Here is a 62,820-nt window from a genome sequence, read left to right as displayed (position 1 = left end):
ATGTGTCAATAGTTGGATGAGAGTAATTTAAGTGTCAAATTAGGAAGGTAATTTACAGGAAGGGAGTAATTTAAAAATTATATAAAATAAAAAATTTGATAAAAAATAATAAATAATTTGATTAAAAAAATAAAAATAAATAAATATTAAAAAAATTAATTAACAATAAAACTAAATAAAAATTAAATAAAATTTAAAAAATATAAGTATTAATGAAAAAATAATAAACAAAATTAATTAAAAAATAAAATTAAATAAAATTAAAAATATATATAAGTGATCCGGCGGTTAGAACAGGGGACCCCCATTCTGAGGGGTCAATGCCACGCTGGAGTCAAAAGGCCAAGTGGCCGACCGGAGAGGGAGGGGCCAGCCTCCCGACCAGCCCCTGCAGACCGACCGGTGAATAGCCAAGGCAATAGGTGCCCCCACTGAAGTCGTAGTTCCGACGTTCAATGGAACAGTAGCAGGGAGCCGAGCGGAAGCCCTAAGAGAAGGTGACATACTGCTAACAGGCCCTGCATAGTACCCTACCGAAAATATCCCCAGCAGATCGATGCATACGGCAGGCCGGCGAGAGGGGAATCGTCCGGTTGGCTCATAAAATGAGGGCCGTCCGGACATCACTCCCCGTCCGGATGGACGTACCGGCCTGTGGGGTAGGGAAGGGCAAGGACATCTTCTGACAGCTGTCAAGTCCTATGGCTAGGCCATACTCTAGGTCTGACAGCTAGGTGTTCTATTGTCCCATCGAAGACGTGCTTGGACTGTAGCAGTATGGCGTCAGGTAAGTTTTCTGACAAACACATACCGAGATATGGGCTGCAGACACGTAGGCGCCTCGGTGGATGTGCAGGAGCTCTTTCACCTCTCTATATAAAGAGCCTCATACTTCGCCGGAGGTACGCGTTCAAGACCTTTGGAGCCACTTTTTCCACCACCTGCTTACCTGACTTGAGCGTCGGAGGGTCGCCGCCGGGAACCCCTTCCCGGCCCGACTTCTGTGCAGGTCCGCGGCGACCCTCCGACGCTCAAGTCAGGTAAGCAGGTGGTGGAAAAAGTGGCTCCAAAGGTCTTGAACGCGTACCTCCGGCGAAGTATGAGGCTCTTATAAGCGTAAGAGCTCCGACATCCACCGAGGCGCCTACATGTCCGCAGCCCATACCCCTATGTGTTTGTCGAAAATTTACCGACGCCGCTACCCAAGCACGCCTCGATGGGACATAGAACACCCAGTCGGAACCTAGAGTATGGCCCATAGGACTTGACATTGTCGAAGATGTCCTGCCTTCCCTACCCCACAGTCAGACGTCCGTCCGGACGGGAGTGATGTCCGACGACCTCATTTTACGCCACCGGATGGAATTCCTCCGCCGTGCATCGATCCGGGATATTTTCGAGGGTACTACGAGGTCGCAGCGTGATGTCACCTTCTGGGCTTCCGCCTCGCCATCGTCCATTGAGCGCAACTACGATTTGGGGCACCTATTGCCTGGCTATTCACCGTCGGTTCATAGGGCCGGCCGGGAGGCTAGCCCTCCTTCTCGGCCACTTGGCCTTTTGACTCCAGCGTGGCATTGACCCCTCAGAATGGGGGTCCCCTGTTCTAACCGCTGGATCACTTGCCTACCCTTCAAGTCTAGTCGAAGGAGGCAAAGTCCGACTGACTGGACTGCCGATCTGACTGAGTACCGACCGCCACATCAGTCCGCTCGGCCAGGCTTAGGAATGCTCCTCCGTTCGGCGGTATCTTGTCCGTGCCTTGTATTCTTTTGGAATCCATGCCCAATTCTCTCCCCTACTGCCCCTCACGTGTGCTGCGTACGGTAAGGGGCGCTCATTAAATGCAACCAGTATCCTGCTGACACGTGGCGATCGTGCGTTTGTCAGCGTATGGCGGTGGCGTCACTTCCGATGGGACAGCTGCCGTTTGCAATGGACAGCTGGATGATGGCCTTGTTTTTTACGACCTGGATCGGACGGTGGAGGTTGCTCCCGGGCGACAATATAAAGCCCCTGACTCATTTTCCGCCGCACTGTTGCTTCATCCTCCTTCGTCTTCACGCTTCTCTTTCTGCTCCGGCGATCCTTATTCACCGCCTGTTTGGTGCGCTCGCCATCTTCTTCCTTTCCTCGATCTTCCTTGTACCCGTAAGCCTTCCTTTCCAGCTACCCGCCCCCTGTATTGCTTCCTTTTGCATTCTGTCGGCGTTTTCTTTTAGTTTTTCTGTCGATTATCGTTTCTGTTTCGACCATGGCGAGTACCTCTACGCCTACCGTCGGCGCTCCTGGTCTCTGGTACACGACTATGGAGAGCCGATTCGATGAAGAAGACGCACTGCATCTTATTCGAACATACGAAATTCCAACCGACCACGAAATAGTTGTAGCCACTCCTTCCGATCGGCCCAATGATCCGCCGCCCGACACCATTTGCTTCTTCCATGATCAATTTTTGGCCGGGCTGCGCTTTCCTCCACATCCATTCATCATCAAAATATGCAACCACTTTCGCATCCCGCTCGGCCAATTAGTCCCGAACTCAATTAGGTTGCTGAGCGGGGTGATAGTCCTTTTCAAGTTGAATGATATCCCCTTGGACCCCCAAATATTCCACTATTTCTTCTACCCAAAACAATCCGAGTGGGGGACCTTCATATTTCAATCTAGGTCGGGTTTCGTCCTATTTACGAACATGCCGAGCTCCAATAAGCATTGGAAGGAGCATTTCTTTTTTATGCGTCTACCCGAGCGGCCGGCCTTCCGAACGAAGTGGCAGACTCAACCGGGACTCGGCAAATTCAAGAGCCATCCGGCGTATCTTCATGCGGCGAACCAGCTGGTCGGCCAACGTTACGATATCGACAAGTTACTCCTTCCTGGAGTAATGTACATATTTGGCTTGTCTCCCATCCAAGCCGACCTGCCTTGTAGCATGAGTAAGCGATTCTTATCCCCCCTTTTTCTTTTGTGCTAACTGATTTGTTCTCTGTTTCTGCAGCTGAAGTTATGTGGCGTGCTAAGGCAACCGAAAAGCTCAAGTTGAAAGCCGTCAATATTGAGGCGGTAAAGGACAAAGAGGTTGCCGAACGGGGTTTGGTTCCGACCGGCTCTGCAACTGAAGGGAGCGAGGGAACTCAAGTTGTTCCCGAAGCATCGGCTGCCCGTGCCTTCACTGACGAGGCCGCGATCAATATCACAACATCCGCCCAGGGCGAGGAGGAAGGTCGTTCGGCCGACGAGACACCTTTGGTGACTCGAAAGCGCCGTCGACTAGAGCAAGCTGCTCCACAGCCTTCACAAAGGGAGCAGCTTTCCGAACGGAGCGCTGATGCTCCTGCGATTTTTGAGGCGGTCTCCTCAGAGCATACTCCAACTCAACTTGACTTGCAGTCGACCATCGTTGAGGCTCAACATTCCACCTCTCGAACTTTACGTCGCCTTAGGCGACTGGGCAACCACCCGGGTCCGATCGGCGAGTCTTCTGGCCCGGCTGCTACATCTCAAGATGATTCGAGCACCCCGAGGGTGATTAAAACAGTACTAAGATTTCCATCGGAGGAATACCTACTAGCCGCCGATCGGCCATCGGCTCCCGAACAGCAGATCACCCTCACCGGTCCGCTCGCCAAAGTTTGGGAGGACGCGCGCGTGCGCGTCGCGCTTATGTCCCCCAGTCAGCTAGGGGATAGTAACCTGCAGCAGGCGACCGGGGTATGCCTTTCTGCTTTACTGATATTTTTTGTTTTAGCTTTTAACCTTTAGCTTAACTGCCTTCGTTTGCAGAGTTGGGTAGAGCAGATTGCGGTCAGCAATCGACTGGCCGAGCTGGAGGAAGAAATGAAAAAACTCAAGCTCTCGGAGGCGAACCAAGGGCAATCAACGGCTGCTCTAGAGAAGAGCAAAAAGCTCTTAGAAGCCGAATGGAAACGCGCTTCCGATCTGGCGGCCGAGGTTGCTCGGCTTGAAGTAGTGGTCAAAAAACGGGATAAAGAAATCCAGACGGCGACTACTCGGAAGCGCAAGGCCATTGACGACATGGACCGAATGAAGGTGGAGATCACAGGGCTAGAGCAACGCATCAAGGATCTGGATGCCCTTCTGACCACCGAGAAGGAGGGCCGCTCGGCCGATCTGCTGAAATTTGATGAAGACTTAAAGGCTCTCCATGCTGCCAACGATGCTTCCCAGGCCGCGCTCAAAGAGTATCAGGAGGGGGAGTCGGCTCGTTCTGAGGAAGTGAGGAAGGCATTCGTCCGCTCGGATGCCTTTGGGGAGAAATTTACTGACAAGATCTCCCTCACTTTTGAAGAGGCGATCAAGGCGGCTGTGGATCACTTGAAGACCAAAGGCCACCTTCCCGCCGAGCTGACCATCCTCCCAGAGGATCTGGCTACCGTGATGGGCGCTATCCCTGATGCCCTTTTTGATTTTGACGCGTGAGGAGTGTTTTTCATCAACTTTTTTGTACCCTTGCCGTTCGGCCAAACTTATTTTTTGCTGTAACTTTTTTGGTTTGCCCTGTGCTCGGCATAAATAGATTATCTTTTCCGTTCATTCAACTTTTGTTTTGGCAAAAAATTTTCCTCTCGTCATGTCTAAAGTGTTTTTTAAAACTCCTCCGCTCGGCTTCATACTTTAACGTGGACTCAAGCCGATTGTCTTCAAAAAGTCTTTCGCCATGCAACTGCGCAGCCGCTCGGCGCGCGAACATTACCCGTTCATGTGCTCACATCTTTAATTCCTATTAACCATCTATTGCTTTGCACCTTACCTCATAGGGTTTTTCATATATTTTCGTTAAGTGAGCCGCTCGGCCGTATGTTGGCCTTCAAGAACAGGCTCTGTCGTTGGTCGGCTATTACCGCCAGAATGTATCACGTGGATGGTTATCCGCTCGGACGTTTATAGACGCCGGCTCGTCTCTCGATATTTAACGTCGGAGCTCGACGGTCTTCCGCTCGGACGTTTATAGACGCCGGCTCGTCTCTCGATATTTAACGTCGGCGCTCGACGGTCTTCCGTTCGGACGTTATGCCGGCTCGCCTCTCGATATTTAACGCCTGAGCTCGGCGGTATTCCGCCGACGCTTATAGACGCCGCTCGCCTCGATATTTAACGCCGCCGGCGGTCTTCCGCTCGACGCTTATAGACGCCGCTCGTCTCGATATTTAACGCCGACGCCGGCGGTCTTCCGCTTGACGCGTTTATAGACGCCGGCTCATCTCGATATTTAACGCCGGCGCTCGGCGGTCTTCCGCTCGGGCGTTTATGCCGCTCGTCTCGATATTTAACGCCGGAGCTCGACGGTCTTCCGCCGGAGGGTTTATAGACGCCGGTTCGCTGCTCACGCTATAGACGCCGGCTCGCCTCTCGATATTTAACGTCGGTGCTCGACGGTCTTCCGCTTCGGGACGATGGCCGGCTTGTCTCGATATTTAACGTCGGCCTTCCGGCTTTTATTATAGACGCCTTGCTCTCGATATTTAACGTCGGAGCTCGACGGTCTTCCGCTCGGACGTTTATAGACGCCGGCTCTTCTCTCGATATTTAACGTCGGCGCTCGATGGTCTTTCGCTCGGACGTTTATAGATGCCGGCTCGTCTCTCAATATTTAACGTCGACGCTCGACGGTCTTCCGCTCGGACGTTTATAGACGTCGGCTCGTCTCTCGATATTTAACGTCGGCGCTCGACGGCCTTTTTTAAGGCTAACTTCAATACAGCCGCTCGGCAAACCCATTGGCCATCCTTTGAATTAATTTTGCTTCCTGTATTACAAGGGTATGGGCGACCAACATATATGCAAAAATAAGTTACATTAGTGCACCTTTCACCCAGCCCGATAAGGCTGGAGATTATTCGCGCTCCACGGCCGGTCCAGTTGACGCCCGCCTTCATCCTCCAAATAATAAGCACCCGAGCGGAGCTTTTCAATAACCTTGAAGGGGCCCGCCCACGGTGCCTCTAGCTTGCCAACGTCGCCGACCGGCTTGACTTTCTTCCAGACAAGATCGCCGACCTGGAATGATCTGGGGATTACGCGGCGGTTGTAGTTTTGCTTCATCCGCTGCCGGTACGCCATCAGCCGAACAGACGCCTTGGCTCTTTCTTCTTCGACCAAATCCAGCTCCATGTTCCTCCGCTCGGCGTTGTCCTCATCGTAATTTTGGATCCGAGCGGACTCGACGCCGACTTCAACAGGAATGACCGCTTCGCCGCCATACACCAAGTGGAAAGGCGTAACGCTCGTCCCTTCCTTTGGAGTCGTTCGGATGGCCCATAAGACGTCCGACACTTCATCTACCCAACTTCCTCCCAAGTGATCGAGCCGAGCTCGCAGAATGCGAAGAATTTCCCGATTGGCTACCTCGGCTTGACCGTTACTTTGAGGATAGGCCACGGACGTGAAGTGTTGCTCGATGCCATAGCTTTGGCACCAATCTTCGAGCAACTTTCCTGTGAATTGCCGCCCATTATCGGAGATAAGTCGACGGGGGATGCCGAACTGACAGATGATGTTCTGCCAAATAAATTTCTTGACCATCTGCTCGGTGATCTTGGCTAGCGGCTCGGCCTCCACCCACTTGGAAAAATAATCAACCGCCACTAATAAAAATTTCCGCTGTCCGGTCGCCATAGGAAACGAACCCATAATATCCATTCCCCATTGGTCGAACGGGCAAGACACAGTGGCGGCCTTCATTTCCTCTGCCGGTCGGTGGTAGAAGTTATGGTACTTCTGGCACGAAAGGCACGTCGACACGGTCCGAGCGGCGTCCGCTTGTAAAGTCGGCCAAAAGTATCCAGCTAGCAGGATCTTCTTAGCTAGTGATCGTCCGCCCGGATGCCCTCCGCACGATCCTTGATGTACTTCTTGGAGGATGTAAGCCGAGTCCTCCGAGCTCACGCATTTCAACAGCGGGCGTGAGAAAGCCTTTTTGTAAAGATGATCTCCGATGAGTGTGAACCGATCGGCTCTCCTCCTTAGCAGCTGGGCTTCATTCTCATTGGATGGTGTGGCGCCCGAGCGGAGGAACTCTATGATGGGTGTCCGCCAGTCGCTTGGAAACGTGAGGCCTTCCATCCGGTCGACGTGCGCCACCAACAGTACTTTTTCAATTGGCTGCTGAATGACGACTGGTGTTATTGAGCTCGCGAGTTTAGCTAACTCATCGGCTGCTTGATTTTCTGCTCTGGGTATCTTCTGGACAATAACTTCTCTAAAATTGGCTTTAAGTTTCTCAAATGCTTCAACATAGAGCTTGAGCCGGGCGCTGTTAATTTCAAAAGTGCCAGAGAGCTGCTGCGCGGCCAACTGCGAATCCGAATGAAGTATTACCCGACTGGTGCCAACATGCCAAGCTGCCTGCAAGCCGGCTATGAGGGCCTCATACTCTGCTTCATTGTTGGTAGCTTTATAATCCAGTCGGACGGATAAGTGCATCTTTTCTTCTTGAGGGGAGAGCAACAATATTCCAATCCCGCTTCCGAGCCGAGTGGACGACCCATCCACATATACTCTCCACATAGCTTCCGGCCCCGGCCTTTGCACCTCAGTCACAAAATCGGCCAAGGATTGCGCTTTGATTGCCGAGCGGGGCTGGTATTGGATGTCAAATTCACTTAACTCCGTCGTCCATTTGATGAGCCGCTCGGACGCCTTTGGATTCAATAATACACGCCCGAGCAGGCTATTGGTTTTGACAATGATGGTATGCGCCAGGAAGTATGGGCGAAGGCGCCGAGCGGCGAGGACCAGAGCAAAAGCCAGCTTTTCGAGTCCAGTGTAGCGAGATTCAACATCTTTTAAAATGTGACTAAGGAAATACATAGGCTCCTCTCCGCTCGCCCTTACTAACGCCGAGCCGATTGCTTGCTCGGTTGAAGACAAGTAAATACAAAGTGGCTCACCCGCAGCCGCCTTGGCCAATACCGGGAGAGAATTCAGATATGCCTTCAAGTCTTCGAACGCCCGATCGCATTCTTCATCCCAGTGAAACCTTGTGGCCTTGCGCAAGATTTTGAAAAAAGGGAGGCTCCGGTCGGCAGTTTTGGGGATGAATCGGGACAGGGCGGTTATCCGACCGGTCAAACGTTGCACTTCCCTTGTATTTCTTGGAGGCGGCATGTCTTGTTGAGCTTTCACCTTGCTGGGATTTGCTTCGATTCCCCGCTCAGTCACTATGTATCCCAGAAAACGCCCTCCTTTTGCTCTGAACAGGCATTTCTGGGGATTTAGCTTGACTCCATATTTGCGCAGCGTTCGGAAGGTTTCCTCCTTGTCTTTGAAGAGATCGGCCGCTCGGACGGTCTTGATGAGAATGTCGTCCACATACACTTCTAGATTTCGCCCGATCTGTTCTCTGAATACTTTATTCATCAAGCGCTGATAGGTGGCTCTCGCATTCTTCAATCCGAACGGCATCACATTATAGCAATATGTGCCGTCGGCCGTCACGAAGATGACTTTTTCTTGATCTTCACGGGCGAGCGGCACTTGATGACAGCCTTGGTAAGGGTCGAGCATGCATATTAATTCGCAGCCGGCCGTAGAGTCCACTAGCTGATCTATCCGGGGCAGAGGATAAAAGTCTTTCGGGCAAGCTTTGTTGAGATCCCGAAAATCTATGCATACTCTCCACTTGTTGCCCGGCTTGGAAACTAACACCACATTCGCCAGCCAGCTCGGGAATTGAACCTCGCGTATATGGTCGGCTTCCAAGAGTTTCTCCACCTCTGCTCGGATGATGGCATTCTGCTCGGTGCTGAAATCTCTTTTTTTCTGCTTGACTAGTCGAGCGTCCGGTCGGACGTGGAGCTCATGCTGCGCAATACTTGGTGAAATTCCGGGCAGCTCATGTGTCGACCAGACGAAGACATCATAGTTTCTTCTGAGGCATTGGATCAGCTCCTCTTTCTGCTTCACCTCCAGATCGGACGCGATGAATGTTGTAGCCTCCGATCGGGTGGGGTGTATCTGTACTTCCTCCTTTTCTTCGTAAACTAAAGAGGGAGACTTTTCAGTTATAGCATTCACCTCGATCCGTGGCGATTTCCGAGCGGAACTTGCTTCTGCTCGGACCATTTCAATGTAGCATCGCCGAGCTGCCAGTTGGTCTCCCCGTACCTCTCCTACTTTGTCTTCGACGGGGAACTTGATCTTCTGGTGGAAGGTTGAGACGGCTGCCCGGAACTCGCTGAGCGCCGGTCGTCCCAAAATGATGTTGTAGGATGAGGGAGAGTCCACCACCACGAAGTTCGATGTCCTCGTCCTCCTGAGCGGCTCTTCTCCCAGTGAGATGGCTAGCCGGATTTGCCCGACCGGCAAGACTTCGTTGCCCGTGAACCCGTAGAGTGGGGTTGTCATGGGCAGCAGCTCGGCTCGGTCAATTTGTAGTTGATCGAACGCCTTCTTAAATATGATGTTGACCGAGCTTCCTGTGTCAATAAATACGCGGTGAATAGTATAGTTGGCTATTACCGCTTTGATGAGTAGAGCGTCGTCGTGGGGTACTTCAACTCCTTCCAAGTCCCCGGGCCCGAAACTGATTTCGGGTCCCTCCGCTCGTTCTCGGCTACAGCCGACTGCATGGATCTGGAGCTGCCGGACGCTCGCCTTTCTGGCTCGGTTGGAGTCTCCTCCGGTCGGCCCACCAACTATGATGTTGATCTCGCCTCGGGAAGTATTGCTTCTATTTTCTTCTTCCCGAGCGGACGGTCGGGACCGTTCTCTTGACGTTCGGCGATTGTCTTGCCTTGGAGAACGATGCCGATTGGGAGTTTGTTGCTGTCGCCTATCAGCTCTCGCCCAATCGGCTTCATTAGTTCTCTGTCGCCTGTCGACTAAGGGAGACCGTCGGCCGCCATTCCGGGGCACGGGATGAGCCACGAAGGGAAGACTTCGACAATCCCTTGTGTTGTGCGTATCCGTCAGGTGGAAGGAGCAGAACATCGCGGTCCATTTCTTCTTTGGCTTGGGCCGGGCGGCCGCTACCTCTTGCACGTGGGACCTCACATGAGGGGAGCGGATTGCTTCGGCCCTCGGTCCTCTTGGCGGTTGATGAGCGGTGGGAGGCTTCCGCTCGGCAGGTGGAGCCCGATCAGTCGGAGCTTCCTTTCTTCAAGCCGCTTGGGCCTCCTCCACGTTGATGTACTCGTTGGCTCGGTGTAGCATATGGTCATAGTCTCGAGGCGTCTTCCGAACGAGCGAGCGGAAGAAGTCCCCGTCCACGAGGCCTTGTGTAAATGCGTTCATCATTGTCTCTGAGGTGGCCGTTGGAATATCCATGTCTACCTGATTGAACCGCTGGATATAAGCTCTGAGCGGCTCTCTCGGCTCCTGCTTGATGGCAAACAGACTAACACTGGTTTTCTGATAGCGCCGACTGCTTACGAAGTGGTGGAGGAAGGCCGTCCGGAAATCCTTGAAGCTTGTATGGATCCGTCCGGCAGCCTCCGAAACCACCGTTGAGCCGATCCCGCGAGAGTGGTAAGAAAAACTCGGCATTTTACTCCATCTGTATATTGATGGAGCGTAGCTGTGTTATCAAACTTACCCAGATGATCGTCTGGGTCGGTTGTCCCATTATACTCGCCGATCGTCGGAGGCACGTAGTGCTTCGGCAGAGGATCTCGTAGAATAGCCTCTGAAAATTGGCGATTAATCCTCTCGGGCGATGCGTCCGCTCGGGGGGCTTTCCCTTTTCTGTCATCTCGTCTAGGCATTTCGTCCGAAGAAGATCCACGATCTCTATGAGCTGCTGCGGCTTCAGGGGTGCGGAATAGGGCTCGATGAAATGCAACGGTGGGCGGCGGTGCTTCTGCTCGACCACCAGACGCTGACGTTGCTTGTTGCTCCGGCCGCTCGGGTGTGGCTTTCTGTTTTTGATCCACAAGCTTGGCGGCCCTTATCTCGATCAGGGCGTCGAGTTCCTCCGTCGAAAGCGTCACCGTGTGTTGTCGTCCAGCCTCGTCCATTGTTTCCGGTCGGATGCAGGAGCGTTCCCACAGACAGCGCCAAATTGATCCTGTCCGAATGCTGAATCAACGGACGCTGGGCACGGGGCGCTCTCCGACTGCTGACGTGGATCTTCGACTGGTGGCACGATGCTCCGGCGGACCTGCACAGAAGTCGGGCCGGGAAGGGGTTCCCGGCGGCGACCCTCCGACGCTCAAGTCAGGTAAGCAGGTGGTGGAAAAAGTGGCTCCAAAGGTCTTGAACGCGTACCTCCGGCGAAGTATGAGGCTCTTTATATAGAGCGGTGAAAGAGCTCCTACACATCCACCGAGGCGCCTACGTGTCTGCAACCCATACCTCGATATGTGTTTGTCAGAAAACTTACTTGACGCCATACTGCTACAGTCCAAGCACGTCTTCGATGGGACAATAGAACACCTAGCTGTCAGACTAGAGTATGGCTTAGCCATAGGACTTGACAGCTGTCAGAAGATGTCCTTGCCCTTCCCTACCCCACAGGCCGGTACGTCCGTCCGGACGGGGAGTGATGTCCGGACGGCCCTCATTTTATGCGCCAGCCGGATGGAATTCCCCTCTCGCCGGCCTGCCGTATGCATCGATCTGCTGGGGATATTTTCGGTAGGGTACTATGCAGGGCCTGTTAGCAGTATGTCACCTTCTCTTAGGGCTTCCGCTCGGCTCCCTGCTACTGTTCCATTGAGCGTCGGAACTACGACTTCAGTGGGGGCACCTATTGCCTTGGCTATTCACCGGTCGGTCTGCAGGGGCCGGTCGGGAGGTTGGCCTCTCCCTCTCCGGTCGGCCACTTGGCCTTTTGACTCCAGCGTGGCATTGACCCCTCAGAATGGGGGTCCCCTGTTCTAACCGCCGGAGCAATAAGTATTAATGAAAAATAATAAATAAAATTGATTAAAAAATTAAAAGGTAATTTACCGAAAGGGAGTAATTTAAAAATTATATAAAATTAAAAAATTAAAAAAATTTGATAAAAAAATAATAAACAAAATTGATTAAAGAAATAAAACTAAATAAATATTAAAAAATAATAAATAAAATTAATTAAAAATAAAATTAAATAAAATTTTAAAAATATAATTATTAATGAAAAATTAATAAACAAAATTAATTAAAAAAATAAAATTAAATAAAATTAAAAATATATATATAAGTATTAATGAAAAATAATAAATAAAATTGATTAAAAAAATTTTAAAAAAAAATTAAAAATATATAAGTATGAATGAAAAAAATTGCATGTCGGCATTCCGTTGGCCCCAAAAGGAGTAAAATTTAGGGCAGTTCGCTCAATGTGTTTACTGCGATTGCCGTGTTCGAACTATGGTTGACGGGTAGGAAGAACGCGGAGTATGTGATGCTTCAGATCTGAGAGACGCAGGCAGGAAAAGAAGAGGCGATGGGTTCGGGAGCTTTGCTTAGTTTCATCGCTAGGAATTTTGATGTTCTAGCAGGGTATGCATCCGCTCTTCACAATATCTCCACTGTCATCATTCTTTTGGGAAGGCTGTAGTTTTTTTGCCGGATTGTTCGATTTAACCTAAAGATTTTCTTGGAATGATCAAGAAAGATTTTTTTTTTTTCAATGAAAAAAAAATCAGCACGGGAAAAAAAAGTTAGTTTAATTATATTTAGAAGGATCAATTTTGTCCTCTTCTTTTCGTTGGCTTCACACTCTAAGTCTGATGTTTGAGTTATGTTTTCTTTATGGTCATGGCTTAAATCAGTCTAACTTTTTTTTTTTTGTGAAAAAAAAGTGTTGAAAATGGTCATCCCTGTAAAGAAGATAAGAGAACATCCAAAACTTCGATCCATGATTGTGCTTCTTATCAGAGTTAAACATTCAATCAAGTTTCATTTAAAACATAAAAAGTAAAAAAAATGAAAAGAAAAATTATGCAAGCCGACAGTTGAAATTTTGATTTTTCGCGAGAGATAACAAAGCAGAATAGATGACGCTAGGAATACACTTTGTTTGGTCACATTCTTTGCTCCTTCTTTGTAGTGAATTATAAAAATGCAGTCACAATTTTGTTTCCTTATCTTTTCTGTGTATATGTTTCTTAATCTTCTTGCAATCTTGTTTAGTAGTAATAATGCAGGACTAGATTTTAAGTAAAAATTGGGGAAATAAATGAAAACAAAGGAAGAACATTATGGAGGAAATTTATGAGAAGGGAAGGGACAAAACAACTTTTGAGGTTTAGAGACAAAAATAATGAGCCATGAAATCAGAGACAAATACAACCTTCAAGTTTATGCTGCCAAAATGCAATTGATCTAGTTGTGTATAAATTAGAGGCTTGACATGGATCATTATTTTATTTTATTTTATTTTTTTGGTTTTTTCTATATTATCCATCTGACATGTATTTTACATTTATGCAGACCTTTAGTCACACTTGTCTACCCCTTGTAAGTACCATTCTGAACTACTAATTGCAAGATGATAGAACTTTTGAAAGAAGTTCTCAATTTTACAGATTTATTCCGAGTAGTTATACTTTTCTTGGTCTTGACAGGTATGCTTCTGTGAAAGCAATAGAATCTAAATCTCCAGAAGATGATCAGCAGTGGCTTACCTACTGGGTGCTGTATTCTTTAGTTACTTTGTTTGAGTTGACATTTTCTACACTTATTGAATGGTAATTACTCTTCTTATCATGGTTATTTATTGGTTAGATTTAATTCATGTTCTTGTCCTTTGATAATCATGCTATGATATCTTCTTTATACAAACACTAACATGTGATTTCATTTGAGAAGTTAACTAACATAAACTTTGCTTTGCTCTCAACATAGGTAGTTTGAAGTTTGGTTGAGCCCACTTAATTTAGTCATAAGTCCTCTGTATCAAATATGGCTAACTGGATGTTATTAGTAACACTTAGTTCATAGTTATTCAGAACCCTGAAGATAGGATGTTCACAATGTCTTCAATTATATTAAGAATGTTGTTTTTCCCATTCAATTAGCATGAAATGAGATCCGCCCACTTCATTATGGTAGCAGAGCCACACTTATACCTTTGAATCAAGACTAGCACGAGGGAGTGTTTGAAGCTTGGTTACCCCATGCCAACATTCTGAAGGGAACAAGTGCATTGGTTGATGATGTAGATATATTAAGATGCCCCTCTCTAATCATTTTGGATGGAAAGTGCTCCACCTTGCTTTAACACAAAGTAACAAGACCCTGATGTGGGTAAAAATCATCCCCTCATCATGGGTGTTCTAAATGGATGATGCTGATAAGTTTCTTAAACAAGTAGCCAGAATGTCTTCCATCTGGGTGGAAATGAAGATGGTAAGTTTTCCCACCTGAGCAACTGGAGGGATTTGCATTTTAGCTGAGCTGAAGTATTACACTTGTAAAAAGAGGCAACATAAAATAAAACATCATAATTCCTCATATCTGAGTAAAGAGCTAAAGGGTCAAAAGAGGTGACCTAGAAAAAAAGATAAAGATCTGGGAAAAGAGCTGAAGAGTTGAAAGGGGCAACCTGAAAGAAAAGGTCATAAATTCTTAGATCTGAGAAAATACCCAAAGGACAAAAAAGTCAAGCCGTCTTCTCAGCTGGCCACTTTGATAGAAGAGATCTTTACCTCTCTCTCATTACACATAGAAATTGGACAAGAACCATGGAATACTTGTGTCCATTATCTTCTTTTGAGGGTCCCCTTGAACCTTTTGTTCAATCTTTTTCAATCTGATCCAGAAGCATCCTAAGCACAAAATCAATGTCTCTACAGACTGTATCATAAGCAAAACTATGCCCATATTTGATAGTGTCTGAATTTAGTAAACAATCTAATTAGCTCAGAAGGAAAGCCAAGAGAAGTATGCAGAGTGCATCGACCTTTGGATATTGATTGCCTAGGCAAATTCATGTTCTCTGGCTGATGCAACTGTGGCTGCTGGAAGTGCCACCAGTTCCAGTAAGCATGAAGTTCTAATGCTATGGTGACCAAGGAGAAGAACAAGAAGCCTCTGATTAGCTTCAGCAGCAAATGGAGCTTCTCAGAAGCATCGGCTTACCGAAGAGTAACCAACCTCTTGCCGATGACTCCATGCAGCATCAACAACAGTGTTGTTGACTCGAGGTGGCTGGTGATGTGGTGGGCCTCGAGGAGGAACATCCAGACAAACTTCTTGGCATTCTTGCTGGGCCCCTTGCCCATGGAGGGGAACTTTTCATCGTTGACAGCGGTAGTGATCTCGAGAACGAAGTAGTTAGGATTCTCCATCATTACCACCACTAGCGTGTCCCTTTCTTGTTCTTCTCCATCACATTCCACCCTGGAAAACCTGACTTTGGAACCATCTGTCACCTGCAAAACTGCAACCTTTTGTGAGTGGTGGAGGAAGCAACATGCAGACCATCTTTGCAGTAACCTTTTGTGAAATAAAGGCGTGACTTCCAACAGCATCCCCTGGCCAGGGCATTAGAATAATGAGGGAGGTCGGCAATGGACCACCTCCGACATTGGTGGTTCCCGTTGTTTCTCTATCCCAACTTGTGAGGGGGATTAGCATAACATCTATGTTGGTGGCAGATTTGGGGCCAGTTATGGTGATGAAGTGTGAGATGCTAAGCTGATAACTAGACATATTGCCACATCAACATTTATTGGAAATTTAACAAAATTTTAATGTGAGATATGATAGAATTGTTAAATTTAATAAAAGTTCATTTAAAAATTTTAAGTTATAAATAAACAAGAGCATTGAATTCTTGATGTGTCGAATTAAATTTCCATTTTATACTTAATCTTGAACTTGAGGAAAGTAGGAAAATTACAAAAAAATAATTCAAGTGATTTGAGTTCAGGGGGCCTTCTTGGAAATCCTTCCCTCCCTTCTTTTCTTGAGCTTCCAAAAACTTGTCTTTCTTCTTTGGAGGAAGGCTGTTGCTGTCAACAGACTGTCCTATTCCTCCTCCGATCTGTTTGTTCCCAACAGCCTTCTTATATTTGAGAGTGAGAGCCATTTAAAGGATAAGTGAGGGATGAACTGCATGGGTTTAGGAGATCAAGTAGTTGAAGTTGAAGGAGCTCTTGGCAAAGCCGAGCCACCTGCCAACGAAGTGGCTAGAGTTCTTAAAATTCTCTATGACTCCTTCCAATTCCTTGATATTCTAGTCATTTTCTTCTCTTTGGTCATAGCCATTGCAAGCTGAATGGTCAATTCCTCAACTTTCTTCTAGGTAAATCCACCCTGGCTCTGCTATAACTTGCTTCAGTTGGAGCTTTGTAGTTTTCACCTGAAGCTTTCTCATCTTCTTGAGAAACAAGTTGATGTGCACCATGACATCTGCAACCCAATTCTGAATAGCAAGTATTTGTCGAAGAAATAAATCTTGTCCTTGATGGAGCAAGAAATTAGTTCCAATTGTAAAGCTTGAGAAATAGATCTGGAAGTATGATGCCATAAAGATAACTTTGGGCTAGCTTGAAACTCTTCCATGACTTGTTTGAGTTCTTTATCTCTAATGGGCTCAAAGTGTCTAGGACAATGGCTCAGTAGTTCACCTACCAGTGAACTATAAGGCACTTGGCAAAGTCTAATACTTGGTCGATGGGATTGGGTGGATCCACCCTTTGTTGATTCATTGTCTAGCTCCTCAAAAGTTTCCACTCAACGGTCAGGGAGGTATTGGGCTTTGGAAGTCAGTTTGACACCTATGTAGACTTCAGCAACAATTTGGGGACTTAAAGGAAGTGTACTTACTGTGCCCCAGAGGGAGTGAGCTTATTAGAGTAGAGAATACCTCAACCATGATGGATTCAAAGATGCTGACTAGCCTAGAGAGAGGACTCTGATAAAGGGAATTTGGCTATAAGGACTTTAAAAGTTAGACCTAGTGATGAAGTTTAGATTCTAGGAGTTTTGGTAGCAATGGAAGTCATTCTCATGTGGAAGCTTGCATCTAGGATCTCAATACTGGTGAGCACTTCCAAGAGAGTACTTGGGGCACTCTCACTAAGTATCATCAAAGTTCACATCCATGTCTACAAGAGTAAGAAGGAAAATGCGTCACTAAACTAAAAGTGAATAGGGGAGTTTTAGAGGCTAAGATGCCTTTAGCCTTCCATCCAGTTCAAGGTGATATATGGTAGCATCCCCCAGCAAAGCAAATTCTACACCCTTAGAGGAAGATCCTTTCAATGACTTTAGGCCCAAATAGCCTTTGGTTAGGAGTACCACAAGTTAGTGCCAAGAATTGGGTGAGAACTAAGGGTCAAGTTTTCTATGTTTAACAGTTTGATGATGAGAGCATGAAGAGGATGTCGGATTCCAGTTTAAAGGAATTACATAATCATATAGAGAATGTAGGCGTTTTGTTGAAGAGGAACATATAAAATTTGGAGTTTGGTTTTTCGTACTTTGCTATAATCTTCTCAAATTTTGAGTGAATTGTTTGGCCCATGGTTTAAAGTATCGTGCCGAGACGGTCAAAACGGGCGAAACATTTCGTTCCACCCGACGACTGGCACCGGCATGACCCCGACACCAAACCCACAACAGCTACAACGTGTTGCGCGACCCCGTGGCCACAGTGGAGGGGTTGCATAACCCTTCCGTTGCCATCACGGAGGCGTTGCGCATCCTTGCGGCCACTGCAGAGGAGTCACACAACCACCGCGGTAGCGCTAGAGTAGTCACGCGATCTTCGCGGCCATGGCTGAGGGGTTGCGCAACCCCACGGCAGTGCCGAAGTCGTGCAAGCTCGCTAGTGGTGTCGGATTTCAGATTTTTTTAATTAAACTTAGATTAATTATTTTAATCAACTCCTAACTATGATGGAGATAATCTAAAGAGATTTTATTAAACTCTAATAAAATTATCTAATTAATTTTAGATTTCATTTATTTTAATTTAAAAATTATAATAAATTATTTATTTATCTATTTTCATATCTTTTCCTTTTTTTAAAAGATTATATTTTTATATTGTTTATTTTTTAAATATTTATGTTAAATATTTTATTTTTTAATTAATATATTTTATATTTAAAAAATATTGAAACTATATCGAAATAACACGATACCGTACCGAAACTGTAACGTTCTGGTCCAGGACTAAAACCTCGGCATGGGTCAAAATTTTAAATCTTGGTTTGGCCTAGAGAGGCTTTGGTTGCTTAATGAAGAAGAAAAGGAAAAATAATAAAATAGTTTGCTCAAGTTATATTGAAATCTGCCCAAGTCCGAATCCCGGTAAATATATAAAATGGTTAGGCCAAAGTAAATACAATTCGGGCAACACTGGTGGACACAACTATGATTGCCAAGTGTACGAGAAAGGATGTGTGCTAAGTGCTTGAAAGTAAGGTGTACAAAACTATGGCAAAACAAAATATGGAGTGTTAGTGCTTATCAATGTAGTCTAAGTGTTTTAGCAGTTATAAAGAAAGCGTCAAGCCATAAGAAGACAGAAGGAGAGAAGTAAAATGTAATATTAATAATTTCTAAACTTATGTCTTATATATGGAGCTGTCATGAAGGAGAAGACAAAATGTCAAAGGGGCATGGTTGAAGAACAGTAATACTTACGGAAGATCAACTTATATCTTGAACAGGGATCAATCTGTATTCTGTATACATTGAGCTCTGCTGGTAAGAGCCCAGCAAGTGTCCAGGCAATACTCAGCTAGCAGTTAAAACCATACGAGCATCTGGACTCACCAATAGGGCTTTGCCTGGGGTAATTCCTTATTAGGATGATACTACTCACTTCAAGGCCAATAAAAGGGGAGTGAAAGCCATCTAGAGAGGGGCATTTTTACTGCATTTGAAGAATAGCTACGATATTCAACAAACATGAGGCAACACTGTTTTTGCCACCTCTCTCTAATCCCACCTCTACCAACCAACCAAAACCTAATCCGCATCAACCCATTCAACCCCGAAACGATTTTATTATACTTTGCATGCAAGCTCTACCTCAGTACTACTAACCAAAGTTTCTCATACAAGCTGCTTATCTTTCAAAACAACTTAACCCACAGAAATCAAACTCAAACAGTTTGGTCACACATCACTAGACTCTCAACCGTGTTACAAGCAGTTTGGATGAACTAAAACAATAACCCTACTCAACCTTGTTGGAGTCCTCTCCACCTGATCCCCAGTAACCAATTTTCCCAATTCAGGTTTGAACTAGTTGGAATAGCTAACCGACCTCCCTATCTGTGATAGTTTCGACCATAGTAGATGCTTAGTGAGCATAAATTTGACTGAAGTAGCTACATTTTTGCAGTGAGATAAGTTTTTCTTCTCTCTTAGTGTTGTTACTATGTCTATTTGAACCTACCTGACTATTGGGTGCATTATTTGAAGTATTAGGCTCTTGTCACTTCTTTTTTCTGATGTGTAGGGTAAATATATTAAGAACCAAGTTGCATGTACAATCTAGGTCCTCATAGATCTTAATACGTGTTTGGATCTTAATGAACATCCTGTCAAGATTCGACACGTCTCCATCAAAATTACAATAGTTTCTAGCTTGCCAAATAAGATATATCATATCAGGCGTAGCCAAAGTCCTCAATTTTGTAGTACGGCCCGAGCCTTTGATCTTCTACTTGAAGACTTCGTCTCGCAGTGCTCATCTCGGTGCTCATCTCCTGCTGGATACCCAGATGAATGCACACTTTGATCCACAAGGCCTTGCTAATTGAGCACATGAAGAAGAGGTGCTCCTAAATCTCATCCTCCCTTTGGCATTGGAGGTAGGTCTTGCAAGGCATATAAGGAAGTCCATCCTTAGTCTGCAAACGTCCATGAGCTAGTAACCACAACACAAAATTATGTTTTGATGCCCGGCCTCCAAACCACTGTTGTCCAAGCTGGTTGCTTATTAATTGTATTAGATTGGGTCTCACTCACAAACAAACAATTGATTAGTCAAGGTATGTGGAAAATGTTAAAGGACTATGTAAATATTGACTAGGTGAATTTACATGATTGATTTTATGTATTAGAAGGGCAATACTTCCAGTACATATGATGGATTTTATGTAAAAAGGCTAAAGGACTATGTAAATTAATATGAACATTTAAGTGATCATGTGCAGTATGATGTTGAATGCAATTTTACATAATTAATAGTAATTATTTTTCCCCTCTGGATGGTGGCCTTATGATTAAAAGTTTTATCTCATGATAAATAGTGATTATTTACATACAAAACACAGATTTTTTTTTTTTTTTTTTTTTTTTTTTTTTTTTTTTTTATGGATTAGCCATTTCGTTGCTTGCTAATTCACTTGAATAATAGTTTCTAGGATTTTGCAAGTTACACTGTTTCCTAACTTGTATGCACAAACTTCAACTGCAACAGTGTATGTGTTACAGGCTTCCATTTTGGCCTTATGCAAAGCTAATATTTAACTGCTGGCTGGTTTTACCATACTTCAGTGGTGCCACATTTATTTATGAGAATTTTGTGAGACCTATGGTTTTGAATCAACAGACCTTGAACCTTTGGTCTCTCTCTTCAAAAAGTGGCGCCTTTGGCAAGCCAGATGACGTTCTATTAGCCGCTGAGAAATTTATTGAACAAAATGGAACAGAAGCATTTGAAAAACTTATAAGAAAGGTAACTACAACTTTCTCTCAGTTCCAAACAAAGTCTTTTCAGTATCTGCAGCTTCCTTAAACCAACAAAGGCGTGTTCAACTTCTATATCTTTGCTGTTGAAGGCTGGAGGCTTGTCCAATCCCAAGAAGAACATGCATGCAACATTTCACGACGACAGAGATGACAGAGAGGAATCCGAGTCTTGGAAGATGAACAGGTTTGCTGGGGAATCAAGCTCTTGGACAAATAACAGTTTTATGATTTTTGATGACGATGCTAATAGACGCTGGAATTAGACGTTGAAGTGTGCACATTTGGCAGAATCGTAAACATAGTTATGACCTCTTGACTTTGTATATAGACCTAGTTGCATACTTCTGTTTTTTTCCTTTCTTTCTTTCTTTCTTTCCTTCTTTCCTTTTTGCAATTTAGTTTATCTTCATCCTTTTGGGTGGCAATGAGATGCATATTATGTATAAATTGTAGTCAGTTTGTATAGTGTTCCATAATTATATGCAATACAAGATTGAGTGCATTGTTATATTGTGTAATGCTAGATAGGATTGTAAATGAATCAAGCGTTTGTGAACAAGCTTGGTGTTCAGCTTGATAGGAGCTTCTTTATGTTCATTCAATATACACAAGATTAATTAAACAAACAAATTTGAATAGCTCATTAAATTAAATAAATAAGGTTGAACATATGTGTTCAGTTTGTTATCGTTCGTGAACAATACTCACAAGTCATATTCATTAATAAAATTTTTATTAATATATAAAATAAATAATAAAATAAATAAGTTTGAATTATCAATTTCAATAATCAATCAAACAACTGAAAGTTTTAAATAAGTAAATAAACTTGAATTGAGAGTTCGATAATATCTAAATAAATTAAGTTCGAACTAAGCTTAAACTAAACTTGAATTGTGAGCTAGATAACATCTAAACGAACTAAACTCAAATCAAACTTCAGATAAATTCAAACTCATAAATAATAAACTAAATCAAACTTCAACAATCATTTATCTTATTAAATAAACTTGAATATTCTTAAACTCAGCTCGACTAGTTTACCATTCTAATGCTGGAGAAAGGATGACTGTCATATTTAGATCCTATTCTCCTATATTACAGCTCTTCCAAATCTTTACTTTTCAGAACAGCTGCCTTAAACTATCATTTAACGTGTCACAAAAAGGTTTGAAAAAACACATAAAACAATGTTTTTGACATACATATTTTGGAGTTTATGGAGCCGAAGATGATCTATCATGATATAAATTCCTAAGTATAGAGAAAAAATGCTTTTAACTCTAATCACAAATAATTATTATCATTATAATCCATCGAATAGTAATTATTCATCTTACAAAATTATTACTTGTAGCGAAAGAAGTGTGTATATATATATACACGCACATACGACCTTGTTATGCTACATGCCTGGCCTGCTTGCATGCTCGACGTGCACGCCAAGCGTACACGACTGAGGGGACATATTGAATGGTGGCAAAAGGTATATATATATATATATAAACAAAAATTAAAACTACCAAAATTTTAAGTGCTCACGTGGTATAATATATATATATATATTTAGGGTGTTTAAGGTTTAAGAAATTTTTATTTTTTCAAAAATAAAAAAAATGATTGTGGATCGTTCCACAACGAATATATATATACTTTACTGCAGACATTTGCTGTGCGTGACATTGGTCCAGGTACCTGAAATGAATCCAAAGCGTTTGGATTCATCCAGTAAATTTTTTTTATGATATATATATATATATATATATAGTGACTATCAGATAATCAAATTTAATTTTGATAATAACAAAGGTTTAAAATTAAACTATATTGTAACTTAATAAGATTGACTAAATGTGCAAGTAGTGTAAAATACCGGAAAAGGGTAGATAATAATAAGGAAAATTTTGGAAATTTTTGGAAATTTTTCAGGAATTTTACGGAGCTCGTATGGACGAGTTAACGGGGATAAAAATGGGGCTCGGGAAAGCCTGTTTAGGCTACCCCATTTAAGCGAGGAAATGTTTATTTTCCTAATTCCTTTTTTTTTTATTTTCTTATTTTCCTCCACCAAATTCACGCCGTGCTCTAACCTCCGCCGACGGTTCCTTGCCTTCCCGAGCATACAAAAGCCCTACTCGATTTTTCCTCTTCCCCTTCTTCTCCCTTTGTGCTTCTGCCCGACACCGCCGAACTCTCCCCTATCCCCCTCTTGCGTCGATCGTGTTGGTCCAACCTTAGGTCAAGGTTGACCTGGTTGACCAGACTCGAGTTGACTTGACTCGAGTTGTGTTTTGATGTTTGATGAGTTATGTTTGACAAAGTTTGACGTGAACAGAAAAGTTGTATCTTGATGTTTTACAAGGATACAAGCTTGGGAGATTGTGGGTGCAACCCGTGGTCAAGGTTGACCTGGTTGACCTGAGGTGAGTTGACCTGACTCGGAAAAGTCCAAGCAGGAAGCTTGGCACGGGAAAAGTCCAAGCAGGGAGCTTGGCATGGGAAAAGTCCAAGCAGGGAGCTTGGCACGGGAAAAGTCCAAGCAGGGAGCTTAGCATGGGAAAAGTCCAAGCAGGGAGCTTGGCACGGGAAAAGTCCAAGCTCCCAAGTCCAAGCAGGGAGCTTGGCACGGGAAAAGTCCAAGCAGGGAGTTTGGCACGGGAAAAGTCCAAGTGTGGAGACTTGGCACGGAGAAGTCCAAGTATGGAAGCTTGGCACATGGGAAGTCGGAGAGGGCTCGGTAGCTCGTTCTCCGGACTGTGGTCAGAGAGGGCTCGGGAGCTCGTTCTCTGGACCGGATGGAAGTCGGAGAGGGCTCGGTAGCTCGTTCCCCGGGCGAGAGGGCTCGGTAGCTCGTTCTCTGGACCGGATGTGGAAAGTCCGTGAGTGAAGCCAGGCGGATAAGTCTCGTGAGTGAAGCCAGTTGGAAAGTCTCGTGAGTGAAGCCGGCGGTGGGAAAGTCCCGGTGAGTGAAGCTGCAGGAAAACCCTAGTGAGTGAAGCTAGGTGAAAGTCCCGTGAGTGAAGCCGGGCGGTGGGAAAGTCCCGGTGAGTGAAGCGGTGAAAGTCCCGTGAGTGAAGCCGGGAAAATACTAGTGAGCGAAGCTAGGTGAAAGTCCCGTGAGTGAAGCCGGAAGGAAAATCCAGATGGATCAAGGGTGATCGACATCCGGTGTTGAGAAGGTCAAGTAGGTCAAGGGTGACCGGATACTTGACACGAAGAGAAAGTCCAAGTGGGTCAAAGGGATTGACCGGACATTTGGTTGGGAGTCTTAGCGGTCAAGGAGTGACCGGATGCTAAGCATGATGTACCAAGAGGTCAAGGTTGACGGATGTTGGTTTGGAAGGCTTGGGACTTGGTTTGGGCAAAACCAAGCTCCAATCGATCGATGGATCGATCCGTGATACTGGTATTTGGATCGGTCCGGTGACCGATCGAGCATGCTGAATTTGCTGAATTTCGATCGGTCCGCACCGATCGAAACAACGATCGAAGGCAAGAAGTTCGGGAGAAAAGGAAGGGACATGCATGCTGATCGGTCCTCGGACCGATCAGAGGAAGCTCGATCGGTCCCAGGACCGATCAGATTCTGGACCGATCAGACATAGCTGATCGGTCCAGCTTAGCTTGATCGGTCCCAAGACCTATCGAACACTCTGGACCGATCGAGTGTGCTGATCGTCAGAGCCCCAGCTGCGACAACGGCTAGTTTATGTGTCTTCTTCTTCGCAGATTATATATCGAGATCGAGGGCCTCTACAGGAACAGTTCTTGCTCTTCCTCCTTACTGCGATTTGAGCTTTGCTGAGCTCTCGGTTTGCTGAAGCTTCGCGTGAGCTTCGTGCTGGTTTTCTAGCTGCTGGAGCCGTGAAGCTGCTGCTTCATCAACGGACTCCGACGAGAAGGCAAGCAAGTGTGTTTACAATTTCTATTGTTCTTGTTTGTTTCCTCTATTGTTGTACTCCTCTGTTTTGCTGTTGCAAAGACTTTGTGGTGAGGTTTCTCCACCCAGAAGGAGTTCATATTAGCCGGTTATCCGGGGTTTCATCCACCGACGGATTGATAGGCTTCGTCCACCTTACGGACACGCCGAGGAGTAGGAGTTTCATCTCCGAACCTCGTTACATCGCTGCGTCTAAGGTTTGATCTTCTCGTTCTCGTTTCTATTATTGTATTTCCGCTGCGCTAACCTAATTCGTAGGAAGAAACGCGAATTTGGGGTCGGCTATTCACACCCCCCCTCTCTAGCCGCGTCCGTCGATCCTAACAAGTGGTATCAGAGCGAGGTCGCTCTTCGTTGGATCAACACCCGGGGGAGCACGAGCTAGAGAATGGAGTTATTTGGAGAAGACATCACAATTCCACCTTTCTACGATCGCGACGACTTCGCGTTTTGGAAGGTAAGAATGAAGTACTTTCTTATGACTAACCTTGAAAATTGGAGTTGTGTTCAATTAGGTTTCAAGCCTCCGATGGACAAGAAAGGAGAAACCCTAGAGAAGAAGGAGTGGACCAAGGAACAAGTCCACCAATCCCTAGTCAACGATGAGGTATTGAAAATTTTTGAATTTTCTTTACCTAATGATGTTTTGTGTAGGATAGGTGGATATAACGATGCCAAGGAGTTGTGGAACAACTTGGCAAAGTTCCATGAGGTGAACTCCACTTCAAGTCATGAAGAGGAGTCAAGTGAGCCAAGTAGCTCACTTCATGGAGGAATGGATTTAGAAGTTGAGGGCCACTCAACATCTAAAGAAGAAGAGGAGGAGAGTTCTTCTTCAAGTTCGGAGCAAGAAGAAGAAGCTTCTACCTCCGGAAGGGATGAAGGAGAGAGCGTTCATCCATCCTCAACTCTAGGTAACTCAAGCCATTTAGTTTCTAGCAAATTACACATAATGTGCTTTGAGTGTAGGGAATTTGGACATTACAAGTGTAAATGTCCAAAGAGGATTAGAAAGACTCCACCGGCGCCAAAGGTCAAGGAAGCCGGAGTCCCAACACGCAAGGGCAAGGAGCACGTGATGTGCTTCCAATGCAAGTGAAGGGGACACTATAGGAGTCAATGTCCGAGGGGGAGGCAACCTCACAAGGACAAAAGACCGAGCACGTCAATAGGGGGAGCGAAGGCAAACCCTAAGGTAACATTTAAGTCTCACTCTTGCAATAAGACACATGCTAGTAGTTTTGTTGCAATTGTTAATAATGATAAGCATGCTAACTTTAAGAACCAATATATGTGCTTAGGTGCTAAACATGTTAGCCTAGGTAAGGACAACACTAGAAATGTCAATCCTAGGATTAACTCATCTAAGGTTAGGAAGAACCTAGGTAGAAATCCCAAATCAACTAGACACATGCCTAGGAATACCTCAAAGAAAAAGGATAAATTAAAGCTTGAGGTATTAGAGAAAGAAAATCTAGTCTTGAGGTCAAGACTTGACTCTCTAGAAAAGGCTCTTAAGGATTTGCCCCTAGGGTCTAGGGGTCAAAAACCCAAGTCCAAGGACAAGAAAGGTTTGGGTCACAAACCTAAGTCCCAAGTGGTCAAGCCCACTTATCACAATGTTCCATTAGATTATGGAACAAAATCTAGGGCAAGGAAGACCATCACCAAGGTCACAAGGGGAGTCACCCCTAGAGTTGATCTTGATGAGTCCCAAATGACCAAGGCTTCAAAGCCTAGGAGGGTCATTAGAAGGGTTGCTAGGGAAGTCATCCCTAGTGAATACTTAGTGAACCCAATGAGCTCCAATAGGTATTGGGTTCCTAGGAGCGTGATTTCATCACGCTAGATTAGTTAGGGTGTGCCAACCTTACTTGAATAGGTAGTTAACCTAATCATGGCAAAATGTGGCACTTTAGGATTTTTCAAGGTATAATCAAGCCTTGAAAATGAAATTAAGAATTATTCCTAAGGTGATTAGAATGTGCCTATCAAATTTGAGGAGTTTTCTAGAGTCAATCTAATTGGCACATAGTGATCTAAAAATCTTTGGTATAAGATGCTAGGTCTATTACACTTAGGAATATAGAACATATGGCAAAATGATCAAAATTATCAAAAATGACAACTAAGGCTAGAATTAGGTATTTTCTATACCTTTATATATTATTTGCCATGTATTGTTTGCCATATGCCATGTCATGACATCATATTTATTTTATGATCACTTAAAATGTCATGATAATGCTTAGGTTAGTTAAATGTCATGCCTTATTTAAGTTTCATACTTTATGCCATGACATCATGACATTGACACATGTTTTTACTTATGATATCATTATATGCCATGTCATCATCTTTTGCATTTATAATCAATTAATTTGATTTAAGGACAAAAACATAATTTGATACGGAAATCAAATTGTTGTTTAGAAAATGCATGAGAACTTAGATTAAGCTAACCTAAACCCATATCTCACATCAAAATTGACTTGGATGTGTTTGATACACCTTAGATGTGTGTGAGATATTAGGATTGTGAGTTAGGATCAAGGTGCATAGTTCTTGTACCTAGATGAGCCTAATTCGAAATTGGGGATCATAGGGAAAGCTTGTGTACAAGTCATGTACATTTAGCCCTAAGATTGTGATCCCAAATTAAAGGGTTTAAAATCATTTTAAAATTGATTTGAAAAACCTTGATGAAGCTTTTCTAGTGATAGCTCTCATCATTGAGCAAAGTGATACAAAGATGAGTTAACTTTGAGCTATTTCAAAGACTTTTGAACTTTGTATCAAGATTGAAAAATGGAAGCTATTTTCATAGAAAACTATTTTTCCATGATAGTATATGTTATGAGAAATGTATTCTCAAAGTTTTACAATTTTTAAAATTTTCTGTGATTTTCTAGAGGTTTCTGAATTTCGGGAGAAGAAAAATTCAGAAATCAGAAATCAGAGGTCGTGGACCGATCAGGAGGTTCCCTGATCGGTCCAGGTCTGTGTGGATCGGTCACTGGACCGATCCAGAGGGAGCCTGATCGGTCTGGTGACCGATCAGGGCGTGCCAAATTGCTGAAATTCAACTGGTTGTCTGAAATTTCAGCTCGGGAGTTGGTATTTTGAAGGGTTGAAACTCTCAAAGACATTGTTGGTGCAATGGTAAAGGGGGAGTTGACCTTTAGGGAGAATTTTACCTATTAGTCAAGGGGAGTTGACTTTTAGGGGGAATTTTTACTCCTAAAGACTTGAGTGATATGGGATTATCATTAAATTAATTGTTGACCTTAGTATCAAGGGGGAAATTAAGGGTTTCAATGAAAGGTATGGGACCTTCATTAGAAAGAAACTCTTGACCTTGATTCACTCTTTTTGATGTGTGTCAAAAAGGGGGAGAGTGTAGGTTTGGGGAGAATGTTCAAGGAAGAACATTAGAAAACCTAAGTTTGATTATGAGTTTTGTCAAACATCAAAAAGGGGGAGATTGTTGGTGCAACCTTAGGTCAAGGTTGACCTGGTTGACCAGACTCGAGTTGACTTGACTCGAGTTGTGTTTTGATGTTTGACGAGTTATGTTTGACAATGTTTGACGTGAACAGAAAAGTTGTATCTTGATGTTTTACAAGGATACAAGCTTGGGAGATTGTGGGTGCAACCCGTGGTCAAGGTTGACCTGGTTGACCCGAGGTGAGTTGACCTGACTCGGAAAAGTCCAAGCAGGAAGCTTGGCACGGGAAAAGTCCAAGCAGGGAGCTTGGCATGGGAAAAGTCCAAGCAGGAAGCTTGGCACGGGAAAAGTCCAAGCAGGGAGCTTGGCATGGGAAAAGTCCAAGCAGGGAGCTTGGCACGGGAAAAGTCCAAGTGTGGAGACTTGGCACGGAGAAGTCCAAGTATGGAAGCTTGGCACATGGGAAGTCGGAGAGGGCTCGGTAGCTCGTTCTCCGGACTGCGGTCAGAGAGGGCTCGGGAGCTCGTTCTCTGGACCGGATGGAAGTCGGAGAGGGCTCGGTAGCTCGTTCCCCGAACTGTGGTCAGAGAGGGCTCGGTAGCTCGTTCTCTGGACCGGATGTGGAAAGTCCTGGTGACTGAAGCCAGGCAGACGGATAAGTCCTGGTGAGTGAAGCCAGGCAGTGGGAAAGTCCTGGTGAGTGAAGCCAGGCAGTGGGAAAGTCCTAGTGAGTGAAGTCAGGAAGTTGTGAAAACCCTAGTGAGTGAAGCTAGGTGAAAGTCCTGGTGAGTGAAGCCAGGCAGTGGGAAAGTCCTGGTGAGTGAAGCCAGGCAGTTGGAAAAGCCTAGTGAGTGAAGCTAGGTGAAAGTCCTGGTGAGTGAAGCCGGGCAAGGGAAAATCCAGATGGATCAAGGGTGATCGGACATCTGGTGTTGAGAAGGTCAAGTAGGTCAAGGGAGTGACCGGATACTTGACACGAAGAGAAAAGTCCAAGTGGGTCAAAGGGATTGACTGGACACTTGGTGGGGAGTCTTAGCAGGTCAAGGGAGTGACCGGATGCTAAGCATGATGTACCAAGAGGTCAAGGTTGACCGGATGTTGGTTTGGAAGGCTTGGGACTTGGTTTTGGCAAAAACCAAGCTCTGGATCGATCAGTGGATCGATCCAGTGATACATTGGGTATCTGGATCGGTCTGGTGACCGATCAGTAATAAACAAGATAGCCTCGAGTGTTATCGATCGGTCCGCACCGATCGGAAACAACGATCGAAGGCGAAGTTCGGGAGAAAAGGAAGTGACATGCATGCTGATCGGTCTGACCGATCAGAGGAAGCTGATCGGTCCTCGGGACCGATCAGGGTCCGCCAGAGACTCTCTGGAAGCGTTCTGATCGGATCGATCGGAGGAAGCTCTGATCGGTCCCCAAGACCTTTCGAACACTCTGGACCGATCGAGTGTGCTGATCGGTCAGTCTAACCGTTGCGACACAACGGCTAGTTTATGTGTCTTCTTCTTCGCAGGTTATATATCGAGATCGAGGGCCTCTACAGGAACAATTCTTGCTCTTCCTCCTTACTGCGATTTGAGCTTTGCTGAGCTCTCGGTTTGCTGAAGCTTCGCGTGAGCTTCGTGCTGGTTTTCTAGCTGCTGGAACCGTGAAGCTGCTGCTTCATCAACGGACTCCGACGAGAAGGCAAGAAAGTGTGTTTACAATTTCTATTGTTCTTGTTTGTTTCCTCTATTGTTGTACTCCTCTGTTTTGCTGTTGCAAAGACTTTGTGGTGAGGTTTCTCCACCCAGAAGGAGTTCATATTAGCCGGTTATCCGGGGTTTCATCCACCGACGGATTGATAGGCTTCGTCCACCTTACGGACACGCCGAGGAGTAGGAGTTTCATCTCCGAACCTCGTTACATCGCTGCGTCTAAGGTTTGATCTTCTCGTTCTCGTTTCTATTATTGTATTTCCGCTGCGCTAACCTAATTCGTAGGAAGAAACGCGAATTTGGGGTCGGCTATTCACACCCCCCCTCTCTAGCCACGTCCGTCGATCCTAACAGATCGGCCAGCATCGACCAACACCGAATGCCAGCAGCCGGCTAACCCCTTGCCTTTTTCAAAGTCGCCTCCGCCGCATAGAGCAGCGCGATGCCCTATAGCCGACCTTCCCTTTACCCTAGCATGGGCCGCCCCTTTTGTAGGAGAGAGAGACGAGCCCTAGTTTTGATCAGCCGTCGTCGCCTCGGCATTCAGGAAGCAGCCACCGTCAACCCCTCTCCTAGCCTCCAGTCGCTGTGCCCTAGTTCCAAACCCCTACCGGCTCCTCTTCTTCCGATCGCCTTCAGCCGTCCTTCTCTCGGATCGCCACCCCTTGCGCTAGCGAGTTTAGCCGGAAGAGGGAGTACCAAGCTCTCTACTGATCTTCCTACCCTAGTACTGTTTGCGATTCTCTGATCTCTTCTTTGACTGACGGCGAGGAGCACATATTCACCCTAGCAGCAATTTTAGAGGTAAGTATCATACCTAGCTATGGATTTTGGACTTGATCTTGCTGGAGTGGTGTTGATTTGGGAGTTATGTATCCGAAGGTAGAAGATTTGCAAGATTCCATCCACCACGATACTGTTCGCTGGAGTTTTCCTTCGTCGATCGTTCATCACCTCCGACTAGTGGAGAGAAAGAGGTAAGATGAATAGATTATTTATTGAATTAGCTTGTCTTGATGATTCTGGATTTGCTTTTCTTGATTCTGGTCAGTGAAGTATCCAGTAAGGAGGTTGGGCTCTATGGAGGGTCTTGGTTCCGGCAGCTATTCCATCTAGCAGCCGTCTTGTTGTCAGCAGCAACACTCCCTGCTGTGGATCAACAATCATGGCTGTGAATCAACAATCATGGCTGTGAATTGAGGTAAGAAGTAGAAAAATAGGTTTCATTTGTTGTAGCATACACAGGTTTGAAGCTAGGAAAGGTTATAGATGATTCAATCAGGGTGTATTGATTGGGATTGTGTGGATTAGGGTTTTCCCTAATTTAGTCTTATGGATTTTATTTAGCTATTTAAATTCTTATGAATTTTAGCTAAATAAAAATATATATTGATTGACGTAGGACTTTGACGCGAGACGAGCATCTCGACGTCGGATTTGGATTAGTTTGGACTTTTCGATTGGAGGCGGGTACTTTGACTTTATGTCATTTGATATGCATAGTAATGTTTTTAACAAATAGCAACGATTGTGTTTCTTATTTGCTTCGGTTGATCACTACCTGATCTGTTACATGCTTGTTTGTTTATTTGTTATGCACATCATGTTAGTACTTATCTGATTATACATGCTTATAGGGGTAGTGACACAATCATGTTATATATTATGTTCAGGACCTAGGGTTTTTGATACCTTATCTGATCTGTGTACCTTTGATTTGATTCATTATCCTATGGTATACATTTTATATTTATATATGGATATTACTATGCTGTTCAGGATATTGTCATGTTTAGTGTCATGCATCATCTCGCATGATTGCATGTTGTGCGATAGTTTGCTCCATTATTGTCGAGCACATCGCCATACATGTATCTGTACACACCACCACTCATGGGTTAGTGGTATATCAGACAGGTGTGTGGCAGTTCTGTTGTTTAGCTCCGTTGGTCTGGTGACTCAGCGTGGTAGCCGGCAGACAGTTCTGCTCTGTTTGGCTCCGCTGGTTTAGTGTAGTAGCGTGGTAGCCGGCAGGCGGTTGGACTTTGTTTGGCTCCGTTGGTCCGCTCATGGGTAGTGTGACGCAGTGTGGTAGCCGGCAGAGATTCCTCCCCGTCATCGTGTACCGAGAGATGAGAGCATTGAGCTCCCCCATTTATGATTTGGGGTAGGAGGATAGGTGTACTCCGACAACATCCCGTCCACTCGGTCACTCATCAGAAGCAGTGACGGCAGAGTGCACGGTTGTCACAACCTTACCCACTCAGTCTCACCATTGTGTGTGAGATGGCTGACTGGAGTCAGGGGTGACCATGTCATTGGCATCATATGCATGATGCATTTATTGTTTGTGTTTGCTGCATTTACTTACTGCATTTATATGGATGCATATGGTTGACATGCATACAGGATTTATGACACTCTCGGTCTGACGCCTTGTTGTACTTATACTCTGGTCCTGGGTAGTACAGTTTTCTCCTGCTTATTTCAGTTGCATTTACCCTTCTTGTATCAGGAGACTGTACGTATGATTAGTACTGGTTGTTATTTTCTTTATTATGCATATCAGTTGTTACCCGCTGAGTTGTTGAACTCACTCCCGTGGACACTATTTTTTTCAGGTACTAGGTTGTTTATAGTGTCGCTTTGAGTATCCTACATGCCGGTCCCCACGTCACATCAGAAGACCTGCCTCCGCTTGTGTTTATTTCTATTTTTGTATATGAAATTTGTGTATTTAGCTTTGTGTTCCGATTTTGTTTCTGGAGTGTTGCCTTGTTGTGTGGTGTAAGCCTAGCCGGCTAACAGTCTTATATTTTGGTTTGTATTTGGTTTTCTATCATTTTCCGTTGTGTTTTTATTGTATCAGCCGAGTAGGCTGCATATAAACTGCGTGGTTGTGTGGATATTCCAGCCGCCTGTGGCTGAGGTATATAGTGCATGTAGAAAGGATTCAGATTGTCACCCGCACAGGGGAGATGTTGTCGGAATTTCCTCTGGCAGAGACTCCTCTGGGGCGTGACAATTTAGTGGTATCAGAGCAGGTAACGATACTTGCTATATGTTCTGGATTTTCGAGATTTATCTGATATCAATTTATTTGGTATTAGAGCACGATTTACGAGTCTTATATCCCGTGTTTCGGATTTCATGTTTTGGTTTTCTCGATATGACTTTTCGGGTTTTGGGACCTGGCAGCGGCAGGACATCTCCAAGCTATAGGAGGTATGTTGGTATATTTTTATCATATACTTTTTGTTAGTGTATGCCCTGTTGGCTATTACAGTTTATGACATGTATTAGCATTCTTTATTAGTACCTGTCTAGTTGATATAGCATATATTTTATATGTTAGGTAAACCACTGGTCATGGTTGACTCTAATAGAGATCAATGATTACAGACTCTGGTGATTTTTCATATCATACTATTAGTAGTTTTAGCTTCTGTTACTACTAGTAGGAGATGGAGGCATATACTAGCCTCTGCTTTTGTTAGCGGGGTAGTAGATGATACCTACATATTCATGTTGACTTAGCCAGTAGTGTACCATGTTATCTTAGTTAATTTCATCAATAGATAATTGATTTACTCTTGTTACATCGGTTAGAAGAAATCTGATTTACACTTGTTGATTTGGGTAGTCGTGGATTGATATACCTTAGTTGCTTGTGGAGGATTAAGGTATTCTTGATCAGTTAGTAGATGACCGGATTAGTTTTTGTTGGTCCGATTAGTAGGGGATTGTCATACTCTATTTTTAGAGATTCGAATCTTTGGATTATTTGTGCTTAGTTAGGTATCTAGAGCACATTTGAGTATATGACTTGCACTGACGTGGGAAAGACTGAATTAGTCGTATACCGTTGTCAGTTTGGTCAATCTATAGAGGATCGATGTATCCTATTCCATGGATACGTTAATTTTAGACTGTATGTACCTAGTTGGATAACATAGAAGGTAGCATAGGGAATATCAGGTTGATTGGATTAAATATGCTGATTCTGCATATCTATGTGGTGTGTACATATGATTATTATATGTTGTAGGGTGTTATGATGGACGATCTAATTGCATGTAGTGGGTGTATATTTTTCCAGTTATGATTGTTGTGGCTTTTTAGTAGATTATATCTGAGTGGTCTAATTAGTTTATTGGAAGTGTTTTTTGTTGATTAAATCTATGTTGTGAAATGTGCACATGTATTTGAGTGTTTTATTGGAGGTATCTTATCGACTTAATCTAAGTTGTGATATGTGCAGATGTGTTCGGTGTAATATTTGAAGTATCTTGTTCATCATATTTGTCCTGTGTGTAAACTTGTGTCGATTATGATTTGTTGGAAGTATTACGTTGATTATACTCTTGGCATAGGTGTATATATATCATGTGAGTGTTGTTTGAGGTGTATTGTCGATTATACCTATGTTAATATATGCACACGGGTTCGGTATGCATTGTTGGAGGTATCACGATGATTTATACCTATGTTGTGAGTATGTTTGGTGTATACTAATTGGAGGATTATGTTGATCATACATATGTTGTGTGTGCACGTGTGCCGGGTGTATGGTTGGTAGCATCATGATGATTCTACCTATGTTGAATGTAGAATGCTGAGCGTCTACATTATGTTATTCGTTGTATTACCCTGTCAACTAATTCTCCTATTAGTGGGTGACCGACCCACTAGGATGATGATAGAGTTGACTATGGATTTGATTTGCTTACTAGGTTGTTATACCCTAAGCTAACCACAGTGATCTGTGGTAGAGAGATCTCGTGCAGTCTCTAGCTGGATAGTTAGGTGCCTTGGGCACTTATGGATTGTTTGTGGTGGAGCGCTGCTCCCACATATCTTGGGTTGTTGTGGTGGAGCGTTGCTCCCACATGTTATGGATCGTTTGTGGTGGAGCGTTGCCTCCACATATTGTGGATTGTTTATAGCGGAGCATTGCTCCCATATTTATTGCAGATACATATTTCGGTTTATTTGTGGTGGAGCGTTGCTCCCACATATGGAGGATTTCTTGTGGTAGAGCGTTGCTCCCACATATGTGGTATTTCGTGTGATGGAGCGTTGCTCTCACACTGGAGGATCTATTCTTTGGTGATTTATATCGTTGGTGATCAGATTCCTGACTTATTGTCGGGGATCTTATGGTTAGGAATGTCTGTGATACGAACATTATGTACCTTGGTTTTACCATTAGGACTTGCGGAGCCTTAGATGTTATCATGGACTCGATGATTTTGGTATCCCTAGAATATTGGATCAGAATTCGTTATCGTTATTGACGATGTGGTGTTTTATTCCTGATCTGAGGTGTATCACGTACACCATCTTCGCATAGTTCTAAGGATGTTTCGACGGAAACATTATATGTGAATTCAGTACTGCGCATTTTGATTGTCTTCTGTGAGATGATTGAGATACATGGTCACCAGTAAGGGTATACCGTGGATCCACAGGAGATAGAGTTTGTTACCAGTTGGGAGTTGTCATAGTCTATACATGAGACTCGCAACTCCCTTTGTCGAGCTAGTTATTACCGGAGGCTCGTTAGGGGTTTTCCACGCGTTGCTATGCCATTGACTCGCCTGATCAGGAAAAGCATGAAGTTTACGTGGTTCGAGGACTACGAGACCAGCTTCTAGGAGCTGAAGCGGAGATTAGTGTCGGCTATAGTTTTGATTTTACCTTCTGGAGAGGATGGATTCGTCTTCTTTACAGGGTTTGTGCACTGTTCTGATGCAGCACGACAGAGTAGTCTCTTATGCTTCTCGTCAGTTGAAGGAGCATGAGAAGAACTACCCTGTACATGGTTTGGAGCTAGCCGCCATCATCTTTGCTTTGAAGATTTGGCGGCATCATCTGTACGGTATTACTTTTGAGATTCTTATGGACCATAAAAGTCTCAAATATCTGTTCACTTAGAAGGAACTCAATCTCCGACAAAGGAGATGGATGGAGTTCTTGAAGGATTATGACTGTACGATTGGCTATCACCCGGGGAAAACTAATATGATTGCTGACGCACTCAGCTGGAAGTCCAGAGGGACTTTGGCTTGTCACCGAGTTTCAGTCACAGACTTGATTCAGGGTTTCTCCGAATTAGACCTTCAGGAACAGGGACAGACAGAGCAGGGTATTCTGGTTACCATGGTTGCTCAGTCGTCGATCAGGACGAAGATCGGAGAGGCCTAGGCCTGTGATCAGTATTTGCAGTTTATTGGCAGCCAGATAGCTTTCGGGCAGCAGACCGAGTTCACACGAGATGAGGAGGGTATTATATACTTCCGAGGCAGATTATGCGTACCTCAGTCTCACCGGTCTTGCAGAAGCTACTTCAGGAAGCTCATCGCTCTCGATTTGCAATCCATCCAGGTGGGACCCGCATGTATTGAGATTTGAGGTGTTCCTACTTGTGGAACAGCATGAAGAAAGACATCGCGGAATTTGTAGTAAGATGTCTTGTTTGTCAGCAGGTGAAGGCTGAGTATCAGAGACCTGCCTGGTTACTTCAGCGGATTCCTATTCCTGAGTGGAAATGGGAACATATTACCATGGACTTTGTGGTGAGTTTGCCTAGAACACGACGAGGCCATGACGCGATTTGGGTAATCGTTGATCAATTAACTAAATCCGCACACTTATTAGCGATCCGGAAGACTGATTCCCTGGATCGATTAACAGATCTATATTGCCGGGAGATCATCAGACTACATGGTGTTCCTTTGAGTATCATTTCGGATAGAGACCCTCGTTTCACGTCTCGATTCTGGCAGAGTCTGCAGCAAGCCTTGGGCACCTAGCTCCAATTCAGTACAACTTTCCATCCGTAGACAGATGGATAGTCAAAGCGGACCATTCAGACTTTAGAGGACTTGCTGAAATCATGTGTATTGGATTTTCGGAGGCAGTTGGGAGGACCATTTGTCATTGGTAGAGTTCTCCTACAACAAGAGCTTTTCATTTGGTTATCCAGATGACACCGTTTGAAGCGTTGTATGGTAGGCCTTGTCGGACACCCACCCTCTGGGATGAGGTTGGGGAGGCCCAGCTGTTGGGACCTCATAGAGCTTAGCATGAGGCAGAGTTGGTCCATACTATCAGACGAAGGATGTCAGAGGCGCAGGACCGCCAGAAGAGTTATGCTGATCGGAGACGCAGATCCCTGGAGTTCTCTACTGGCGACCATGTATTTCTGTGCATCTCACCCACGAAAGGGGTGAAGAGATTTGACATCAGAGGTAAGCTAGCTTCATGATACATTGGATCTTTCCAGATCTTGGAGAGAATTGGAGCGGTAGCTTATCGTTTGGCGCTACCACCAACTTTGGCAGGTGTTCACGACATATTCCATGTGTCTATGCTGAGAAGATACATACCCGACCTGACGCATGTGCTGACAGATATCTCAGTTCCTATTCAGCCTGATGTCACTTATGAGGAGGTTCCGGTACGGATTCTGGACCGGAAAGAGCGTCAGTTGCGAAACAAGACTATCCGGATGGTTAAAGTCGGATGGCATTATCTTACGGACGAGGAGGCTACTTGGGAGCTCGAGGATACAATCTGAGCTCGATATTGATATCCCGACCTTTTCACTAGAGGTATGTAAGTTATGGCTCCATTCATCATTTATACTGTGATAGCTTTTGCTATTACCTACTGATGATAGATAACGAAATTTAGGAACGAAATTTTTATTAGTGGGGGAGAATGTAAAATACCGAAAAAAGGGTAGATAATAATAAGGGAATTTTTTGAAATTTTTGGAAATTTTTTGAGAATTTTACGGAGCTCGTATGGACGAGTTAATGGGGATAAAGATGGGGCCCGGGAAAGCCTGTTTAGGCTACCCCATTTAAGCGAGGAAATGTTTATTTTCCTAATTCCTTTTTTTTTCTTATTTTCCTCCACCGAATTTACGCCGTGCTCTAACCTCCACCGACGGTTCCTTACCTTCCCGAGCATACAAGAGCCCTACTCGATTTTTCCTCTTCCCCTTCTTCTCCCTTTGTGCTTTTGCCCGACACCGCCGAACTCTCCCCTCTCCCCCTCTTGCGTCGATCGGCCAGCATCGACCAACGGCGAATGTCGGCAGCCGGCTAACCCCTTGCCTTTTTCGAAGTCGCCTCCGCTGCACAGAGCAGCGCGATGCCCTACAGCCGACCTTCCCTTTACCCTAGCGCGGGCCGCCCCTTTTGCAGGAGAGAGAGCCAAGCCCTAGTTTTGAGCAGCCGTCGTCGCCTCGACATTTAGGAAGTAGCCACCGTCGACCCCTCTCCTAGCCTCCAGTTGCTTTGCCCTAGTTCCAAACCCCTGCCGGCTCCTCTTCTTCTGATCGCCTTCAGCCGTCCTTCTCTCGGATCGCCGCCCCTTGCGCTAGCGAGTTTAGCCGGAAGAGGGTGTACCGAGCTCTCAACTGATCTTCCTACCCTAGTACTGTCTGCGATTCTCTGATCTCTTCTCTGGCTGACGACGAGGAGCACAGATTCACCCTAGCAGCGATTTTAGAGGTAAGTACCATACCTAGCTGTGGATTTTGGACTTGATCTTGCAGGAGTGGTGTTGATTTGGGAGTTATGTGTCCGAAGGTAGAAGATTTGCAAGATTCCAACCACCACGATACTGTTCGCTGGAGTTTTCCTTCGCCGATCGTTCATCAACTCCGACTAGTGGAGAGAAAGAGGTAAGATGAATAGATTATTTATTGAATTAGGTTGTCTTGATGATTCTGGATTTGCTTTTCTTGATTCTGGTCAGTGAAGTATCCAGTAAGGAGGTTGGGCTCTATGGAGGGTCTTGGTTCCGGCAGCTATTCCATCTAGCAGCCATCTTGTTGTCAACAGCAACACTCCCTGTTGTGGATCAACAATCATGGCTGTGAATTGAGGTAAGACGTAGAGAAATTGGTTTCATTTGTTGTAGCGTACACAGGTTTGAAGCTAGGAAAGGTTATAGATGATTCAATCAGGGTGTATTGATTGGGATTGTGTGTATTAGGATTTTCCCTAATTTAGTCTTGTGGATTTTATTTAGCTATTTAAATTCTTATGAATTTTAGCTAAATAAAAATATATATTGATTGACGCAGGACTTTGACGCGAGACGAGCATCTCAACGTCGGATTTGGATTAGTTTGGACTTTTCGATTGGAGGCGGGTACTTTAACTTTATGTCATTTGATATGTATAGTAATGTTTTTAACAAATAACACGATTGTGTTTATTATTTACTTCGGTTGATCTCTATCCGATCTGTTATATGCTTGTTTGTTTATTTGTTATGCACATCATGTTAGTACTTATCTGATTATACATGCTTATAGGGGTAGTGACACAATCATGTTATATATTATGTTCAAGACCTAAGGATTTTGATACTTTATCTGATCTGTGTACCTTTGATTTGATTCATTGTCCTATGGTACACATTTTATATTTATATATGGATATTACTATGCTGTTCAGGATATTGTCATGTTTAGTGTCATGCATCATCTCGCATGATTGCATGTTGTGCGATAGTTTGCTCCATTATTGTCGAGCACATCACCAGTTACATGTATTTGTACACACCACCACTCATGGGTTAGTGGTATATCAGACAGGTGTGTGACAGTTCTGCTGTTTGGCTCCGTTGGTCTGGTGACTCAGTATGGTAGCCGACAGACAGTCCTGCTCTGTTTGGCTCCGTTGGTTTAGTGTAGCAGCGTGGTAGCTGGTAGGCGGTTGGACCTTGTTTGACTCCGTTGGTCAGCTCATGGGTAGTGTGTGTTGGGACCGAAAATGGAGCTAGAGGGGGGGGGGGTGAATAGCTCGGTGTGATCTCGTGCTCGTCGTTGCTTGCTTCTTCAAAGATATGCATCAGAAAATACAAAGAAACAAACATACAACGCTAACTCTAGGATTTACTTGGTATCCACCTCAACAAGAGGTGACTAATCCAAGGATCCACACACTCACGCACCCTCCACTATAAAAACACTCCTTCTCGGTAACTATCGAAGGTGGAGAAGCCTTACAACCTCACGATACAACAATGATAAAGAAAGAAGAAAAATACAAATGAATCTTACAAGATTATAATGAAAACCCTAGCTTCTTCTTCTTCTTGTTGCAACTCGCCTCTTGACTTGGATGCGCCTCCAAGAACCTTCAAGAACTGGCGGTGAGGAAGAAAGGATCGCTGTGGAGCTTTGTTGTGATTGCCATGGAGAAAAAATGGAAGAGATGTCGAAGAAAATGCTCGCCAACGTCTATATTTTCACCAACAGTCGAATCCCAATCGATTGGATTGCTCCCAATCGATTGGGGAGGCTTTGGATCGATCGACTGATCGATCCAGAGCGCCTCTGTGCTCTCTGGAATCTCCCTGAATCGATTGCCCGATCGATTCAACGCTTCTCGAGCGATTTCCAATGCTCCAATCGATTGCCCGATCGATTGGAGGCTTCAATTGATCAATTGATCGATTCAGAAGCTTACTGTTCGCTCAAATACTCTCCCAATCGATTGACCAATCGATTGGGGAAGTTTCAATCGATTACCCAATCGATCCATAACTTTTCTGTACAAAATCGCGTCGCCCAATCGATTGACCAATCGAATGAACCCCCCAATCGATTGGCCAATCGATTGGGAGGCAGAAATCTGTGTAGAGCTTGAAATTAGCTTCGTTTCACATCCGAGATCACCTCATTCCGATATCCGAGTCAAAAGTTATGGTCTTCGGAAGTTTACTATGTCCGAACTTCCTAATTCCATGCCAACTCCCTATTGGACTTACGACCGTTAAGAGTTCGGTCAACTTTTGACTCATCTGGACTTTCTCTTTGTACCAAGTGTTCGGTCTTCCATTATCCACTTGGACTTCCTTCCACCAGATGTCCGATCAGCCTTGATCCATTTTGATTTCCTCGTGCCAAGTATCCGATCAATTTCTTTGACCTACTTGGACTTCCCAACACCAGATATCCGATCAATCTTGATCCATCTGGATTTCCTTGTACCAAGTATCCGGTCAATCCCTTTGACCTACTTGGACTTCCCAACACCATATGTCCGATCAATCTTGATCCATCTGGATTTCCTGTGCCTGACTTCACTCACCAGGACTTCCCATACTGCCTAGTTTCACTCACTAGGTCTTTCACAACTGCCTGACTTCACTCACCGGGACTTTCCTTCTTCCTAGCTTCACTCACTAGGACTTTTCACAACTGCCTGGCTTCACTCACCAGGACTTCCACCTGGCTTCACTCACCAGGATTTTTCAGTCAAGTATTCAGTCAACCTTGACCTACTTGACTCTCCTTTACAATCTCCCCACATAAACAATCGCACCTGCAATCTTCATGTGTTGTCTACATGTATTGTCAAACATCGAAACTTAACAATCAAGACTCGAGCTTGACCCAATTCAAGCTCAGTCAACCAGGTCAACCTTGACCTAGGGAATATTGCACCAACAGTGTGACGCAGCATGGTAGTCGGCAGAGATTCCTCCCCGTCATCGTGTACCGGGAGATGAGAGCATTGAGCTCCCCCATTTATGATTTGGAGTAGGAGGATAGGTGTACTCCGACAACATCCCATCCACTCGGTCACTCATCAGGAGCAGTGACGACATAGTGCACGGTTGTCACAACCCTACCCACTCAGTCTCACCATTGTGTGTGAGATGGCTGACTGGTGTCAGGGGTGACCATGTCATTGGCATGATATGCATAATGCATTAATTGCTTGTGTTTGCTGCATTTACTTGCTGCATTTATATGGATGCATATGGTTGACATGCATATAGGATTTATGACACTCCCGGTCTGACGCCCTGTTGTACTTATACACTGGTCCTGGGTAGTACAGTTTTCTCCTGCTTATTTCAGTTGCATTTACCCTTCTTGTATCAGGAGACTGTACGCATGATTAGTGCTGGTTGTTATTTTCTTTATTATGCATATCAGTTGTTACCCGCTGAGTTGTTGAACTCACCCCCATGGACACTATCTTTTTCAGGTACTAGGTTGTTTATGGTGTCGCTTGGAGTATCCTACCTGCCGATCCTCACGTCACATCCGAAGACCTGCCTCCGCTTGTGTTTATTTATATTTTTGTATATGAAATTTGTGTATTTAGCTTTGTGTTCCGATTTTGTTTCTGGAGTGTTGCCTTGTTGTGTGGTGTAAGCCTAGCCAGCTAACAGTCTTGTATTTTGGTTTGTATTTGGTTTTCTATCATTTTCCGTTGTGTTTTTATTGTATCAGCCGAGTATGCTGCATATAAACTGCGTGGTTGTGTGGATATTACAACTGCCTGTGACTGAGGTATATAGTGCATGTAGAAAGGATTCAGATTGTCACCCGTACAAGGGAGATGCTGTCGGAATTTCCTCTGGCAGAGACTCCTCTGGGGCGTGACAATTTAGTACACTTGGCTACCAGGATTCATAAACTCTAGTATTTAACATGGAGATCTAGAGTTCGAATCCTGGGGAAGGCAAAAATCCACTGGCCAGGGGTGGGAAGTCCTTGTGAGTAACGACACGGCCGAGGGTCGTCGGTTGACGACATAAGGAGTTGCCAATTGGGCCGCCATTGTGGCCGCCCAAGGGACCATCAGGGGTCGCTAGTGGGGGCACCCAAGGGGCCGAGGGGTCGGGTCGTTACAAGTAGTTCAACCAAGAAAGTCATAGTAACTTAAGCTGACTGAATATTAGGCAAGTGAAAGCTCTAGTATGCTAGCTGGATCAGCACTAGATAAAAGTCTTGACAGATCGAGAACACCATATGGGAAGTCTAAACAAATTAGTGGATCGGTCAGCTAGCAGGGGTCAGTGAGACCAGGACATCGAAAGGAAGCCCTGGGGTAATAGGATCGGATACTGAGCAGGAAGTTCAAATAGATCTAGAGGACAGGATGTTTGACAAGTCAAGTAAACTCTTCTGATAGAAGTGGGTAAAGATGCATTCCCTTGAAGGGAACAGTAGGTATCGATCTAACCTATGATTTCACTAGAAACCCAAAGTTAAGACCGGATAATTGTAAGACTCACTATTTAGACTCGTATATTATGTTTGTTACGCTAATTTATGATGTAGGAACTTGAAATTAGAAGTGGTTGGAACAGTGTACTCAGGGCGATCGAAGAGTTCCAGACTCCTGGAGGTCTGAGAGATCGGATAGGCTCTAGGTGTCGAATGGCTTGAACACAAGCCAGTGTGCCAGATTAGGTAGCACACTTCGATTGGAAAGAGCACGTCAGCATCCAAGCCTTAAAAGGGATTAAAGAGTCCTGGAAGGGGTAAACATCACACAGAAGAGGTCAGATTGAATCTCGCCCCGTTCACGCCACGTCAACAATCCAAGCGTCCATAGATGGCTAAGTCACTGACAATATCAGATCGGATAGGCTCCACTGGAGTCGCTTGGGACTGGTTAAGTGCTCGAAATGCTCAATAAAGAACTTTCTCATAGTAGCCTTTGGACAGATTTTCCAACTCCTCTTCCAAGTGCTACATGATTTGAAAAGTTGTTATGATGCTGAAATGCTACTCTGATATTAACACTCAACTTCGATATCATTTCGTTGTCGACATAATTAATTGTTTACTTAACGTGTTGTTCGCTCATGCTTTAAACTGTAAGAAATGGTAAACGTATTATCGTTCCTCGGATTTTTGTAAACACCGAACCTTTGCCTTTGAATTATTGTTCGGAGGAGAAGGCGTTTAGTGGTCAACAACTGCGGACCTTGAACTAATACCGCTGTGCTGTGAACCAAGTAAAAATAAAGTTATGTTTGCATTGTGTTTTGTTTTCTTATCTATCTCCGTTGCTATCTTTGATAAAACAAAACAAGTTTTCAAAACAAATGAAAAAGTGAAACGCACTATTCACCTCCCCCCCCTCCCTCAATGTGCTTTTATGATCCTATAGTTGTCTCTAGGTCAAATTGCATCACCCTAATCAATGGGTAATTGTAGTTAAAACCTACTCTTAAATAGTGTTCCGGTCTAAGATCAAGGACGAGTGAACCATCGATAAGTTGTCCTCAAGGTTGACAAGTTTCAAATGATCCGGTGATGAGCGAGCTTTCTAGATCTCTACAAAACATAATAAGAGTTAGAATGGAGGTCAATGCGGACATTAACACAGTCACTCTGACGCTCAAGTTGGGTCTCTAGATATTAGTTAGAGCCCTAGAGCCAATCATTTGATGATTGTTGTATGGACTCGTTGTATCATATTCTTGTATATAAATAAAGGCATTTGTTTTTGGTTATTATACTTACTTGTATTGGTGCCAAATAACTAAGTATAATAGCGTCCTTGAGTAGAAGGTTCTTACCTATATCAATCGATTAGTTGAATCAATAGTGAGATGATATAGGGAACACTACTCTTAATTATTCCTAGTCAAGTATTAACATTCAGGGACAATGTTAATGCGACGAGACTAGCATGTAGGTTAACTCGATGACTTGATCTCACAAGTTGCATTGGAGAATGTATACTGAATGACCCGCCATGAGAAAGTATCATGGATCGTTATATGAGTGTCATATACTTTCTCATGTGGCTATTAGTATGACTACTAGTCCTTGGACCTGAAGTCACCATGGTTCCCTACATAAGGAGTTACGTACTTTGGCTTTGTCAAACGTCACCCGTAACTGGGTGGACTATAAAGGAAATTACTGGGTATGTAACAAATTATGCGGAGGGATGTGAATGATGTAGATGGGATCTATCCCTCTTATATGACGGGAGTGACATCGATATTCTTGATAGAGTGAGACCACTAAGTGCATGGTCATGCCCAAGTGAGTCAATATGGGATATTGAGCTCATTTGATTGAGTGAGTTTACTTGGAGTTCAAGATTTAGATTGATTAGAGGATGACACGGTCTATGCTTCATATTGATCAATCTAGATGTCTAAGATAGAAGGACAATGTCATATATTGTGAGGAGTCACAATTAGTAGTCACAAGGTGATGTTGGATCTCAACATTCTTATAACTTGGGTAGTAATGATGTGTTGCTAGATACCGCTCATTACTTTTGCTTCTAAATGGGTTTAGGAGCATTACCAACGTTATAAGAACCTATAGGGTCACACACATAGGGCAATTAGATGGAGATTAGGTTCATTTGATGAACCTAAAGGATTAGGTTCATGTGATGAACCAAATTGGATTAAGAGTAATCCAAATTAGGCTAATTGAGTTGGACTCAATTTGGTTCATGTGTTAAGTGAGTCTAATTTGGACTTAGACTCATTTAATTAATTTAATTCAATGAATAGAGATTCATTAAATTAAAATTGACTTGAACCAATGGTTAGATTAGATCAACCAAGGGAGAGAAGTGGTCAAGTTTGACTTGACTTAAGTAGGAAGATGAAGAGTCAAGTTTTGACTTGACTTTGACTTGACCAATGCCACATCATCAAGGCTTATTCATTTGGTCAAGTTTGACTTGACCAAATGCCACCTCATGGAGGAGATCAAGAGACTTGTCTCTTGATATTCCATGGGGGTTACAAGCCATTGAAGTGGCCGGCCACTTTTAGTGTGGAATGGATTGATTTTCATTCAAATGAATTCAAGTCATCTTCTTCCTCTGAAGGTTTCTGTTGATTTTTTCGGACCGCGAAAATCGCTTTTTCGCGTCACGGAAACTCCTAAACCCCCTAGCCAACGGATCCGTGCGAAGAAAATTTTGAAAAACATACGAGTACGAGTTTCTACCTAGATCTACTCCTAGATCTACATGAAGAGATTTATTACCCTTGATGCACGCCCTTCGCTTATCCCGCTCATCCAAATCGGTGCCGGATCTCGAAGTTGTTAACGTAGACAACTCTCTATATGTATCCACATGAACACGTAGATGGAAAATCACACAAAAGGTGTGCTAGCACCTTTTGATGATTCGGCCAAGTTGAGGAGGAGAGGAAGAGGGAGAGCTAGAGGAAGGAGATGAAGTGAATTGCCTTGAATGAAGAAAAATCAATATTTTCTTCACTATGTGTGGCCGGCCACAATTGTAACTCCTCTACAATTAATGTGGCCGGCCACATTAAATGGAAAGGAGGCTTGTAACCTCCATGATGTGGCACACACCTAAGTAACCATGATGATGTGGAGCATCATCATTGGTCCACATTTTGCCAACTCACCAATGAGGTGGCATAAAGTCAAGTCAAACTTGACTCTTCATCTTCCTCTCAAGTCAAGTCAAACTTGACTTAATCTCTCTCATGGTTGATCTAATCCAACCATTTAATTCAAGCCAATTTAATATAATGAATCTAATTCATTTAATTAAATTGATTCAATGAATCATAATATAAATTAGACTCATTGAACACATGAATTAACTTGAGTTCAACTTAATTAGCTCAATTAGGATTACTCTTAATCCAATTTGATTCATCAAATGAATCTAATCCTCTTGGTTCATCATATGAACCTAATCTCCATCTAATTGTCCTTAGTGTGTGACCCTATAGGTTCTTGTAACGTTGGCAATGCCCTAAACCCATTTAGGAGCATAAGTAATGAGCGGTATCTAGCAACACATCATTACTACCCAAGTTACAAGAATGTTGAGATCCAACATCACCTTGTGACTACTAATTGTGACTCCTCACAAAATATGACAAGTGTCCTTCTATCCTAGACATCTACATTGATCAATGTGAGGCATAGACCGTGTCATCCTCTGATCAATCTAAATCCTGAACTCTAAGTAGACTCACTAAATTAAATGAGCTCAATATCACATATTGACTCATTTGGGCATGGCCATGCACTTCGTGGTCTCACTCTATCAAGAATATCGATGTCTCTCCCGTCATATAGGAGGGATAGATCCCATCTACATCACTCACATCCCTCCGCATAATTTCATACCCAGTTGTCGCCTTTATAGTCCACCCGGTTACGAGTGCGAAACCAAAGTACATAACTCCTTATGTAGGGAACCATGGTGACTTCAGGTCTAAAGACTAGTAGTCATACTAATAGCCACATCAGAAAGTATATGACACTCATATAACGATCCATGATACTTTCTCATGGCGGGTCATTCAGTATACATTCTCTAATGCATACCCATGTGTCAACTTGATATCTCTATATCCATGACTTGTGAGATCAAGTCATCGAGTTGACCTAAATGCTAGTCTTATTGCATTAACATTGTCCCTGAATGTTAATACTCGACTAGGAATGATTAGGAGTAGTGTTCCATATATCATCTCACTATCGATTCAACCAATCGATTGATATAGGTAAGAACCTTCTACTCAAGGACGTTATTGTACTTAGTTTATTTGGCACTAATACAAGTAAGTATAATAACTAAAAACCAAATGCCTTTATTTATATAGAATATGATACAACAAGTCCATAATACAATCATCAAATGATTGGCTCTAGGGCTCTAGCTAACAGTTTCTTCTCTCCCTCTCCTCTCCATTGCCGAGACCTTGCATGAGTGCTAGCACACTCTAAGGTTTCTTCTCCATCTCTTGCTTGTATGAATACACATAGAGGAGTATCTACTTTGATACTCTTGAGATCCGGCGAACCTTGGACGAGCGGGATTACCCGAAGGGCTTCACATCAAGGGTAACACTCTTCTTCTTTGTAGATCTAGTTTAGATCTAAGTTAGAAAACTTATACTCGAAGTTTTACGAAATTTTAATTTTCGCACGGATCCGTGGCATGGGGGTTTCGGGGTTTTCGCAACGCAAAAAGCGATTTTTGCGACCCGAAAACCCCAACAGTGGTATCAGGGCCACGTGTGAAGCGTATACGTGTTTTAATTTGTATTTTTATGAAAATTACATATCTGTAACTTTCTGTGAATTTATGATTTTTATAGTTTTATGGGTATTTTTCTCGTAGAAGCGAAGCACAAGTGTTTAGACATTTGTAGGCTTCGACTACCGAGAAAATATTTTCGAAACGGCAAGGTTTCGCCCCAAATCATTTTGGGACAGCGGACTAAGGTGCTGTAAGATCACTTATGAACACTCGCGATGGTTATATCACGGGTAGGGGTCCTTCTTCTGATCCCGCAAGGGGATTCGTTCCGCGATTGCACCCAAAAATTGCTAAACGGGACCGCCGGGAATTTTACTCATAAAAATTGTAAAAATTGTAAAAAAAAATTACAGAAATTTATAGAAATTACATAATTTAGAATTATGTATTATTTTGTGATGGTCATGGCCCAAAAGACCCAATTAGATTGGAAATTTGTGTTGTAATTCATATTATGGTCTGCGTGCCATTTTCTGTGATGTGCGTGTTGTATATTTGATACGCGACCTGCGCGTCGTGCCTTTCTATTTATTTATTCATTCTTGTTGTAAATAGTTTAGACTCGAATGTAACTCGAGTTTCACTCTTTGTAATGTACAAAATCAAGGCGGTGGAAGGTCCACTCGAGACGGAGTTACGAGAAGGGCGCGAGCAACAAGAGGTGGTCAAAGGAAGGAGCTTGAGAAGCGGTTGACCATCCGATCTTCTCATTGGCTTGAGAAGATCATAGTAGGGCCATGACTAATCACAAAAAAAATATATAATTAATTGCTTGTGTGTGTATATGTGATGCATGCTAGAATAGTAATTAATTAGCGCCTGAACGATTAGATTAGATTTAAGTCGCACACATGATGCACCTCCACGATTAGATTAGATCTAAATCGAATATATGATACACATCGTCGATTAGATTAGATCTCAATCGCGTCAACTCGAAATGTCTACCATGCCGTGATACCTATCACTACCTCGATCACATGTTGTTGTTGAATCTGCCAAAGCAAAGCAACACATATTATCTTGGTAGGGTACGGAGGAACAATCTTGGTCCCGCCTATCAACGCATGGGTGAGTACAACTCAATTAGATTGAGTAACTAGTTAACTCAATTGGATCGAGTTTAACTATAGGCATTTTCCAATGGTTGGTAGATAGGTCAAAATCACGTTTATATTAACTCTTGGGCGTATTAGCCAAAGCTAACTCGAGTTTTAATATAAATGCGGATCTTGATCCTATAAACAAGAGTTGCATAGAGATCTAATTGGTAATTAGTTACCTATCGATCATACTAAGTCTTGGGCAATTTAGCCAAAGCTAACTCAAGGCATAGTATGATGTGGATCTTGTCCCACAAAATTATAGCTGATTAGTTAGAATCTAGTAAGTGTGGTTTGACCACATCACTGACTTGATTTTGCAAAAGTTCTATAATTCAGTGGGAGCATCATTTAGTTAAAGGCCTAATTAAATGATAAAAGAAATATTATATTTACTTTCTGCTTTAATTTCTGTTGTAGATTGTCATGACGTCAAATACGAGCTCTTTCTCCCTGCGTTATGTCCTTAAGAAGGACAAGCTCAACGGAGCTAATTTCCTAAACTAGTACATGAATATGAGAATTGTTCTCGCACAAGAACGTAAACTGTACATTCTGGAGCAGCCCATTCCGGAGGCACCTCCTACCACTGCCACACAAGCTGACCGAGATGCATACAAGAAGCATCAAGATGACGCATTAGATGTGTCATGTCTCATGCTCGCAACCATGAACTCTAAGCTTCAGAAGCAACATGAGTTGATGGGCGCTTATGATATGGTTGAACATTTTCGTCAACTGTATCAAGGACAAGCAGGGCACTGGAAGAGGAACTGCACAGGATACCTAGAAGATCTTAAGAAGAAGAGAAATAAGATTTCTACTTCAGGTATACATGTTATAGAAGTCAACCTCTCTATCTCTTCATCGTGGGTATTAGATACCGGATGTGCTTCTCACATTTGTACTAATGTACAAGCACTGAGAAATAGCAGAGCATTGACGAAGGGCGAGATAGACCTATGAGTAGGCAATGGAGCACGGGTTGCTGCTGTTGCTGTAGGAACTTACTATCTATCTCTACCCTCTGAGCTTGTACTAGAATTAAATGAATGTTGTTATGTGCCTACCTTGACTAAGAATATAATTTCAGTTTCTTGTTTGGATAAGAAAAGTTTTTCATTTATAATAAAGAACAAATGTTGTTCAGTTTATTTAAATGATATGTTCTATTGTAGTGCACCTTTGATGAACAGACTCTATATTCTAGACCTTGAGAACCCTATCTATAACATAAGTACCAAGAGGTTCAAATCAAATGACATGAACCAAACCTATTTCTGACATTGTCGCTTAGGTCATATAAATGACAAACGCTTATCCCAGCTCCATAAAGATGGTTTGCTGGACTCATTTGATTTTGAATCATATGAGACATGCGAGTCATGCCTTCTAGGCAAGATGACCAAGACTCCCTTTAGTGGACACAGTGAGAGAGCGACTGACTTATTAGGTCTTATACATAGTGATGTATGTGGCCCTTTCAATGTCACTGCTAGAGGTGGTTATAGGTACTTCATTACATTTACTAATGAGTTCAATAGATATGGTTATGTGTACCTAACGACACATAAGTCAGAATCCTTTAAAAAGTTCAAAGAATTCAAGAATGAAGTACAAAACCAGCTTGGCAAGAGTATTAAGATACTTCGATCAGATCGAGGTGGTGAATACCTTAGCCATGAGTTTCGTGACTATCTAGCTGAGTGTGAGATTCTACCTCAACTCACTCCTCCTGGAACACCACAGTGGAATGATGTATCCGAAAGGAGGAATCGTACCTTATTAGATATGGTACGGTCTATGATGAGTCATACAGATCTTCCTATGTATCTTTGAGGCTATGCTCTAGACACAACAGCCTTCATTCTCAACCGAGTTCCATCTAAGGCTGTAATAAAGACACCATATAGGATATGGACTGGGAGAGATGCCCAGGTGTCTTTTATGAGGATTTGGGGTTGTGAGGCTTACGTTCGACATCAAGTCTTGGACAAATTGGGACCCAAATCCGACAAGTGCTATTTCATTGGATATCCCAAGGAAACGAAGGGATATTACTTCTACATTCCCAGTCAATACAAGGTAGTTGTGGCTAAGACTGGAGTCTTTCTAGAAAGGGATTTTGTTTCTAGAAAGACTAGTGGGAGTACGTTCGATCTTGAAGAAGTTCAAGATGTGGACCATATCATAGAAGCCTCGATGGAAGTTGAACTGGAACCACAAAGTGTTGTTGATGATGTTGTTTCACAAGGAGTTGAGGAACCACAACCATTTCAAGTAGACCTACCTTTTCGCAGATCTGATAGGGTACGTCGTCAGCCTGAGAGATACTCATTTCTCTTGTCTGACCATGATGACGTTGTGCTCATTAAGGATGAGCCTACCTCCTATCAGGAAGCTGTGATGAGACCAGATTCCGAGAAATGGCTAGAGGCCATAAGATCCGAGATGGAATCCATGTACACCAACCAAGTATGGACTTTGGTTGATTCACCTGAAGGGGTCAAACCCATTGGGTGTAAGTGGATCTTTAAGAGAAAGACTGACATGGATGAACTTATCTATAAGGGTCGCTTGGTAGCTAAAGGTTTCAAGCAGATTCATGGTATTGACTATGATGAAACCTTTTCTCCAGTAGCGATGTTTAAGTCCATTCGGATCATGCTTGCTATTGCAGCATACCATGACTATGAGATATGACATATGGATGTCAAAATCACGTTTCTGAATAGAAACCTGCTCGAGGATGTGTACATGACACAACCTGAGGGGTTTGTAGATCCACAGCATACTGGCAGAGTATGCAAGCTGCATAGGTCCATTTATGGACTAAAGCAAGCTTCTCGGAGCTGGAATCTTCGATTCGATGATGCAATCAAACAGTTTGATTTCATCAAGAATGAAGATGAACCTTGTGTCTACAAGAAGGTTGTTGGGAGCACATTTGTCTTCCTTATATTGTATGTGGATGACATACTACTTATTGGGAAAGACATCCCTTTGCTGCAGTCTGTCAAGACTTGGCTAGGGACTTGTTTCTCAATGAAGGACTTAGGTGAAGCATCCCGCATTCTAGGCATACAGATCTATAGAGATAGATCTAAAAGGTTGTTTGGCCTAAGTCAGAGTACATTCATTGACAAGGTACTACTTCGGTTTGTCATGCAGAACTCCAAGAAGGGATTTCTGCCGATATCACATGGTGTGAGTCTTTCGAAGACTCAAGGTCCCTCTTCTAGAGAGGAGAGAGACCGCATGGATCAGATCCCTTATGCTTCAGCCATAGGATCTATCATGTACGCCATGCTATGTACTCGTCCTGATGTGACGAGCAGATACCAGTCAGATCCAGGTGAAAGTCACTGAATAGCAGTCAAGAATATTCTTAAGTACTTGAGAAGGACTAAAGAATATTTCTTAATATATGGAGGCGATGACGAGCTAGCTGTAAAGGGTTACAGTGATGCCAGCTTCCAAACCGACCAGGATGATTATCGATCGCAGTCAGGGTTCGTGTTTTGCATAAATGGTGGTGCTGTGAGATGGAAGAGTTCGAAGTAGGACACAGTCACTGATTCTACAATAGAGACCGAGTATATTGCTGCATTAGAAGCAGCAAAGGAGGCAGTTTGGATCCTCAAGTTCATCACTGAACTTGGGGTGGTTCCTAGCATCGCTGACTCTATTGAGCTCTATTGTGACAACAATGGAGCAATAGCACAGGCTAAGGAATCTCGCTCACACCAGCGGACCAAACACATACTACAGTGCTTCCATCTCATTCGAGAGATTATCAAGAGAGGAGATGTGAAGATTTGCAGAGTACCCACAGAGACTAACATCGCAGATCCCTTAACCAAGGCTTTGGCACAGAGAAAGTATGATGGTCACACTAGGTCATTAGGCCTTAGAGCCTACACTGATTGGCACTAGTGCTAGTGGGAGATTGTTAGTTAGAACACTAGAGCCAATCATTTGATGATTGTTGTATGGACTCGTTGTATCATATTCTTGTATATAAATAAAGACATTTGTTTTTGTATATTATACTTACTTGTATTGGTGCCAAATAACTAAGTATAATAGCGTCCTTGAGTAGAAGGTTCTTACCTATATCAATCGATTGGTTGAATCGATAGTGAGATGATATAGGGAACACTACTCTTAATTATTCCTAGTCAAATATTAACATTCAGGGACAATGTTAATGCGACGAGACTAGCATGTAGGTCAACTCGATGACTTGATCTCACAAGTCATAGATATGGAGATATCAAGTTGACACATTGGTATGCATTGGAGAATGTATACTGAATGACCCGCCATGAGAAAGTATCATGGATCGTTATATGAGTGTCGTATACTTTCTCATGTGGCTATTAGTATGACTACTAGTCCTTGGACCTGAAGTCACCATGATTCCCTACATAAGGAGTTACGTACTTTGGCTTCGTCAAACGTCACCCGTAATTGGGTGGACTATAAAGGAAATTACTGGGTATGTAACAAATTATGCGGAGGGATGTGAGTGATGTAGATGGGATCTATCCCTCTTATATGACGGGAGTGACATCGATATTCTTGATAGAGTGAGACCACTAAGTGCATGGCCATGCCCAAGTGAGTCAATATGAGATATTGAGCTCATTTGATTGAGTGAGTCTACTTGGAGTTCAAGATTTAGATTGATTAGAGGATGACACGGTCTATGCTTCATATTGATCAATCTAAATGTCTAAGATAGAAGGACAATGTCATATATTGTGAGGAGTCACAATTAGTAGTCACAAGGTGATGTTGGATCTCAACATTCTTATAACTTGGGTAGTAATGATGTGTTGCTAGATACCGCTCATTACTTTTGTTTCTAAATGAGTTTAGGAGCATTGCCAACGTTATAAGAACCTATAGGGTCATACACATAGGGCAATTAGATGGAGAATATGTTCATTTGATGAACCTAAAGGATTAGGTTCATGTGATGAACCAAATTAGATTAAGAGTAATCCAAATTAGGCTAATTGAGTTGGACTCAATTTGGTTCATGTGTTAAGTGAGTCTAATTTGGACTTAGACTCATTTAATTAATTTAATTCAATGAATAGAGATTCATTAAATTAAAATTGACTTGAACCAATTGTTAGATTAGATCAACCAAGGGAGAGAAGTGGTCAAGTTTGACTTGACTTAAGTAGGAAGATGAAGAGTCAAGTTTTGACTTGACTTTGACTTGACCAATGCCACATCATCAAGGCTTCTTCATTTGGTCAAGTTTGACTTGACCAAATGCCACCTCATGGAGGAGATCAAGAGACTTGTCTCTTGATATTCCATGGGGGTTACAAGCCATTGAAGTGGCCGACCACTTTTAGTGTGGAATGGATTGATTTTCATTCAAGTGAATTCAAGTCATCTTCTTCCTCTCAAGGTTTCTTCTCTCCCTCTCCTCTCCATTGGCGAGACCTTGCATGAGTGCTAGCACACTTTAAGGTTTCTTCTCCATCTCTTGCTTGTGTGGATACACATAGAGGAGTATCTACTTTGATACTCTCGAGATCCGGCGAACCTTGGACGAGAGGGATTACGCGAAGGGCTTCGCATCAAGGGTAACACTCTTCTTCTTTGTAGATTTAGTTTAGATCTAAGTTAGAAAACTCATACTCGAAGTTTTACGAAATTTTAATCTTCGCACAGATCCGTGGCATGGGGGTTTCGGGATTTCCGCAACGCAAAAAGCAGTTTTTGCAGTCCGAAAACCCCAACACTAGAGTCAAAGAGGGAGAGAGCAATAAAGAACAGAGGCCTAGATTTCGTGTGCGCCTTCTTGTGCCCACGAAAGCATACTCTTATTTATATTATCTTGGATGAGAGAAACACATCACCAATGTTCCCCTATCCATCCCCAATCATGTCACTTGACATCCTCTGTTTCTTCCGCCACCCACGTTTGGGCATCCTGTGGTCCCACGTTTTCCGCATCCTTTGTTGGCTACGTCCTCTATACTCCAGTGCATGAGGTGGGAGCACTCAAACTGACCGACCTTTGAGGGGCCGAGTCGAGCATTCAAGGAGTAGGGGAGCAGTTGAACGTCAAGGAGCTAGGGTGGTTGAGTTGAATTCAGGACAATTGAGCCTATCCATTGTAAGGTCGGACTTGAGCTCAACTTGACATGACTCAGGTCTCCATCTTGACTGGTTGTTGTCTCGTCTCACCCTTGACTTACATCTCATCTTGACTTTTGACTTGACCATGTCATATGGAGGTCGACTATCTACCACATCACAAGTCTCCCTGTCAAATCTAGTTGAAAGAGGTGCAAGTTTGACTAACTAGATTGTTGTCTTGAGTCTTCCCTATTAGCAATCGAGACTAAATCCATATGGCATATGGCTAGTGGTTGGGTGGATGCTCGACATATCGAGAACTTATAAAAAAAATGATAATCCCAGTTAGCCTCATTAGCTATTTCTGAAGGTGATCGGCCTAGCCCCATGAATGTTTCCCACCGGTCACTAGGGTAAATCGGAAAGCGCACGTAACAACTAACCCAGAAAATAACATCCTTTAATTATGCTTCTCATTTGAAGAAAAAAAATTCTATAAATATATCATAATTAAAAATAAAATTATATCTAAATGATAATTTAAATATTTTATCGTGATATCATAACGCCAAACATTAGATTGTGATTTAGCCACGTGTAAGGTTTGACATGGCTTGGCTATGCATTAATATAGGTGCGCTGCGCTCGAATGAGTATGACTGCCGAGACAATTAAGAAGATAAATTTGAAGTGATGCTAATCTCCGTGCAGCTCCTTAGAAATCTGGTAATTAATGATAACATCCTCAGTCAGCGATACTTTATAAGACCATCATATAGATCGGTTGTCATAAGATTTAATATTCGAATATGTGAAATCAAGATAAATATATATTTTTTTTTAATGTGTTAGTCATTATTTATAAGATTACTAGTCGTATATGATTTATCTCTTCTATATTAATTTTGATACGAATTGATGGAGACACTAAGAATGAATGTATTCATCTTTTTTATCACCATCATATAGATCTTGATCAATAGGACAAGTGTCTCCTCGGATGAGTCTAGTAGTTAGCACATGAGATGTTGTCATTAATGAGGTCTGAGGTTCGAATCTCGGTAAAGTCGACGTAAATACCTATTTTATATGCTAGTCACTATTCTAAAAGTTAGTAACCGTCCATGATTTACCTCTTTTGTATTGACCCTGAAATGAGTTGATGAAAATATTAAAGACGAATGTATTCATTTTTTACTACCAATTGATCAATAGTACAAGTGAGATTACATCGATCATGATTCCAGGCTTGACTATGAAGCCTAACGGTCATGTAGCCGACGCCGAGTCTCGAGCCCAGCATGGATGATGGCTGAGATCATGTTGACTCTGAGGCCCATTCCAACAGTGGAAGGCAGCTCGCCTTTTCAATTTGGCAGACCCAGTGCCAGAAATGAGATTTGATAGAAAAGGGATTGAATAATAAAATTATTGATTAGTTTGATTTATCTATGAAGAGATAATATATAGATATATTATAAAATTTTGTTAATTAACAGTGTAATAAATAAAAAAAAATATTATAAGACTTCGTCAATTAATAGATAATAAATGAAACGAATAATTAAAAGATGTTAATTTTATTTTCATTTAATCATATTTAATAATTCTCTTTTATCTCTCGATAAATTCAACAGGAGATTTCTAACATTGAATTTGCTTGCTAGCTTGTTAAAACATTGTTTGGATAATGACTTAGTAAAGATATTAACAATTTGATTTTCCGTAGAAATATAAGAGACCGATAATTATTTAGTCATCACACGCTTTCAAAGAAAATGAAATCCAATTTCCACATGTTTTGTACGAGCATGAAATATTGAATTTGCTATGAGATATGTTGTTCTAATATTATCAACACTAAATTTTTAATACAATATTTGATGCAAGATGAAGTTCAGAGAGAAGTGATTGAAGTCAAATAATTTCAGACGTTGTATTTGCTATAGCTTTATATTCTGCCTTAGTACTTGAACGAGATACCGTAGGTTATTTTTTCAAATTCCACAAGATAAGATTTTGTCTAAGAAATATTGTATATCCACAGTAGAACGACTATCTTCAAGAGAGCTTGCCCAATCCGCATCACTATAAGCATGTAAATCTCGAGACGATTGATGATATAAAAGAAGACCATATAAAATAGTAACTTTGATATAACGAAGTATTCTTTTCACATTATCCCAATTTTGTTCAGTTGGAGCATGCATAAATTGACCAGCACGATTTACTGCAAAGATAATATCAAGGCGTGTGATAACGACATATTGTAAGACTCCAATAATGCTTTGATAAATCTGTGAATCAAACAAAGCAGGAGAGGAAGAAGTTGGATAGTTGTTTATAGCAATTGGTGTAGATTCCGGATGCGCTCTGTCCGTTTTGGCTCTTTAGAGAAGTCCAGTAATATATTTTCTCTGAGAGAGAAGATAGCCCTCCTTATGTGGAATAAGCTCAATACTAAGAAAAAAACGAGCAATACCCAAATCTCGAATAGAAAATTCTTGATTGAGAAGACTTAATAAAATTATGATACCCTTATGATCATTATCGGTTATCAGGATGTCATCCACATAAATAAGAAAAAAAATATCATAGATCTATCATTATATTTGTAAAATAGAGATGAGTTCATCTTTGATTTAGAAAATCCTTAAGCCTGTAACAAATTAGATAGTCGATGAAACCATGCGCGAGGAGCTTATCGAAGACCATATAAGGATTTCTTAAGTTGACAAATATGAGATGGAAATTATAGATGAATGAACCCAGGTAATTGCTCCATAAATACAGTTTTCTCAAGATGACCATGGAAAAATACATTTGAAATGTCCAATTGTCGTACAGGTCAATTAGAACTAACGACTATCGATAATAATAGTCTAATAGATGTAATTTTGATGACTGGGCTAAAAGAGTCATTAAAGTCAATACTTAGTTGTTGACTAAATCCTTTAGCTATAAGTTGAGCTTTGTGCCATTCAGGAGAATCATTAGCTCGATGCTTAAGACGAAACACCCATTTAGAGCTCACAACATTCATGGAGGGAGAGCGTGGAACTAGACTCCATGTTCCATTGCGAAGAAGTGCATTAAATTCTGTGGTCATTGCACTACGCCAATTTGGATCCTTTCTTGTGTAAAATAAGTTAGCTCAATAGATTTCAAAGAGACCACTAGAGCTCGTGGAAGGGGATGACGAGTTATCATTGGTGGACATCGTGCATATATGTACTCAAGGGAAGCATGCGACGAGGAGGACTATTATTTGAATCACTTGTTGATGGCGAAGAGGAAGTAGACAGACATAGTGATTTTAATGATGAACTTATATTATCTTCGACTGGTGAAGCTTCAGAGATTGGATCAACAGCTTGAAGTGATTCTAATAGTATATGGGAGTTATTAGAGAGCTCCGAAGCAGGATCTAGAATGTCATCACTTCCGACAATATTATGTGGCATCAAGAAGATGTCACTTGTATCTGGAGGAAAGATCGAAGAAGCTATTAAAAAAGGGAATAGAAACTCATCAAAGTAACATGTTGTGAAATATAAATACGTCCTGTTAGTATATGCAAACAACAATAACCATAGTGCAAATTGCTATAACCAAGGAAAATACATTATAGTGAACGCAAGTCAAATTTATGTTTAATGGATAACATGCACAACCAAAAATTTGAAAGAAAGTGTAATTAAGCGTTTGATTATAAAGTTTTTCAAAGGAACACTTATGATTGAGCAATAGAGTAGGAAGTTGATTTATGAGATATACGGTAATACTAACATCCTCATCCCAAAATTTACGCGAAACTGAAGCATGATGAAGAAGAGCTAAGGCATTTCAAGTATATGTTTATGTTTTCTCTCAGTAGAGTCATTTTGTTCTGAAGTGCGAGGACAAAAGACTCGATGAGCAATTCCATAAGAGACAAGATAATGATGGAGAGCTTGATATTCACCTCCCCAATTAGAATGAAAAGAGAGTATTTTATGATTAAAATATCGTTCAACTTGATTTTGAAAATTATAGAATATATCTATAAATCATATTTCTTTCTCATATGATGGAGCCAAATATATTTACTAAAATGATAAATGAAAGTAACATAATATTGGAAACCTTGGTTAAGACAAAATAGGTGCATGCCCCAAACATCCGAATGAATTATTTTAAGTGGAAAATTAGAATCGGATGAAGAAAAAGATAGCTTATGACTTTTAGATTCCATGCAAACCCTACATGAATGAGATGAAGAGGAGATACTGAAAGTAGATAAACCATACCTATTGATGATTGACTGAACAATGTGAAGAGAAGGATAACCAAGGCAAGTATGTCAAGTTGATTTATTTGTGTGTTCACCGACAAAAGCTTTGATTGAAGAATTCTGAAGATAGTAGAGGTCATTTTTTATTTTTCCATAAAACACAATAGTATTTGTTTCTGTATCTTTTATAAGATAATGATTATAATGAAACTCAAAAATGACATTGTTATCAAGATAAAATTGACATATAGAAAATAAATTTTTAGTAATAGATGAAACATAAAAGACATTGCACATGTGAAAAGTATGATTGAATAAATGAATATATGTATTTTCATAATTAGTAATTTGCAAACCTGAACTATCGTCTACTTGAACCGTATCTGAGCTATATCTGTAAGGATATTATAATATGATGTGACATGATGAATTGCTCCAGTGTCAATATATTAATCGGTAGATGAAAACTCTGGTGGGTTTTCACAAGAAGGCATAGACAAGAGAACTTTAGGATAGACTTGTGAAGTAGGTGGTTGTCTTGAAGTCCCACGGTCACCAATAAAAGTTGAGTCAAATTATCTAAGACATTTAATATCAAAATATCTATTCGTGAGATAAATTTGACATTTCCCCCAAATATATGACCAATTATATCTCTAAAACATTGATTTCCCGTATGTCCAATGTTGTGACACATTTGATATTTTTCTGAACTGTCTTTGGTCGTGATGCTATTGGTTATATGGCATTGTCCTCTTCTTCTCAAGTAGCGTACAGAAGATGGTTCCGACAGCAGTAGCTTTCGCCCAAATATAATTTCCAGTGAGGCAACACCTTTTATGTTATGGCTGGAGGAAAGAAGTCGACCGACGTCTTGTGGGTAGGGAGGCAGAAACTGAACAGCAGTGTTGGCATTAGACAGTGGGTCACCGGGATGGTCCGACGACAATAGGTTTTTGTAGCAAGACTTCATCAGCACAGGGAAGGTGGCAAACGCTTTGGGCAACAATGGATTTTCTTGGATCTAGCGGGCAAAGAAGCTGGAACAATAGTGATGGTCGGCGGTGCCGCCTTTGGTCAGAGCAGCGGCTGGATGACAAGAAGAGGCGCAACGACGAATCCCCTTTTGGTTGGTGTCGGCAGTAGAGAAAGGAGAAGAAGAGCTAATCGGCAGTGGCAACGAGCTGGCTTCTTCAGAAAGGGCAGTGGCAATATGCCGCTTGAGTCGGATTCTTCAAAAAGGGCTAATTTCTTCTGTAGCAAGAATACAGAAGAGAAGAGAGGAGGAACTTGAGGGAGGGGCAGCAGCGGTCGCGGATCAGGGCCTGATCGAGGTGGCAGTCACCATTGAGGACTTCGACCGCAGTGTAATTGACTCGATTCTCGAGGCCGAGGAGGAGATACAGGTTGCGGAGGTCGGCGTCGGCATCAACGGCGACCACGGAGAAATCGAAGTGGGTGAGGGAGAGGCTGACGTGACAGCCTAGAGCGAAGGGCATCGACGACCCACATGGCCACATGAGAGCCTTAGAGCTGAATCCCAAGGGAAGCTTGGAGCGAGGCTTGGAGATACAGAGGAGATATGTGAGAGAAGGGAAAAAAATAAAGAGAAAACGAGAAAAACCATGAGAGAGAAGGTGAGATAGACAAAAAGTTAATTAAAAACTGGTTTGTCTTTGATGGCTTAGATCTGGAATTTAGAAGAGAAAAAGATATGACTCTAATATTAAGTAAGAAATGAGATTTAATAGAAAAGAAATTAAATAATAAAATTATTGATTAATTTAGTTTGTACATGAAGGGATAATATATAGATAGATATATTATAAGACTCCATCAATTAACAGAGTAATAAATAAAAAAAATATTATAAGACTTCGTCAATTGATAGAGTAATAAATGAAATGAATAATTAATAGATCCTAATTTATTATGATATAATCATATTGAATGATTCTCTTTTACCAGGTTGAGGGGACATGACTATATTAAGGTTTACGAAGGAGAGCACCATCTTATTCGGTGCTTCCTTCTTCTTTGAGCTCTTCCTAACGGAGCCTCTGAAATCTAGCGATCTCTCAACTTGTAAGTCCTCCACCTTCCTTGTCTATTTCCTTGAGTCTGGTCATGACCTTTGATAATGATGGATCGGAAAGACATTAGAGGGGGAGGGGGAGGGGTAAATAGCGATCATTTCTTTTTAGAAATCGAATGTACGCAGCGGAAAAGAAACACAAAAATTCAAATGTTAACACAAGTAATTTTTTATTTGGTTCGAAGCCTTTGACAACTCCTACTCCAAGGCCCGCATACGAGAGTACTTTTGATGGACAATCACTATCAGTTTGAAAATGATTTACAAATATTTAGTACAAGAACTAAAACATAAGAGTTACCAACAAATAGAAAGAAAATTTAAACTTCGGAGCAGCTTTTCGATGTTGTCAAAGCCTTTTCGGAGCAGCGTACAAGAATGAAAGTCGTAGTACTTATTTTTTTTTAAGCTGCAGGTCGAAGGCCTTTATATAGGCTCATTCCGAATGCTTGTAACCCCTCCGGACACCTGGACCATTGCTAACGTAACGATCTCTCGTCGAAACTTGATACATCAAGTTTATCCACCTCCGAGTGCCTGGACTATTAATGTGGGTTTTTCCAATCGTCTTGTTCCAACTCAGCTTCTAGATAACTTTTCTAGTCTGGGCGTTTGAACCAGGTCCGAGCGCCTAGACTACCTAGGTGCCTAGTCAGACCGCCCGGGCGAAGCTAGTCCAGGCGCCTAGACCAACTTAAGGCGCCGAGAGTCCGGGTGCCCAGATCCCTTTCGGGCGCCTGGACACCCTTTTCCAACAACTTCTTTCATATAAAAAAAGAGTTAGTCCAGGCATAAAAATTACCATGTAAAACAAAGTTAGTACAATAAGTAATATAGTAGTAGTAATTAGATCTTGTTTCCTCGAGATCAGGATCTAGTCAAGACATCATCTTAGGTTTCCCAAATGGACCTAAGCTGGGCTGACATCTATTATTCCCTCAACTAGAAACGTGTCCTCACTAGATCTCTCCTCCAGTTGCTTACCTCCACTTATCAACTATAGTTGTTTGATTTGTCTTTGACCCACCAGGTCTTCCCGCAGTTGTCAGGTCTTGCAGACCCAACTGGACTTCAGTCAGTTGTCAGGTCCCATGGACGCAACTTGACTTCCAACCAGATATCGGGTCTTGCAGACCTATCTAGACTTCGCACAGGGTATCAAGTCCCACAAATCTAACTGGATTTCAGCTTAGTGTCAAGTCCTTCAGATCCGTGAACTCCTGCACACTTGGTAAAGCAATTAGATCACAAACATTCGAACTTTAATCTACTTTTTGTTTATTAAAACCTGAGTTAGATCATTAGTGTAAACTGCACCAATAATTTCTCTCTTTTTAATGCAATGACAACCTGGGTTAAAGATAGAAAAAAAAACAATATTGAAAGATGATATACAAATGATCTAAGTTAGTTTTGCATTTGATTTACTTGATCAAGTTTATTTGTTATTTTTCTACATTAACCCTTACCCTCCCCCTTTAGTATTCATAAAAAAACTAAGGGAAAAGAAATACAAGCATAAGATAAGTAATGTCAGACATTAATGTTAAAGTATACACTTTGTATGTTTTAGATTTAGGGAGAGACTTGAACAAAAGTTCAGTTTAGAAAAAAAATTGTAAAAATTGTTAAGAGCATTTTTGAAGTCAAAATTGTGTTCCAAGTAAGGGTTTGAAAAAAAAAACTAT

General features: G+C 42.7%; 1 protein-coding gene across 1 annotated transcript; it reads left to right on the top strand.

Annotated features, from left to right (window-relative positions):
- The first annotated feature begins 12,245 nt into the window (after positions 1-12,245).
- Positions 12,246-21,130, top strand: LOC121996386 (HVA22-like protein a). Its single transcript, XM_042550348.1, has 5 exons — positions 12,246-12,450; positions 13,384-13,410; positions 13,518-13,640; positions 20,355-20,598; positions 20,702-21,130. Exons 1-5 carry the CDS (start codon positions 12,395-12,397, stop codon positions 20,873-20,875), a joined length of 624 nt encoding a protein of 207 aa, XP_042406282.1. The 5' UTR covers positions 12,246-12,394; the 3' UTR covers positions 20,876-21,130.
- The last annotated feature ends 41,690 nt before the right edge of the window (positions 21,131-62,820 follow it).

This window comes from Zingiber officinale, chromosome 6A, assembly GCF_018446385.1.
Source record: "Zingiber officinale cultivar Zhangliang chromosome 6A, Zo_v1.1, whole genome shotgun sequence".
NCBI lineage: Eukaryota > Viridiplantae > Streptophyta > Magnoliopsida > Zingiberales > Zingiberaceae > Zingiber > Zingiber officinale.
Note: the sequence above shows the minus strand (reverse complement) of the source record. Positions and strands in the feature narration are given on the sequence as shown.

Bases quoted from the DNA above. Each gene is read 5' to 3' on its own strand.
- LOC121996386 (XM_042550348.1), top strand. From the start codon at position 12,395: ATGGGTTCGGGAGCTTTGCTTAGTTTCATCGCTAGGAATTTTGATGTT. The intron at 13,411-13,517 runs GTAAGTACCATT...TGGTCTTGACAG, and splicing joins GTCACACTTGTCTACCCCTT to GTATGCTTCTGTGAAAGCAA. The intron at 13,641-20,354 runs GTAATTACTCTT...TATGTGTTACAG, and splicing joins TTTTCTACACTTATTGAATG to GCTTCCATTTTGGCCTTATG.